At 47.6% G+C, this 70,553-nt stretch overlaps 2 protein-coding genes and 1 pseudogene across 3 annotated transcripts; 1 reads left to right on the top strand and 2 right to left on the bottom strand.

The window, feature by feature from the left end:
• Positions 1-14,075: 14,075 nt before the first annotated feature.
• On the top strand, positions 14,076-59,088 carry LOC311618460 (uncharacterized protein). Its single transcript, XM_084876026.1, has 17 exons — positions 14,076-14,384; positions 26,290-26,321; positions 28,623-28,667; positions 30,568-30,612; positions 30,931-30,960; positions 35,810-35,854; positions 36,447-36,494; positions 36,662-36,708; positions 36,809-36,858; positions 37,764-37,981; positions 38,075-38,325; positions 41,081-41,215; positions 46,268-46,406; positions 47,106-47,159; positions 47,430-47,510; positions 51,606-51,869; positions 57,497-59,088. Exons 1-17 carry the CDS (start codon positions 14,353-14,355, stop codon positions 57,505-57,507), a joined length of 1,527 nt encoding a protein of 508 aa, XP_084732152.1. The 5' UTR covers positions 14,076-14,352; the 3' UTR covers positions 57,508-59,088.
• Positions 51,886-57,488, bottom strand: LOC311617351 (histidine--tRNA ligase, cytoplasmic-like; annotated as a pseudogene). Its single transcript has 4 exons — positions 54,571-57,488; positions 54,029-54,334; positions 53,605-53,798; positions 51,886-53,454 (listed from the first exon to the last, which is right to left on the bottom strand). The product of its transcript is annotated as a histidine--tRNA ligase, cytoplasmic-like (transcript).
• A 2,776-nt stretch (positions 59,089-61,864) lies between the features above and the next one.
• Positions 61,865-69,730, bottom strand: IL12A (interleukin 12A). The gene is made up of 7 exons (XM_084876049.1): positions 69,450-69,730; positions 68,309-68,457; positions 65,472-65,585; positions 65,080-65,121; positions 64,959-65,000; positions 64,707-64,850; positions 61,865-62,530 (listed from the first exon to the last, which is right to left on the bottom strand). Exons 1-7 carry the CDS (start codon positions 69,463-69,465, stop codon positions 62,375-62,377), a joined length of 663 nt encoding a protein of 220 aa, XP_084732175.1. The 5' UTR covers positions 69,466-69,730; the 3' UTR covers positions 61,865-62,374.
• Positions 69,731-70,553: the final 823 nt, after the last annotated feature.

Below are 70,553 nucleotides of genomic sequence, written 5' to 3'. Positions count from 1 at the left end.
CAGAACACCAGTGCTAGGAAGAGGAGCCCACACAACGTCTGGCTGTGAAAATCAGTGGTGATTCTGTCTGTCTGGGAAGATGGAAGACTGTTACAACACAGGTGTCCTCTCAGGGAATCCGCACACGTTGGGCTCTGGAGGGGACAGAGGGTCAGGGGGTTGCCAGAGCCGCACAGGGAGAAACTGAGCTGTGTTGCTTCAGGGCAGGCTGTGGAGGCACAGCTGCCATTGTCCCTGTGTTGAGCCCTCCCCTTACATGGCCAAACCTGCTTCTGCATTAGCCTGGTGAGCTCCACTAGCTCTACCTTTACAACTCCCTGAGACCCCACCCCACTGACTTGTGGAATCTGAAAAACAAAACAAATGAACAAACTAAACACAAATGAACTCATAGATACAGAGGACACACTGAGGGTTGCCAGACAGACAGAAGGTGGCTGAGGAGCTGGGTTGTAAAGGTGAAGGGATTAAGATGTACAATTTGGTGGTTATAAAATAGTCACAGGAATGTAAAGTACATGCTCTGACCAGTTTGGCTCAGTGGATAGAGCGTCGGCCTGCAGAACTGAAGGGCCCCAGGTTTGATTCTGGTCAAGGGCATGTACCTGGGTTGCAGGCACATCCCCAGTAGGGGGTGTGCAGGAGGCAGCTGATAGATGTTTCTCTCTCATCGATGTTTCTAACTCTCTCCCCCTCTCCCTTCCTCTCTATAAAAATAAATAAATAAATAAATAAATAAATAAATAAATAAATAAATAAATAAAATATATAAAAAAGAATGTAAAGTAGAGCATAGAGATATGGTCAATAACATTGTGATAACTGTGGGTGGTGCCAGGTGGGTACTAGAATTATGAGGGGGAATCACTGTAAATTATATAACTGCCTAACCACTATGCTGCACACCTGGAAACAAATGCATATTTAAAGAAAAACAAATACCATCACATTGGGGATTAAGTTTCAGCATATGACTTTTGAGGGGCATACACTCCAGCATTTGTAGTGAGTTGAGTGGAAAGTATGCCCACTTTCCAGAACCTATGAATGTAACCTTATTTGTCTCTACAGGTGGAATTAAGTCAAGGATCTGGAGACCAGGTCATCCTATATTATCCCAGTGGGCTCTAAGTGGAATGAATGTCCCTTTAGAAGAGATACCCAGAGCAGACACACAAGGAGGAGAGGAGGTAGAGCCAGAAGGTGGAGGTGAGAAGGGCCACGACACAGCCACAGGCTCAGAAACATCTGCAGCCACCTGCCGCTGGAGCAGACAGAGAGCCATCTCGCCTCAAACCTTTGGAGGAAGCCAGGCTCTGCTGACACCTCGATTTCAAACCTGCAGCCTTCAGAACTGAGAGGATAAATGTCTGTTGTTTCAAGCCACCGTATTTCCTGTAACAGTCACAGGAAACGAATACAGCTGGGGCGTGGCCTGGGCATTGAGCCTTTTCAAGGCTCCCAGTGATGCTAATGTGAAGCCGGGATTGGGAACCACAGGGAGGGGACATCTCCCTGGTATTTTTCCATAGCTCAGGGCCTACATGCTTTTTGCAATATTGTGAGGTCTTAATTATATTTTTATTATCTTATGGCAGAGGAAATGTTTAATGCGCTATGGGAACAGCCAGGATATGTAAAGTTTACGGTAAGGGAATGAAAAGCTTTATGTGCAGGGATAGGAGTCTGTATCTTAAGGACAAACCCCGGCAGCACCCAGGAGTTTTCCTCTGAGGCTGTTGGGGCTGTACCTGCAGCGTGGTTTGCGACTTCTTTCTCTGATTATGAGTTATCTTGCCCCTGTCTTCTCCTATCTCCCTGTCCCTCTCCTGTTGCCTGTTTTGGGGCAGTTTAGTCCAGGGCTCATCAATGTCTCTGGAAAGACATACATGAGTTAAAAAACAAAAACAAAATGGGATGGGGTCAGGTGCACACCTGCGGCTGTTCTGTCCATCGGGCTGAGGAAATGCTGAGTGGGGGAGAATCGGGGGAGAGGGGGGAAGGTGGTCACTGCGAGGTTCCTGATGCTTTGCCCCGCCTCCGTATTGCTGGGCAGGGAGAGCCTGTGGCTAATGGACAGTCACCTTTCAATGTAATCCTTGAGAAAAAAGATGCTGGGAACTTTAGCGGGGATCTGTACTCAGGTAAAGAGACTTACATTTTAAAGGGCGTGGGGAATAACTGAACTGACATTTTTTAGTATCTGAAGTCTATGATTTCTCCATTTAAAAATATATATAGGCCGAAATCAGTTTGGCTCAGCCTACGGACTGAAAGGTCCGGGGTTCGATTCCGGTCAGGGGCATGTACCTTGATTGTGGGCACATCCCCAGTAGGGGGTGTACAAGAGGCAGCTGACTGATGGTTCTCTCTCATCGATGTTTCTAACTCTCTATCCCTCCTTCTTCCTCTCTGTAAAAAATCAATAAAATATATTAAAATATATATATATATATGTATAGATAGATAGATAGATAGATAGATAGATAAATATATGCAAAAAATACATACTGACACTGATATATATATACAACATGGATGATCCTCCAAAACATTATGTGATGTGAAAGACGCCGACACAAAAGACTGCATATTGCATGAGTCCATTTTTATAAAGTGTCTAGAAAAGGCAAACTTGTAGAGACAGAAAGCAGGTTAGTGCTTCCCTGGGGTTGGAAGTGGGAATGGGAATTAACTATGATTGGGCAGGAGAGATGGTTTGGGGGTGATAGAATTGTTCCGATGGATGAATATAAGATAGATGCTCAACTTGGTAAATTTACTAAACATTATGGAATTGTACATTTAAAAAATATATATTTTATTGATTTTTTACAGAGAGGAAGGGAGAGAGATAGAGAGCTAGGAACATCAATGAGAGAGAGATATGGATCAGCTGCCTCCTGCACAGCCCCTACTTGGGATGTGCCCGCAACCAAGGTACATGCCCTTGACCGGAATCGAACCTGGGACCTTTCATTCCCAGACCAACGTTCTATCCACTGAGCCAAACCGGTTTCGACTAGAATTGTACACTTAAAATTACCCATTTAATGGTGTATAAATGATTCCTTCATCAGCAGATATATGTAAAACCTAATCTAACCCTGTTGCTGTCAGAGTACCTGGTAATTTTTTAATCTTTAGTTTAATACACTCTTGGCAGACCCTCCTTTCCTCTGAAGGGGTTGGACCCCTATGCACCTGAGTCTGTGAAATCAAGAGCAGCATCTGCTACCCTGTTTCTCCGAAAATAAGACATCCTCCGAAAATAAGACCTACTTACAGGTTTCCTTCTGAGTGAAATATAAGGCATCTCCTGAAAATAAGGCCCCCCTAGGCTCTGTCTTAGAATGCTATTGCTAAACATGAGAGATTTGGTCCACTGATTCTGAAAGAAATTCACCAGGAAATTCAGGAATTGGATTATTATGATGATGTTCCAGAAGACGATGACATGATTGTCATTGAATAAATGAGTAAATTCTTGATACTGTAGGATTCACAGTTTGTCTGGTTCGTGTTAACAACTGCCGTACTACTGTACCGTATGCAGGTAATAAATTTCCTTTATTTTCATTTAACAATAAATGTGTACCGTATTCTTCTTCATGGAAAAATAAGACATCCCCTGAAAATAAGACCTAGTGCATCTTTGGGAGCAAAAATTAACATAAGACACTGTCTTATTTTCGGGAAAACAGGGTAGAGTACCCAGAGGCCCAGGGAGTTCCGCTCACAAGGTCTTCTGTGCCTTTCTCCTAGAAGGTGGTTGGGGACACTGGTTTCTCACCTGCCGGCACCGCCCTGGGATATGTACAAAGGTCCACAGAAAAACCACGTTAACCAAATTCCTACTATGGAGTTTAAGCAGGGGCTCAGTTTCACTTCCAGCATCAGTCAGGATAGACGTGGTTATGCTGCAGTAACAAATGACATCCAAATCTCAGGGGCTTGAGAGAAGGAAGTCTACCACACACACTCACACTACATGGCCTCGAGGCTTGATAGAGGGGGCTCTGCTTTGTGCCGTCCTTACTCAGGGGCCCAGGCTGACAAAAGCTCCACCGGCTGTGACATTTGGGCAGGAGAAAGAAAAGATGGAGAATCACATCCTGGTTCTTAAATGCTTCTACCCAGAAGTCATAAGCATCGTTTCCACTCCTGTCTTACTGGACAAAGCAAGTCACATAGCAAGACCAACTTCAAAGGAACTGGGAAATACAGAGACAGGTTGTGGGTGGGCAGCAGTTCATGCCTGCCTCACACCCCTTCTCCAGAAGAGAGGCACAGTGGTAAGGATTCACAGGCTGCCCTCTGCTGGGTGAAAACCTTCCCATTTTTTGCCTGGGACTGAGAAGTTTTCTGGGGATATGGCAGTTTCAGTGCTAAACCTGGGAGAGTTGCATGCCATTTGAGATGGTCAGTCACTCTAGCTGGGTTCTGCCTTGGGTTGTACATCCTGCTGATGGAGGATGGAGGCGTCTCTCTGCCCATGATTGTACCTTTCAGAAAAGCTGCCCCAAACTCTTTTGGGCCTTTTAATTAAAAATTGAGGTCGCTAGATAGAATTGCCCAAAGAGTTCTCAATGGGCCCCATCTCTAAGAGGGGACTAGAGTACTTGTCTCCTCTGGTAGGGCCTAGAAACTTCTCTTGCTCATTAAAAGCATCCCAGTGTTAGCCTTCACCAGTTGCATGAGGCCTTGGTTGGTGAGAGCAGCCACCTCATGATGGGAGAGGCCACACTGAATGGAGGGAATCCTTGAGCCATCACCCAAAGGGAAGCCCACCCACTTTGGAGTAACTCAGCACCCATGAAAGGACAAAGCGGTCCTTGCAAATTCTATAGTAACAATGCTACCAGTTACCACACCACGTTCCAGGTGCTTTCACACACTATTTTACCTAAAGGTTTTCATGATCTAAATATAGCAAACAAGAAAAAGCAGAATAGTTTACTTGCTCAAGTTCACAGAGTAGGACGTAGCAGGGCAAGAGGCTAGTTTAGGGCTGCCTCTTAATCCCAAATTCAAATGCTTTGTTGTGCCCATCTCATCTCATGAAAAAATGGGTCTACCCAGTTCCGAGGTCAAGCTGATGCCACTGAAGCCTCAGATCCCTCACTTGCATGGGGCCCTAAGTGTGTTTGTATGGTCATGTGTTTTATGAAATTCTCATAAGTCATTTATGTTGGTATACTTTTTCTGAAGGAGGGCTTCCCAGTTATATATGCACTCAGAAAATCTGGGTTGACTCCAGATTGCATTAGAACATGTTCTCTATGCTCTTCATCAATCCCTGCTCACGCTTCAGAGGGCCAAAGGGCATAACTTTCTTCAGGAAAATCTTTCCCCTCTCCCTGGGTAGCCATTTTCCCTCATTGTACATTTTCATGGCACCACGTAACTCTTTTTCTAAAAGTATATGTTTTTATTGTTTTCAGAGAGGAAGGGAAAGATAGAAACATCAGTGATGAGAGAGAATCACTGTTGGCTGCCTTCTGCTCGCCCCACAATGGAGCTTGCAACCCACGCATGTGCCCTGACCAGGAATTTGACCGTGACCTCCTGGTTTACAGGTCAATGCACAACCACTGAGCCACACTGGCCAGGCACATCATGTAACTCTCATAACACCAAAATTACAATTTTAACATTGACTTGTGCAGTCACATAACTAGAGTATATTAGAGTCTATCTCCTCTATGAGACGGTACACTGAAGACAGGACCCATGTCTACCTTTACTTGTCACTGTACCCCCAGTGCCTATCAGGGTGCCTGGTACATGGTCTGAGCTTAATAAATCTTGTATAAAGTAATATCAGATTATTGTGTATACTGCATACACAGTATTTATTTTAGTTAAGTTTATTTTAAAGAATTTAGTTGAATTCTTAGAAATAATTGGAGATAACTTAAAACTTTGCAAAATTAAGAATGTTACTGTTCTAGGTTATTTTCTAGAGATATCTAGGTACTATAGGTTAACACAACTCGAATGGAGTCACCATTTCTATCTGGGAAATGAGACCTCAATTGTCCAAGAATCTTAGAGTATTTTATTTTAATGCCTGATTTAGCTCCCAGAATTCTTTGAAATACAGAAAGGAGAAAGCTCAGTCATTCTATGTGTTGGGAGCCTCAGGAACAGCACCAGGTTGTTAGACCAGTGGTGTGAAACCGGATCTGGGTTCAGCAACTTCGGTGCTTGAGTTCTGGCTAGGAAAGAATTCAGAGGCAAGACTCAAACTATAAGAGAACATTTATTTGGAAAGTCACAGAGGTAGAAGAAGTAATTTGTAGAAGAAATGGGCTGAGGAAACAAGTTATAGGATGGGCCCTTAGAGCTTTGGGAGTGAGAAAGGTAATGGTAATGTGCCTGGGGGTGGGGGGCGGGAGAGGGAGGAGGAGGAAGAAGGGAAGGCTTGGGCATGGCCCTGGGAGGGAGAGGACACTGGGTCCTCGGTCCTAAGGGTTTTCAGGGTGGAGATTTTAGGGGAGGGCCCAGGGGAGGATCTCAATAGAATATTCAACAGCTTTTAGGTGTGTCCTTTCAGGGTCTAGGTCTCCACTGATTGGTTGGTCAAAGCCAGGGCAGGAGGTCATTATTCAATACAGCTGGTCCTGAGGTCAGCTTGCCTGGCTTTGCTGCTTATCTGGGCCTGGAGCGGAATGAAACTGAGGCTTAGATATTATCTCTAGGGAGGAAAGGTGAGGTGGTCCAAACTGCAATTCCTAGTGATGCACTAGGGCCGTGGTCAGCAAACTGCAGCTCGAGAGCTACATGCGGCTCTTTGGCCCCTTGAATGTGGCTCTTCCACAAAATACCACGGCCCGGGTGAGTTAATTTTAAAGAAGTGGTGTTAGAAGAAATTTAAGTTTAAAAAAATTGGCTCTCAAAAGAAATTTCAATCGTTGTATTGTTGATATTTGGCTCTGTTGACTAATGAGTTTGCAGACCACTGACTTAGATGCACAGAAGCAATGGACAGGACTTGCTTACGGCAAAGATAGCCTTTTAGTAAAGAAGTTAAGTGCCTAGATTGTGCCAGTCCACCTGTGAACTGCCCCTTAAGGAATGTGTGATCAGATCACCCTGTGAGGTTACTTTCCATGGGCTCCCTCCCTTTCCTCTACCCCCGACCCCTCCCCTCCACAATGCTTCCTTATATGTAAAATGGGAAGAGATAACAGTAATCACCTTATAAGCGGAGTATGAGAACTAGGTAAGACAATGTATAGGAGTTTAGCACTATTGCCAATTGCATCATAAAAAGCAGTAACGATGAATGATGATGATTGTTACTGAAGAAATTAACGGGCCAGATTTCCCAGACACAAGTAGGAGTGGGGTTCTTGGGGGTACAGCTGAAATAAGCATTTTCAGAAGCCCCACGGGAGAATGAGGTGGTATGAGACTTTATTTTCATGGAGTTATGTTCCTTGGCTTGTGAAGTCCCACGCCCTTTAAACCAGCCCTGAGGCAGGTGCAGCTGGGGTTCCAGTAGGGCCAATGTCCGGAGCTTCCGTTCCACGTTAAGCTGGGTCTGGTTCAGCATCAGGTTAACTGAAGTTCATTAGTCCATCGTGTGGAGCCCACATGGCCGCAGGGGAGCACTCCCCTGCAACAGGGGGTCCCAAGAGGGCCAGAGGGCCAAAAGCCAAAGGCCCAGAAAGCACACTCCTTTGTCTAGGAGTTAAAATATTCAGCTTCCTCACTCCTGCAGCGTCCACACCTATTCTGGCCACTAACTCGCTTCCAGGTGTGACTGACAGGTAAGCACCTTCCCAATGACTCAGACCTTACTGAGCATGGGTTCAAAGGCCTTTGTCCAGTCCCTTCCCTCATCGATCAGCAGGGAACAGACTTGGAGAGTGTTAAATTAGCAAAGCTGTATAAATGACATGCCTATGTTATCTAGTCTTCCCTTATTCCTTTTCTGTCAAATAATAACAAGGTCATTACAATGATATCACTATGATTGTAATTAGTCAACTGTATAATGTTGGTAATATTATTGATATGCTGATAGGAACCAAAGAGGATTTGAAATAATATATTTTAAATACTTAGAATAGTCCGTAGTAGGCACCATGACTGTCATTACCAATGCAAAATAGAAAAGGACCCCTTCACCCACTAGAAAGGAAAGTAAGTGGATATAAATAAAGGTATTTCTATTTAGATGGGATGGTGATATTTATCATCAGATACCTGTAGAGTAGGGACTTTATAAAATTAAAAAATGTAATAATCCTTTCTCTGCTGCTTTAGCTGAGAACTTATTTCCTGGGGCAGGTTTTGCCAAAGACATTTGACTTGAAATCTCACCCAATTTAAACCCTGGTTGAAAAGTCTTTCACTTGATGTAACATCAATAACAAAAAAAGAACTAGAGTTAGTGGAATTCATAATAGATGATAAAAGAACCCTGGGGTGTGACCTATGTTAAAGGAGAGATAAAAGAAAACATTTGTGTCTTTGTAGAGAAAAAAACAGAAGAGACTCATTATTTGAGAAACCCAAAATAAACATTGATTTTGGAGAACAGAAGACCTGAATTCTGGGTCCTATCATTGTCTTTGCCCTTGAGCTGCCTTTTAACCTCCTGGAGCTGGAGTAGGACTTTGTAGAAGGACTTGTAAAGTATGAAGATAAATAACAAATAATTGAAATGGTTGTCATTTTAGTTCTTCAAAATAGTTCAAAAGAAACAGTTAAGATTTTCTCAGTTACTTTCTGCAGGAGACTAAACAAGGGAATAATTTTAGTTTGATCAGTTCCTTCCATCTGGATTTCTGTGGCATTCCTGAATAGTTCCTGTATACATTCCTGTATAGTTCATTAATATTAATCATTAGCTTTTCCTGGTAACAGTTGTATCATACCACAAGGAGAGGACGGGGTTTGCAGATTCTGTATGGACAAGTGTAAGGACCTTTTATTGTAATAACACATCACGGTTCTCCATTTACTTGCACAGACATGAACTCATTAGACTGTGGTGACAAGGCTGCAGCATGAGGAGCTTGGACTTTTGTGGTCTCGGCACTCCCAAGCAAGTCATTCTGTGCCTCTCTTTCCCAAACTGTAAAATGGAGATAACACTCCTTTCTCTATCACACAGAATTGTCCTGTGGCTCCAATGAAAACATAAGTATTCATGGGGATGCTTTGAAAACGGTAAAGCTCTGTGCAAATTGAAACCATCATTTAAAAATAACAGTGAAAAAAAGAGAGAGCCCTGGCCGGTGTTCCTAAGCAGAGCATCAGCCCATGCACTGAAGGGTCGTGGGTTCAATTCCTGGTCAAAAGCAGGTACCTAGTTGCAGGCTTGATCCCTGGCCCTGGTTGAGATGTGGAAGTACCTGTAGGAGGCAACCAACCGATAGATGTGTCTCTCTTACATCGATGTTTCTCTCTCTCTCTCTCTCTCTCTCTCTCTCTCTCTCTCTCTCTCTCTCTCTCTCCTTTTCACCCTCCCCCTAAAACCAATGGACAAATATCCATGGGTGAGGAATAACAAAAAAAAGAGAGAGACTCATGGATATGGACAACAGTGTGGTGACTGAAGGAGTGGGGGATGAAGGTGGAAGAGGGCATAGAGGGGATAGTGATTAGAGAAAAAAAAAAAAATAAAAAATAAAATGGAACTAATAAAAAAAAAAGTGACAACAGCATGGAGAGTGAGTGACCCAATCCAGTGGTCAAGCGGGCTCCGGGCAGTACAGAGGAGAGGACAACTCATCTGGAATGGGAGCACATGAGTGAAATCTTTGGAGAAGAGGTGAAGGAGGAGGTGAGAGAGGCCTGTTATTTTTTTTTGGCCACCGAGCAGCTGAGCCCCGTGGCTCTTTTGAAGACTCTCCCTGGCTTCCTTCCCCTTTGGAGGCACATCCTTCCTCTCCTTACTTAAACTCATTACTTAAGCTGGAAATGTACTCCCTCCCTGGGCTTCCCCTGAGCGAGGCACTGGCTGTGACCTGAGCCCCAGCCACTTCCTGCATCTACTGGTAGCTGTTGCCTTGGATTGGCAAGGGGCTTTGTGCACACATGCGGATGACTCAGCTCCCGTGTACAAGCCGCCCCCCTTTACACAGCTGCCCTTGGTCTCACCTTGGCCGGGTGTGTGCACTCCGGTGGTATGTTCCACCCTTGGAAAGGTGGACTGGGGAGAGGCCTATGCAGGCCCTGGAAATGGGCTCAGGGCCATTTGGACAGAAAATTTGGGGCCTCTCATTCCAGACTCTGGTCTAAAAGTTGGGGTGGGGGTGGAGGAAGCAGGCTCTGGAAGGCACATACCTTGGGCCTCACTGACTCCTCTCCCTGTGGGAGGTGTGGTTGGCAAAGGGCCATGGTGGAGGTCTCTGAAGCCGGGGGCCCAGGGCTGGGCCCCCTCTTACATTGCTCTAAGTCAGGGGTCCTCAAACTTTTTAAAGTGGGGGCCAGATCACGGTCCCTCAGAGAGCTGGAGGGCCGGACTATATGAACTTCTAATTTCTACTGTAACACCTTGGCTGCGCTCACTGCCCAAAAAACCTGGCGGGCAGGATCAGACTCCCCTGGGGGCTGCATGTGGCCCGCGGGCCGTAGTTTGAAGACCCCTGCATCTAAGTACTATTCTGGGGTTGGGGAGTCCTGGGTTCATGTCCTCATGAGTAAAGGGATTTCAAGGGTCATTTTGACTACATTAGATGTAGAACCAATGTCAGTGATTTAGCTTCATTCTTCCCACTTTGTATTGTGTTGGATATTTAAAAATAGCAAGCACAGCCAGCATCAAGAATTCAAGGAGAGAAGGAGTTAGTGATCTATTTCTTGGCTCAGATGTTGGTCGCCATGTAGTAGTTCATTGACAAGCAGGCTAAAACTTAAGAAAATTTTCTAGGGGAAGATTTATTTTGAAGAGACCCTGAGAACTGTCATAACTTAAGTACCTTTATTCCCCAAACTTTTTTTTTTTTTTTAATAATTTTGTTTTCAGAGTGCTACATTTTAAAAAATATATATTTTATTGGTTTTTTACAGAGAGGAAGAGAGAGGGATAGAGAGTTAGAAACATCGATGAGAGAGAATCATCGAATAGCTGCTTAAGGAATCGAACCCGGGACCTTTCAGTCCACAAGCTGGCGCTCTATCCACTGAGCCAAACCAGTTTCGGCTCCCCAAACTTTTTATCTCATACCTTGCCTTGGGGATGAGAGAGAGAGTGGTGCAGAATGTGGATTCTTGCCGCCATCTGTAGTTCGTAGATTTGATTATCATTCAGGATTTTTTCTTTCAGATAATTCTTTGCTTTTATCTTTTCACTGTAAACTATAGACAAATAAAAGCTCACTTTCTCTATTAAAAAAAAAAAGACTTGCTCTTCTATGGGAGTTGCCCAGGACTCAGATGGAGAGCATCGAATGGAACCAGATCTACCTCTTTCATCTCATCATCTCATTTCACTGGAAGAACAGGCACAATTAGCAACACTATGTAGTGTCCACCCTTTCTTTTTTTGCACAACAATGGTTGAATTTACATAAAAATACCAATGGTGTGGTTTCATTGCACTAACTATGGAATCTTGTTCCTGTTTGTATTAGTTATCTATTGCTGCATAACAAATTACCCCCAAATTTAGCAGCTTAACACAACAAATATTTATTATTTGTTTGTGTGCCAGGAATCTGGAAGTGGCTTAGCTGAGTGTCTGTTGCTCTAAGTCTTTTATGAGATTGCAGTCAAGGCTGCAGTCATCAAAAGATCCAACTGGGACCAAAGGATCCAGTTCCAAGTCCACTTACATGGTTGTTTCCAGGTTTTAGTTCTTACAGGCTGTTGTATCAAGAGCCTCAATTCTTTGTGGGTCTCAGTGGCTTGTCATAACACAAGGGCCTCCTGGAAGCCAAAGGACAATTTCAGGAAGGAGAAAATGACCAAGTGAGTCAGTGGCATATACAAGGGCACCTGAGTCTAGCAAGCTCACTGGAGGATGGGGAACCAGGTTGGCTGAGAAGCAAATTGGAAGGCGGGAAAGTGAGACAGAGTCAGTAGGTCCTAAACCAGGGTTTGCAACAGCTGCTGGTTTGGGCCACCTGGGGAGCTTATAAAAAATATACCGATTCTTGCCCAGCCAGCGGTTGCCAGTTCGATTCTCAGTCAGGGTACATGCCCAGGTTGTGGGCTCAGTCCCCAGTAGGGAGCATGCAGGAGGCAACTGGTTGATGTTTCTCTCTCATCAATATTTTTTTCTCTCTCCCTCTCCCTCCCCCCTCTCTAAAATCAATAAAAACATATTTAATAAAGAAAAAATAGCCCTAACCAGTTTGGCTCAGTGGATAGAGCATTGGCCTGCAGACTGAAGGGTCCCGGGTTCGATTTCGACCAAGGGCATGTACCTTGGTTGTGGGCACATCCCCAGTAGGGAGTGTGCAGGAGGCAACTGATCAATGTTTCTCTCTCATTGATGTTTCTAACTCTCTATCCCTCTCCCTTCTTCTCTGTAAAAAAATCAGTAAAATATATTTAAAAAAAGAAAAAATATACCAATTCCCTAGAATTAATAACACTGTATTGTATGTTTGAAGTTGCTAACAGAGTGGATCTTAAAAGTTCTCGTTACAAGAAAAGAAAAAAATGTAATTGTGTGGTGATGGATGCTAACTAGACTCATTGTGGTGATCATTTCACAATATATCGATATATGAAGTCATTATATTGTACACTCGGAACTATGTTATATGTCAATTATATCTCAATTAAAAAAAAATACCAGTTCCTAGGACATCCCACTATTTTCACTTTTACTTTGTTTGCAAGGAAGCTGAAGTTGAGAAAAATTAAATTACTTGCTCAAATTCTTATGGCTAGGAAAGGGCAGAGCTGGGGTTGGAACTCAGGCCCATGTGGAAGCCAAAGCTCCCTTGAGTAAGGGACATGCTAGCCTGGCTCCCCACAGGCCCCCGTGAACATGAACCCTGGCTCTCCACTGACAGCAGGTGGGCCTCCACAGGCAGGCAAACAGTCATGCCGAAATAGCAGGTAAAAAAAAATTGTACAGTGCGGCCACCAAGTGTAAACAGAGTTTCTGGCACTTTCCTGCACATTGAAATCACCTGGGATTTTAAAAAAATACTGAAGCTTGCATCCTACTCTACCTATTAAATTGATCTGGGATAACATTCCAGGCATCCCAATTAAAAAACAATAACTATCTGAGTGATTCAATTTGCTGCACTGGTTTTTTCCACCCATCCTTAGTTTGGGGTGAGGGTGGGGGGTCACACAGCTCTTTAATCCAATGAAGGCTGTGGTCCCTCACTCTAGACCAGTGGTTCCCAACATGGGGCACATGCCCCACAAGGGGGCAATTTGGTTCTTAAGTGGGGCAATTTGAGAATGAGTTACTAATTGAACTTTTTGCATTTCTTGTGGTTCTAGGGGACCTCACATATACAGTATAGAGATATATATTGTGACATATTTATGCATTTCAGTTCTCTATTATGTTTTGAAACTTTATTTGCTATTTTTTTCATAGCACTTCATATTATTATTTTTTAAACATTTTCTTAGTGATTTCTTCCTCAGTACTTCAACTGTCCTTTTGTTCTTTTCATTTTCTCTTTCATGGCTGCCATGTATTTTGGAAGCCTGTTTAGACCAAGTTAATGGCCTTTTCTAGGCTTTCTCCACGTGAATGGGAGTTCACTTTTCGAATAATTAGAATTACATGTGGGATCAGGATTTTAGAGATGCTTAGGTGGAGCATGCGCCCCCCCCCCCAAAAAAAAAAAAAAAAGTTGGGAACCACTGCTCCACACACTTCTTTAGATACAAAATCTGGCACAGAATTTCAGGGCGTTTACCGATAGATCCTAAGGCCACCCCTTGGGGGATGGTGTTTGGTGGTCCCCGGTAAACATCCCCAGCCACAGGAGTATCCACCTCCGGTGAAAATCCCCAGCTACAGGCGTATCCACCTCCAGGGACGGTGCCCCGAGCTCTCTGTCCCCTCCACAGTGGCCCTGGCCCTTCCCCTTTACAGAAGCCTCGGGGGGAGTGTCACCGAGCCGGGCTCCCGCGCGGCCGCGGTGCGGGGCTGTGCACACAGATGTGCACACGGATGTGCACACGCTGCAGACCCGCGAGCCCACGCTTCCGTTCCGGGAGCCCGGCCGCCTCTGGCTGGGGCCCCGGCTGCCGCTGCAAGCCCGGCGCCCCTCCCGCCCAGTCCCCTCCCCCGGGAGCCCTCCCTCCTCCTCCCTCTCTTCCCTCCCCCCGCGGCGGCGTTGCTCGGCACGCGGGCCTCCTGCAGCCGCCGCCGAGCGAGCCGGGCGCCCTCCCAGCCGCGGGCCGACCATGAGCTGCGGCGCGGGGGCCGCGGAGGGCAGGTGAGCGCGCCGCCGGGCGGAGGCGGGATGGGGTCGGGGTCGGGGGGCGGTCGGAAGGAGAGAGGGCTGAGCGCGGGGCGGGGCGGGGGCGGCTGGGCCCGCAGTCGCCTCGGCAGCCCCCGGACCCGGGCTCTGCCCCAGCCCCGCGCCGGGCGTGTGCGCTCCGGGGGGCGCCGCTGCCGCCGGCATCTCCGCTCGGGCCGCGCGAACAAAGAGCCCTCGACGGCGGCGGCACCTGCGCGCGCGGGGCGCGGGGCGCGGGCCGGGCGGAGGCGGTGCGCCCTCCCCGCCTGCGGGCCCCGGTGCCCGGCCCGGGCCTCGGCGGCCGCACCTGGGGGAGCGGGGCCCGGGGGAGGGGGGCATTGGCTCCGGGGCCGCGCGCAGGTGCCCGCGCGGGAGGCGGCGGCGCGCAGCCCGAGGCCCTGCTGGCCCGGCCCGGAGGCGGGGCCCTCGGGCGGCGCTACTGCCGGGAGCCGGGCTTTCCCCTCCGCTATCCGCCCGGGGCGGCGGCCGCAGGTGATCGCGGTTTGTGCACCGCCTGGGGCGATGAGGCGGGCAGGAGGTGGTGGGGGCGGGCAGGGGGCGATGGGGGCGGGCAGGGGGCAATAGGGCGGGCAGGGGGCGGTGGGGGCGGGCAGGGGGCGGTGGGGGCGGGCAGGAGGCAATAGGGCGGGCAGGGGGCGGGCAGGAGGCGATAGGGCGGGCAGGGGGCGGGCAGGAGGCGATAGGGCGGGCAGGGGGCGGGCAGGGGGTGGTGGGGCGGGCAGGTTAGCGCGGGTGGCCTGCGGAGCCTCCCCTGCAATCCATCGGCGCTGGCCCCGCGCCCTTCCCGCCTCCTGGGTGACTCCCAGCCCCGGGGCGCAGCTTCTGTGTCCTCATCTGCCCCCAGCTCTCGGGAGTCCCTGCGCCCTCTGTACCAGGAGGAGAACATGTGGCCCCAGGCGGGTGCCCTTTTTATTATTATTTTTTTTATTTTTCTGGCCACCGATGTTTAAATAGTTGGAGGGGAAGGCAGGATTAGCCCCCTCTTTGCCCATGCGTGGAGTCCCCACCCTTCCGTCAGCCCCTCACCCCCACGTGGCGCCAGCACACAGTCTTGCCCACACAGCTTTCTGCTTCAAGGATTTCTGCAATTGCTGTGAAAATTGCCTCAGTTCCCAGGGTCCCACAGACCTTTCAAAACAGCTTTTTAAGTGAGAGTGCTTGCTAGGAGCTGTTGTAGGAAAGCTCTGACTGTTGTGGGCTGTCCCGCCCCCAGAGGGACCCACTGCCCTCTACGGAAAGCAGGCTTTTACCCCTGCAAGTCAGTGTCGCATCGAAAGGCACGTGATGGGCGTTTTGTGAACTATCTCCTTTCCGCGATCCTCCCACTGCTGGCGTGCTTGCAGGAAGTCCGCCCAAAGCAGTGCAGAAACGCTCAGATTCAGAGCCTGCAGAGACTTTGCCTTTGGGACAGTCACAAACTGCAAAACAAAGTTTCTATAGGAACCACCAGGAGAGGAGGAAGCGAATGCCAAGGTTTAAACGCTCCACGCTTCATTTTTTTTTCTTTCTCTCTCTCATAGATCATTAAGCATTTGGCCCAGCTTCTTTCAGGGTGGAGGGGGATTTTGTGTGTGTGTGTGTGTGTGTGTGTGTGTGTTCTCCTTTCTTTATAACACTGATACAGTCAGAAAGACAGCGTAGACAAAAAGTTTTTTTTTTTTTTTTTTTAAAGAATAGTTTATTGATTTTTAGAGAGAGGAAGGGAGAGGGGGAGAAAGAGAACCATCAGTGTGAGGGCAACAATGATTGCCTGCCCCCTGTCCCCCTCCCCCCACACCTGGATGGAGCCAGCAATCTGTTCATGTGCTCTTGACCAGACTCTAGCTGGCAACCTCCTGGTTCATGGGACAACACCCAACCAACAGAGTCACTCTGGGCCAAGGCTATCTCCCCCTCACCCCCCAGGATGTTAGGAGAATGAAATAAAACCACACTGGCCCATGAACCTGAGTCCACTTTGAACATCAAACACTTCTGAGAGGTTCCACTCCACACCAAGACTTGTGAATATTGTTCATATTGTTCCTGCTGCTGTCTCTAAAGAAAACAGAGGAAGTGAGTTGAAATACAGTATGTGAAATCGGCACAGTTATTTACACAAACAGCTAGCCAAGCGCGGCAAGCCGCTCAGAATTGCTCTTAAGATGTGGACCCTTCCCACCCCTTTCTATCAGACCTTGTTAGCCACCATCTCATCCTTGGGCCTCCTCAGGGAGGTTGTTGCTCTCATATTTCGGTGTGGCAGCCAAGTCGGTGTAGTCCTGTGCCAGACAAGGGCGAGGTGCAGTTCGTAGTAAACAAAAGCACCCTCCAGATGCTTGTTGCTGTTGCTTGTGATTTTTGGTAGCTGCACAATATATCATGGAGCGCTTAGCCATGTAAGTTGTTATTACAGATTTCGTTTTTTTTGTTTTTTTTTAAAATATATTTTATTGATTTTGTACAGAGAGGAAGGGAGAGGGATAGAGAGTTAGAAACATCGATGAGAGAGAGTCATCAATCAGCTGCCTCTTGCACACCCCCTACTGGGGGTATGCCCGCAACCAAGGTACATGCCCTTGACCGGAATTGAACCCGGGACCCTTCAGTCCCCTCTATCCATTGAGCCAAACTGGTCCCGGCTGTTATTACAGATTTCTTAAGTATTGAGAAATAGAGTCTCTACCTTGTACCTAGCTGCCTCCCATATTCTGTCACTTATTTGTCCAATAACACCTTTTTTTTTTTTTTTTTTTTTTCAGTGCAAACTATATGCCAAACAATATGTTGGATGCTGGGGATGTGGATTCCTTAGCTACACACACACACACACACACTCACACTCACACTATCACACACACACACTCACACTATTACACACACACTCACACTATCACATACACACTCACACACACACACACACACACTCACACACACACACACACACTCACACTCACACTATCACACACACACACTCACACTATCACACACACACTCACACTATTACACACACACTCACACTATCACACACTCACACACACTCACACACACACACACACACACTCACACTCTCATACTCTCGCACTCACTCTCATGCAGAGTGATGCAGTAAAGCCTTCGATCCAGTCGTATAGAAAACATTGGCTCAGGGAGGGGAGAGGAGAAGGGGCTCCTCCTTCTGGGCTGAGGGGTGGGAATCCCCCACCCCCTGCTCTCCCTGCCCACCTGGACTCTTAGGATTTCTTCTGATTCCATCTCTCCTCCTTGTCCTCTCACTGCCAGCCTACTCCCAGCCCTTTTCCTTCCCTCTGAAGCACATTATGCAGAGAATTCATTGACAGTTACCAGAAGGCAGAAGGGAAGAACCCCTAAAATTGTCCACCCCCCTCATTCCTGCCTCTTCCCCACCCTCACTGTGGTATGTAGGTCACCTTCCCAAGGCAGTCAGACTTTTCCCTTTGCCCCACTGCCACCCAGGGGCCCTCCCCGTTCAGAACCATGGCCAGCAAAGCTCAAGCCCTAATTGTGTTTTCCTTTCCCAAGATGCTGAAAACCCTTTGTGTGTGTGTGTGTGTGTGTGTGTGTGCGCGCGCGCGCGCGCGCGCGCAATCATTCACAAAACACATCTTAAGTGTACAACCTAATGAATTATCACAAAGTGAACACATTTATGCAATCACCCAGGTCGAGAAAGAACATGGCACCCTAGAAGTGCCCTTCATATTCCTTTTACTGTCTTATCCTGCCTCCCTGAAGGGACCAGAGATGAGTTTTACTTGCTTGTAAACTTTTATCAAAATAGAATCGATCACACAGTATATGCATTTGTGTCCGGCTTATTTTGTGCAATGTTCTGTGTGTGAGGGTGATACTCATGGTTGTGTGTAGTAGTTCTTTTGTTCTAATGGCTTATAGTATTCTGTTTTATGATTAGATCACATGTTATTCATCTAGTCTAATTCTTAAGAATATATTTTTATTGGAGGTCCAGTGCATACACTGGTGGGGTCCCTTGACTTGGCCTGCACCCTCTCACAATCCGGGACCCCTTGGGGGATGTCGGAAGCCCCATGCACAGTTTCAGCTCGATCCCCACAGGCCAGGCCTAGGGGCCCCATTGGTGCATGAATCCGTGCACTGGGCCTCTAGTGTGAATATAAGAGTTTTGGTTAATCTCTTCCCACCCTCCCCTATCCTCCTTCCCCCTTCTCCCCTTCGCTCTGAGATTCATCAGTCAGTTCCATGTTTCCATGCCTGTGAATTGAGAGTCTTCCCCCTGTTGGTCAGTGTGCATCATAGCTATTGGTTGAATGGTTGCTTAGGCTTTTATATATATAGATTGATTTCAGAGAGGAAGGGAGAGGAAGAAAGAGATAGAAACATCAATAATGAGAGAGAATCATTGATTGGCTTCCTCCTGCACACCCCCCTATTGGGGATCAAGACCACAACCTGGCCATGTGCCCTTGACTGGGATCGAACCTGGGACTCTTCAGTCCACAGGCCAATGCTCTATCCACTGAGCCAAACTGACTAGGGCAGTGTGGTTCTCAACCTTTTTATTCTGTGCTTTCCTATGGTCTTAGGCGACCCACAGGTTGAGAACTGCTGCTGTAGAGCCTAAGACCATCGGAAAACACAGATATTTACATTATGATTCATAACAGTAGCAAAATTACAGTTATGAAGTAGCAATGAAAATAATTATGGTTGGGGGTCACCACAACATGAAGAACTGTACTAAAGGGTCATGGCATTAGAAAGGTTGAGAACCACTGGACTAGGGCCATCTATTCTGTTCTTGATGAGCATGGTAGATATTTCTAGCTTTTGCCTTTTACACCTAACGATGTAATGAGTCCTTTAGCCTTTTCATACCCAAAGGGCCACCAGTTGCACCTGGTGTGACTGGAAAAAGGGAGGAAGAGGAGGAGGTGGAGGAGCCGGCCTGGAGAGCCAGCCCTGTGGAGTTAGTTCCACCTTTGTCAGAGTTAAGTCCTTCAGAAGCATCGAAAGCTCTGCTCTCCTTCAGGGACCTGGACGTAGAAGCAGAAAAGCCATGGATGGCTTCTGTCACAGGCGAGTTGGTTGGAAGTGGTCTTTGGGGCATTTAGAAAAGAAACTGGGCGATGCTGGGAGACCCAGCCTGGCCCCGGACAGTGTCCTCGAAGGGTGTGGGCAGCTGGCAGCTCAAGATGCCTACATCTCTCCTACGGGCCCCTCCTGCCCTCCACCTGCCTGATCCACCCAGGGCCTAGGCCCGGAGGGCTCGGCCTTGGCCCTGAGGAAGTCCGTGTCCTCGCCGGCGAGGTGGTGGCTCTGTGGCTCCTGAAAATGGATTCTGGGGGAAGGCTGTTTTCCTGAAGGACGCCTCAACGTTCCCAGCCTCCTGAGCAGGGTTTTTCTCTAGTCCCCAGCTTCTTCAGCTGGGCAGGCTGGCTTGTGTGGCCTGGGAGAGAGGTTTTCTCGAGGGAAGTGCTTGGGCCATTTGGACTTCCCCTGGGCACTGTCTGACCCTGCAGGTTGCCAGGGGCCGCCCCAGGGCCGGGCAGGGCCCATGTGTGACGTGGAAGGCAGCCGGGTGTGGGACTTCCTCCACTGCTCTCACGTTTCAGCCATTCCTGCAGCAAGCCCAGCCCGCTCCGTGCTGGCCATCGTGTGCTCACACAGGGAGGGTTTCTCCACCTGCCTGCCCCTCCTCCTCTCCTGCCTCTCCCCGTGACCACGCCTGCTTTCTTCCTGTTCCTGGGTCTTGATCAACCTCTTCCTGCCTCCCACAGAATCCCACCCTTGTCCCGCCACCCCCCACCAGCCCTTCCTCTCTTGTCCATTCCCACTGGTTCTCTGTGGCTCAGCTTCCAGGCCACTTCCCCTGCAGCCCTCCCCAATTCCTCAATCTTAGACAAGCCCTCTTGTCTTCTCTCCAAGCACTTCCTGTTTCAGATGCAAGGAGAGTCTTCCCCATCAGGCGGACGGTTTCTCTGACGGTTTCTCTCAGGCACAGGCCCAGTTGCGTTGCTCCCTGGTGCCCAGCACACAACCCAACGTGCTTGCTAAAGGAGTGAAGTGAGACGTCACCCAGGAGAGACAAGTTGTAAGGTTGTCTCTGCTTGTAACTGGCTGTGTGATCTTGGGTATTTATTCTCTTGACCTCTCCTGGAGTCCATCTCCTGCTCTGTGAAATCATGCATTAGGCTTGGACGATCTCGTGGGTTCCTTTTGGTTTCACTTTTTCCTACCCTTTAGGGGGATCCTGTTTGGGGAGTGGCCGCACTCTGAAAATGCAAGATGGCCTCAGCACTGAGTGTCACTGGCCTTGTAGCTTGTGCTACCTGCCTGTGTTCTTAGTGAGAGCTTAGTGCTTCCCAGTTCATCGTTCCGCAACTTACTACATTTGGTTTGCTTTGCTTTCCCCATATCATATACTTTTAATTTTCTATTTGTCCTCCATTGGTGTGCCTCCCGGGGGCAAGGTTCATGTGTCATGTGTTACTTTTATATCCTCCTCCGCCTCGCATAGGTAAATAGGCATTTGAAATTTGAGTTGATGAGAGAGATTTGTATTTTAGAGACTTACTTTCATTGACTTTATGTTCTGGGAAGTATAGCTACTCGGGGATTACACAGATTAACTCTTAGTTTGTGTGACTAATATGAACTCTTTTCCACTTTCTTTAAACGGTTTACTTCTTATGGTTTATTTCCTAGAAGGTGTATAGGGGCTAAAAGAAGCAAAGATACTGCTTGGTTTAATTCTGGGGAAACGTTAGTTAAAGGAGGGTTTGGGGCTCATTATGGATTTAATTGTGCTTGAAAACTTTATACTGGCTACATAATGTGATTATAGTTGAGAATTACTTTTACAGGGAGTAGGAGCCTTAGGAAGAGAGACTGGGAAGTGTTTTGCTTTTATAAAACACTAGATGCCTGGTGCACAGAATTTGTGCACAGGGGGTGGGGGTCCCCCTCAGCCAGCCTGCACCCTCTCCAGTCTGGGGACCGGGCCTAAACTGGCAGTCAGACATCCCTCTCACAATCTGGTACCCCTGGCTACTAACTGCTCTCCTGCCTGCCTGCCTGGTGACCCCGAAGTTCTCCCCCCAACCACACTGGCCTAGTTGCCCCTCACTGCCCCCCCCACCCTCCCCTGCTGGTCTGGTTGCCGCCAACTGCCCCCTCTGCTGGCCTGGTCACCTCTCACTGCCCCCTCTGCCGGCCTCGTCGCCCCACCCAGCCTGCTGTTTGGTTATTACTGTGAGGGTGTCCTGACCAATTTGCATGTTACCCTTTTATTAGTATAAATACTGGTAAAAGCTTGGGCATTGTACTCGGATGGACCAGTGTTCTTGGATATGTTTCCCAAGAATCTTGGGGCTTTATTTTCTCATCTGTAAAATGGGGATAATCGTGGTTCACTGTTAGGTACTAAAAGGTGGGGGTTATGATGAGGTAATCGATACAGTTTCAGACACACAGTAAATGCTAAGTAAATATTAGCTGTGATCATATTGCAGTCTTACTTTTACTTAAAGCTTCGTTAAGCACCTGTAACCAGAGAATCGTTAGTAATTGAGCGAATGCTTCCTGACACCTCATACCAGCCAGTGTAGGCTGCACATAGGTAGGCCAGGGGCTGAGATGGGGGAAAGGCTCCCTCAGAGGCCGGAGTTCTGGAATTCTCGGTCCAGCTCCTGGGTGGGTTTGGCCAGCGGATGTAGCACCTCTGAGCGCGGGTGTCCGCTCAGTGCCTGCATTCCTGGCAGGTCCTGGGAGGAGCTGGCGCCCTCCTGGGCTGAGAGTGCTTTGGAAGCGCTAACATACTGTGCCTCTTTGAGGATTTGGTTTTGCTCTAGGTCTCATTTTGTGGCAGCCAAGACTTAATTCCAGCCATAATTTTGTTGTTTTATTTGTTTGCACCTATTGTATATATAGAATAAAAGGCTAATATGCAAATCGACTGAACGGCAGAACGACCAGTCGTTATGACGCATACTGACCACCAGGGGGCAGATGCTCAATACAGGAGCTGAGCTGCCCCCTGGTGGTCAGTGTGTAGAAGCCAGGCTCACAGCCAGTGGGCATAGCGGCAGCGGTGGGAGCCTCTCGGCCTCTGAGGCAGTGCTAAGGATGTCTGACTGTCAGGACATCCCCTGAGACTGCTCGAGGGCACAGGCCAGGCTGAGGGGACCCCTCCTTCCCCCCACCCCCCTCAGTGCACAAGTTTCATGCACTGGATCTCTAGTATTAATAGAATCCACAGTCAGTCTCCCCGCCCCCCCCCCCCCCCCCCCCCCCAATAAATACCCACATGTTATATTATCCCCTTGAAGTCTTAAGCCTGTTCTTTAAATCCTGTTGTAGCTCACAGATTTTACTGTTCCAAGGTGCAGGGTCCTCACCGTCTCTCTCCCCCCACCCCCTCCTCCCACCTTCTACTAAGGGAAAGGCGTCATAAGGTGGCGCCTGGAAGCTGATGGCCATGAAGTTATACCTCATGAAGTCATAATGATTGAGTCCTGATCAAAATTAAGAAGTTTTAAGTGCTACTAAGTAAATGTCCAAGCCCCTTCCCTGCTGATCTCTGGTCCCTAAATCACACTGTGAGCATTTGGGATGGGTGCTCTCTCTCCAGGGTTGCTATGGTTTTCCTTATAACAAATCACATGGGAAAAACAGAAAGGAAGAGAGCATCCATGGACCAGCAAGGGCCCTGTGGGGTCTGCTTCCTCCACCTGGCTGTTCAAGGTGGCAGGGGGGAGGGGGAGAGTGGGAGGAGGTGAAGTAGCGGGGGAGGGCTGCCCTGTGTGTAGGCTCCTCCTCGGTTCTAAGCCTATCTCCCATCCCCCTTAGCTGGTAGGTGTTTTGTGCAGGAAGCTGGCCGTCTGCCCCGCAGCCTCACTAATCTTGTCTTTGACACCTCTTACTGTCTTCTCCTCCACGGAGGGAATAAAGGTTTTATAGAGAGGTTTCTGGTCTCAGCAGCGGGTCTGATATCTGAGCAGATGTATACATGCCTGGAAATAGAGATAAGCAGCTGCAGACAGGGGATTATGAAAGTGCCAGTTAAGAGAAAAAATGCGCTTTTGTCATCGAGACGCAGGAGTGGGTCTGAGGCAGAAATATTTTGTAAAATAAGAATGGCTCACTTCCAACCCATGTCCCTTATAATTATTTTAATGTTGAAAGGCATAGTGGCTGCATTACAAAAGGTTCGAATCCGGAATAAAAAAGATGTAGCGGTTGGCTTGCTCTTTTATGCATTTCATCAGAACCATATATTAGCCTTTTTTAGCTTCTTGAGGCCTTAACCAATTTCCGGTTCACCTCTTCTCTCTGATCTTTTGAGCAGTTTAGGATAAAAAAAAAAAAAAGACTTAGGTCTGAAAATGAGAATACATGCATTTCCTAAGACCGTGGAACTTGGGAAACACTGCGTGTATACCAGGAAAGCTTACCAGTGTAAAATCTTGAGTCAGGGAGGCTTCCAGAAATCTGAGGGTTCCCACTGGCTTGGGCAGAGAAGGGAAAGAGTGAGCATCTGATCTGCACCTTTTTGTTTCTTCTTAGTTTACTTTTACTGTGGCAGCCGCTGGGATTCTGAGGTGAAGTGGTGGGGAGTGCTGGAAGACATGGTACCTGGCAAGTACATGGTCTTCGAAGTCATAATGGCCTAGGGTCAAGGGCATCCTTTTCTGATTTATTAGCTGTGTGACCGTGAGGAACTTAATTAACCTCTCTGGGCTTTAGTGTCTGTATTTGTCATATAGCCTTCATAGGATTTTTGGGTTGATTAAATGAGAAAATAAAGATTTTCAATACTCGTAAGTGCACCATTACTGTTTTCGTCCTGCTTTTTCACTTATTCATCAAAGATTCCGACTCAGTGAATGAGAAAAACTATTTTTAGTGGGCATCGGACAGGGTGATGAGGGTTCTCAGACCACATCTGGAGAAGTGCTGTTCTTTTTAAAAAATATATATTTTATTGATCTTTTTTACAGAGAGGAAGAGGGAGGGATAGAGAGTTAGAAACATCGATGAGAGAGAAACATTGACCAGCTGCCTCCTGTACACCCCCTACTGGGAATGTGCCTGCAACCAATGTACATGCCCTTGACTGGAATCGAACCCGGGACCTTTCAGTCTGCAGACTGATGCTCTATCCACTGAGCCAAACCGGTTTCGGCAGAAGTGCTGTTCTGAAAGCACAAGTAGGACTTTGGGCATCATGGCGGAGGCAGGGCTGTCACTTGCATGCACACACAACTTCAGGGGATACCCCAACCTCACAGTACATGTCCGTGGAGCACCCAGAGTTGGGGTGCATGACCTGCAAGGCCACAGGCAGAGGCCCAGCGGGGCTTCACCAGAGAATGGGGTTTCGTGTGAGGGTGTGGGCTATGCGGGGTGTTGCTGGGACTGAAGATCTTTCCCTCTGAGGGAGCAGGCAGGTGGAGACAAGGGGACATGTGGAGATCTTTGTGCCGTGCCAATGAACTCAGGAAGCGGCGAGGAGCCACAGACGTTCTAAGCAAAGCCAGGATTTTAACATGCTAAGGGTCACGTGAGGGATGAGCCAAGGGAGAGACTGCAGGCAGACATGGTAATCAGGAGGAATTTGTAATCGACCAACCAGGTGGGAGCCAATGAGAGAGGGAGGGAGAAAGAGTATATGCGGGGGGGGGGGGGGGGGGGCAGGCAGGAGGAGGCTCAGTGACCCCCAGGTCCCCGGCACAGAGAAGAGGCCGGAGAAGGAGTAAAGATTTGGGATCTGAAGCCTTGGCTCATGTGAAGGTGAGCTCCGAGGCAGTGGGGAGCGGTAAGAGGAGGGTGCACAGTGTGATTGTGGGTCACATCAGTCCCCAGGAGGCTGGAGCCGATGGAGCCAGGCGATGGGAGAGGAGAGGCCCCTGACACAGGGGAGTGGGAGCAGACCAGGTGAGGGTCTGGAAGCCATGGGCGGAGCCTGCTACCTGCTTCCTCTAAAGCACATGTGTCAAACACAAGGCCCGTGGGCCAAATCCAGCCCGCCAGGCCTTGCAATGTGGCCCGCACCGCGCTGTCATCACTGCACTCCGCTGTCAGTTTATGACATTGTCAGTTTATGACTGTTCAGTAAACCATTCGGCCCGCGATTTAGGCTGGATTTTAGATTTTGGCCCCTTCTCTGATTGAGTTCGACACCCCTACTCTAAAGAGAATGAGGTCACCGAGCCCACCGGGTCTGCCAGGCCGGAGTCACTGGGGAGAGAGTGGAGAGTGGGAAGGTGGAAACCCAGTTCTTTGGTGCAGTGGCCGGAGAAGGGCAGAGAGGGTCAGGCTGTGGTGAGGATGGCACACAGGTCCAGGCAGGGAGTTGTTAGTTAAAGGGGAGCTCTCTGAGCCCTTCATTTTTCTCAGGCATGCTGAGTCTGAGGGGAGGGGCCAGAGACATAGTGATAGACTGGGAGAGCAGGGGGATCCAGGAGAGCAGGGGACCCGGGAGAGCAGGGGTACCTAGGAGAGGCTCTCTGAGGAACCAGGTGAGGGCTGGAGGCCAGTGCAGGATGGGCACATAGGATTGGGTTACGGGAGACATGACAGGGGCGGCCGATGGCTGGGCATGTTCATGGCAGTGCCGTGGCCCCGGGAAGGAGTGCTGGCTCCGGGGGTGCCCCAGGACAGGGAGTTCACGGGCGCACTGGGTAAGCCGCCTGTGTGGGTGCGGTGTGGAGTCAGGCCATGGAGGCTGAGGGGCAGGGAGAGGGCTGAGCAGGGAGCGTTCTTTCCCTGCAGCATTCCCGGAGAGACATAATACAGTGGTCATTTTGAAGGTTTTCATAATTATTGTGTATAAAATAAGTATCAGTTTATAAAACTAATTTTTCTTTTCTTGTTTTAGTGATGATCGCAGTGTCTCTTCAGAAGAAAAAGGTATGGTACCTCTAAGTCAGTTTTATTGAAAAACTGGAACATTTGCAGTTTTAGAAAATGATTTCTTTGTTAATTTTACTTACTGGCTGCAGTTGCTTTGTTGCATTCATGCATTCACTGACTTATGGATATGTATTAAGATAATCATTGGGTTAGGATGAAAGGATATGACTTTTCTTTAAAATTTTATTATTTTTCAACAGATACTTAAAAGGGTGAAATGTAAAGAGCTTGGGCCTTTGTAGCCTCTCACAAGTTGATGATAGGACGTACATGCTCTTATTTTATACTCCACTCCTTTTCAACTTTGAGTCTCATGTTCTTTCTAACCTACGTTTAAATTCCATAACCTACATAGTGGATGCAACTGGGAAGAATTGGCATTCAAGTTTAAGTTCAATAACGAAGTATCAGCAACTGAATTCTATAAATTTTCCGTACATAAAAAAAGAGGTGTTATATTTAATACTTGAGTGTGACCATCAGTTTTATACACTTAATGAAGCAGCAACACAGTTCTCTCCCTGATTCTGGGTCAAATCAGAACCCTCGAATTAAAGGAATAAAGTAGGTCTGCTCCTGGGTTTGGTGGGGCTGCTGAGGATCGGGTCCTCTCTTGACTGCTTGTTTTGAGTCTATAAAGCGTGTTGTAGTTCTCGCCTTGGCCTCTGGCCTGCGTTGTGTGGCTGAGAGCCATCCTGGAGGAGGGTCCCGAGGCCCCTTGAGGTGTGTTAGTGTGTCACTCAAACTCCCTAGTCCATCCTGGGGCCACTGTCTTACTTTGCAAGTTCTGTTTCCATCCTGTGGCTCATTTTCTCAGTGCAGAGCAATAACCTGCCTAATAAAAGCGTCATGATTATAATCTAACAAAGGTTTGGGTAGCGTTTGGCTGGTGTGGGCAATGCCTGGGGATGCCTGTGGTCAGACCTGGGGGCTCTCCTTCCCAGTGCTGACATGAACCTCCCGCCCGCATACACGCCACCCCCACCCCTCACTCCACCCCAGCTTCGCTTTTGCCCGTTTCTGTCTGAGATGCCTCTCCCTCCCCTCTCATTTCGCCTCCAAGACTTGTGTCAGCTCACCCAGATTCATGAACTCGTGCTGAACCCCTCATCTTCAATGATTGGTCTGTTTCTCTCTCGGACCCACACACCCCTGGCCTAGCTTCTGTAGTATTGTTGTGATTTCCTGCAGTGATTTGTCTAACGCACAGCTGCTCCCGCCCTCATTGCCGCATTAACCGTAAGCTGTTTTCTGGGGCTGGATTTTCTCCTCATTTCTGCCCAGTGCTTACCCACGGTTAGGCACCGAGTCTGTGTTTATACAATTGAGGGGGACAGCAGTCTCCGCCCAAGCCCGAGGGAGTCAGTTAACCCGTAGTTAAGCCGCTGTGGTTCACCAGCCTGGTGTGGATGCCTGCTCCCGGTGCAGGGGGCATGAGAGGTCATTGAGCGTGGCATAAACACAGACACGGGCCTGAGAACTGAGGAGCAGTCCTTCCCTACACAGACATGTTCTGGCTTTATTTGGCATCGGAGGTAACCTGCCACTCCCTTCTCCTCCATCATCTGCCATTTCTCCTTGCCCGTGCCCACTCCCCCTGGCCTCGGCTCTCTGCCGTGGCCTCCTGGTGTGATGCTCGCCGGAGTTGGGTCCGTCCTGAACATCAGTGCCCCCCAGTAGCCACCATCTCGGGGACCGCCAGGGCCAGTCTGAAGCTCTTACCAGTATGCTGTCTGTGCCTCCGTGGTATTCCCTGTGGAACGTCAGGGATGCCCGTTCTTCCCAGTGGCATTCAGGCCGTCTCCAGTCTGGTCTCAGCACACCCTGCCAACTCCAGAGCCTTCGTTCCAGTGCGTTTGTGTCATTTCACTAGCCTGTTGATAGTCCTTCGCCTGGGGAAGAACATCACTTCTGTTTCTTTCTTTCTGGTGTCAAGTTACTCCATGGCCAGGGGTGTTTTTAGGGGGCTGCTGAGCTGATCCGAGGAACAAAGGCAGTTTGTTTTGGCACAAAACTCAGAACCAGTCCAGTGTAAATCTCCAGTTTGTTGGCTTCATGTTCTCTCTTTCCTGGAAAAGGCTTAAGGTTTCTTGGTCTATCTCTTTTTTTTCTCCTGAGACTGTGACATCATTTGCATTAGTTTGACATACAAGGTTGCTGTGGGTCTAAAGAGGCAATGCAGTTTGTAGTAGAGGGAGCTTCTATGATTATTGGCTAAGTGGCTTTTACAAAAAAAAGAGAACATAATGGTTTACTTTATGGTCGTATTTACACATTTCTTTCTTTCTCAAAATTTAGGTTGCCCTAGCCCCAACCTAGACACTTCAAAGGACTCTAAATCAGGTAAAAGATCTGATTAATATTGGTAAATGTCCAATTGAAATTTTTATACAATCACGAATTCATAGCAAATTACAGTTTTATTTTTCTGATTCACTTCAAACAATCCGAGTGAAATGTAGGGACTTCCATCTTTCAGCTTGAAAGAGTTGAATACATTTTAAAGTTTCATGATTACTTGTTCTCGGGAAGTCAGTTACTTTAAATATATATTTTTTATTAATTTTTTACAGAGAGGAAGAGAGAGGGATAGAGAGTTAGAAATATCGAAGAGAGAGAATCATCGATCAGCTGCCTCTTGCACACACCCCACTGGGGATGTGCCCGCAACCAGGGTACATGCCCTTGACCAGAATCGAACCCGGGACCCTTCAATCCACAGGCCGACGCTCTATCCACTGAGCCAAACTGGTCTCGGCCGGGAAGTCAGTTACTTTAAAGGTGATAAAGCTGTACGTAGTGGGACTGGAATTTATCTGATGAGGCAGTTAGGTCATTTTCAGACTGGCCACTTTAACTTAATACAAGCATCCCAAGTGAGTCCAGCCAGGTGGTTGGACACTTGGCTGGGGTAGTCCTGGGAGGCTTCCTGGAGGAGGTGGGAAGTTGGGGTGACAGGGCAAATGTGGGGAAGAGTTGTCCCAGTTCCAGAGACAGCGTTGCTTTCAGAGACTGAAGGTCAGATGCCCGGAAAGGAGGCTGGGAGTGGGGAATTGGGAGTGAGGCCTGGGGCTTTAGTTGGGGGTGGGGGGTGGAGAGGAAGATGGGGGTGAACAGTGGAGAGAAGCCACAGAGGCAAGTGGAGGGCTCTCAGAGAGGCTGGAGGGGAGCCAGGACCGGCTCCACGGGAAGGTCATGTGGGCAAGAGGAAGTGGTTGGTGTCCTTCGCTGCGGGTGCCATGGGCCTGGGGGTGAGCAGGCCTGTGGGTCACGGGGAAAAGGACCCCACACTAGTTGTGGGAACAGAAGCCCGATTGCCGTGGGCGGAGCTGCTGCGTTGGGGGGTGAGGAAGTGACGGGAGCATCCTCGGGTTCCACTCTTTCCAGTAGTCGTTAGCAACGTGGACTGAATGTGTCCCGTGCTCCCGTGAAGTGGCATCTGCACTCCAGAATTCTGCCCCGTCCGCAGGGAGCGTGTGCCTGGGAACCGCCTAGGTTAAGGTGACCAGACATCCCGATTTTTAACAATGTGTCCCGCGTCCCTCGGCGTTTTAAAGAAGTCCCGATTTCTGGACACATTGTTAAAAATCGGGACTGTCCCGCCAAAAGCGGGACGTCTGGTCACCTTATCCTAGGTGTGCAAGTGCAAGGGCGAGACGGACGCCGTGGGCAGGTCAAGGTCGCCTAGGACTCGGGTGACACCCATGGACGATGACCGCAGTCAGCATGTGAGCTGAGCTCATCCTTAAAGGGTTCAAGTTTGTTGTATCCCTTTCCAATGAAGCGTAAGCCTCCTTCGTGGTGGACTAGACTCGCAGTGTTTCCCAACCTTCTCTCATGATGAGAATCACCTGGTGGAGTTGTTAAACCACAGATTCCTGAATCCCAACTAAGAAGTGCTAAACTAGAATTTTTGGGAACATATAGGTAAAATTGTATACTTAACTAGTGCTCTAAGACAGATTTTATATACAGAGCACTAAGTTAGGTATGCAATTTTACCTATATGTTCCCAAAAATTCTAGTTTAGCATTTCTTAGTTGGGATTCAGGAATCTGTGTTTTAACAACTCCACCAGGTGATTCTCATCATGAGAGAAGGTTGGGAAACTGGACTAGAGCAGTGACTAAAAGGAGAGATCAGTGGAGATGGGACCTGTTTTTCAACAGTGTAAGTTACAGCGGTTCCTGCTGCTTATTTTGTGCTTAAATATTGCGTGCTTCTGGCGTGTGTTTTTACTTAGGAGAGGACAGCAGTTCCGAGAGCAGTTCTGACAGTAGTGACTCCGGTAAGTAGTTTGTGCCTCTGTTTCTTTAATCCAGGCGAAGCACACAACCCTTTATTTTAAAGTCGTACACACACCTCTCATTGCTTCAGGACATATTAATTTCTAGCATGATTTTGTCTGATACCAAAAAAGTACTTACATGGGGAATCATTCTAGTTGGCAAGCGAAGTGGCAAAACAGGATGAGCTGCAGAAGAAAGGCAGGAAATGGTTGCTATTGGTGACGGGCACACATTTTACCTATTCTCCCAGTGAGCCTGGGTTTTCTCGAGCTGGCATCTGAATCTGACTTAGCCTTTTTTTTTTTTTTTTTTTGTAGATAACGAGGAGCCCAAAACAGAAGAAACAAGTGAGTACATCCTTCCTCTGAAGTTTTACTTTTGTTGTTGAAAGGAAGAAAGAGAAAGTTAGCCCTCGGGGGTTTCTAAGTTTGTTCAAGATCTTTTTCTGAGCAAAACATGAGTTAGACACTAAGCACCTTTTTTTTTTTTTTTTTTTTTTTAATACATTTTATTGAGTTTTTACAGAGAGGAAGAGAGAGGGATAGAGAGCTAGAAACACTAATCAGCTGCCTCTTGCACACCCCCTACTGGGGATGTGCCGCAACCAAGGCACATGCCCTTGACCGGAATCGAACCTGGGACCTTTAGGTCCACAGGCTGACGCTCTATCCACTGAGCCAAACCGGTTTCGATGACACTAAGCACCTCGTAAGCATTTTGAACATGGGAGCTGGTGTTCGTTCTCTGCCCTGGGGGTGCAGAGATTGGGGTTCTGCTCTCACGGCTTCCCTGAGGAGAGCAGATTGAGGCCGCAGCAGTGCGGGCTTCCTTCCTGGCGGTCACTGCCCGGGATGATCGCAGGGTAAACACTGTCGCTGCCGGAGACGTGGCCCCACTTGTGGTCGGCAGTTCCTGGCTCGCTCCTTCTGGCTCTGTGTGAGCAACTTGAGTCTGAAACCACTTTTAAGGACACAGAGTCTAAATATAAAGTATGGTTTGTTTGCGTCTAAAGTTTGGTGAGTGACTAAGCTGATATTTTCATTGATTTTATTACACGAAAGGATTTTGACCCCGGCCTGAGAATCTGATCTCAGCCGTGAACACAAACACTGTACGAGGCAGTCGGAGGGCTTCTTCGTAGCACTTAACATAAATGAAGCCTCTTCCCTCAGAAGTCCTTCTGCACTTAATCTGATTCCCTCTGCAGCTTCCCGATGGGAATCTCCGAAGGCAGTTGTAAGTGCTTTGCAGTCGTGTTGTGTGTTGTGTGTTGATAAAAACCGTGATTATCTCCCTGTTACGCCCGGGGAGTAGATGTCCATTCTGATATGCAAAAGGGAAAATGTGAGCCGGCCCTCCACCTCCCGGTCTTCTTTACACGTTAATACAGTGTTTTTCAACCTTTTTTGGGCAAAGGCACACTTGTTTCATGAAAAAAATCACGAGGCACACCACCATTAGAAAATGTTAAAAAATTTAACTCTGTGCCTATATATAAAGTAATTCTCTTGAATAGGAATCAAATAAACACAAAGAAAGTATTTTATAATTACTTTATTATGAAATATTAAGTAAACAAAATAGTGAAAAATTATAAAATTCTTGTCTTGTCTGCACCTACGGCACACCAGGCAACATGTGCCGCGGAACAGCGGTTGAAAAACGCTGCGTTAATAGACTGGCTTCAGGCAGGAATCAAAGCAGAACGCTGCACGTAGGGATCACACCTCTGTGGTCTTCGCCTGCTAACGGGGTCAGTGGCCACGGGGACCCAGGGACCAGAGGCAGGACCTGTATGGTCCAGAAGCGAGGTCGAGGTCTGGGCCACCGAGCCCGCAACCCTCGGGGGAGGCATTTGGAGTCAGCGGAGCTCAGGACAGGCTGGGAATTGGGTGACAGGCTGGGGTCAGTGCGGTCCGGCAGGGCCTGTGCGGGCAGGAGCGGCTGGCCCTGGCCCTGCTGGGTTAGACACCTAAGTCTTTGGCAGTGAGAGTGCTCTGATGTCTTCTGTGGGCAGAGGATGCTTGACCTTAGAGCCCCGGGTTCATCTAAAGGGCCCTGCCTTCCCCGAGGGCCACTCTTTTTGTGAAAAGGCCGCTTATTCTCCACACTGGGGGAGAGAGGGCGCAGGCACCCTCCCACTCACCTCCATTCTCCAGTAGGAGGAGGTGGGCCACCCCAGGGATGCTTGCTCCTGCGTGGGCTGGCTGGCACTGTGGCCCATCCATCTTCCTCGTGATCGGATGTATCCCTACGCACAGGCCTGAGCTCTGCCATCAGCGGTTCTCAACCTGTGGGTGGCGAACCCTTTGGGGGGGGTCCAGCGACCCTTTCACAGGGGTCGCCTAAGACCATCAGAAAACATAGATACTTACATTACAACTCCTGCCCGCACAGGCCCTGCCTGACTGCAGAGGCCCTGCCTGACCGCACTGACCCCAGTAGCAAAATTACAGTTATGAAGTAGCAGCGAAAATAATTTTATGGTTGGGGGTCACCACAGCATGAGGAACGGTATTAAAGGGTCGTGGCATTAGGAAGATTGAGGACCACTATAGATCGCAGGGAAGCTGTGGCTCATGGGCTGGGGGGGGCGGGGGCGGAGTCGTACCGGCTCCTCCGCTTTGGCTGGGAAGACCTAGTTACAGACGGGGTTTGCCTGCTAGTTAGGATTCTCTAAGCTCTTTTCCTCTTTCTACTCCCAAGGCAGACGGCAAGACAGAAAAAACATGGATTGTGGATGACATACAGTGTGACGTATGCCGTTATTATAATTTAGAATTTAATGATTCTTTAAGGGACAGTGGCTGAGGGAATCTGATTGGCGGGTTGTGTGGTGCAGGACTGGGGTTAGTATTTCAGAGCCTTTTTCATCTACCCTGTTTCCCCGAAAATAAGACAGTGTCTTATGTTAATTTTTTCTCCCAAAGTTGCACTAGGTCTTATTTTCAGGGGATGTCTTATCTTTCCATGCGCTAGGTCTTATTTTTGGAGGATGTCTTATTTTCGGGGAAACATGGTATCGCATTCCGAGTCCAGGATTTGAATACTCTCAGTCTCCCTTTGCCATTCCGTTTAGCGCTGTGTTTGGCAGTTGGCTCTCTCTTGCAATCCTGGTGCCTGGACACGGACTGCTCTGAAAGTCCCAGAGACGAGGCAGCTTGTGTAGCTCCTGACGGAGCTCTGTCCTGCGGGAAGGCCGCACCTCTGGGCACTGGTGATGGCACAGGGCCTTACACCCGTGTTGAGGAGTGCTGTGCCACCCCAGGGTGACCCTCCCAAATACAAATCCAGGCATCTGACCCCAAGTGAGAGATGGTTGTCTTTGGAATTATTTTTTTTAAGTTTTTTTATTTTATTTTTTTTTAAGAATCTCTCTGGGTTTTTAAAAAATAAATTTTATTGATTTTTTACAGAGAGGAAGAGAGAGGGATAGAGAGTTAGAAACATCGATGAGATAGAAGCATCAATCAGCTGCCCCTTGCACACCCCTTACTGGGGATGTGCCCGCAACCAAGGTATATGCCCTTGACTGGAATCAAACCCAGGACCTTTCAGTCCATAAGCCGATGCTCTATCCACTGAGCCAAACCGGTTTTGGCTAAAAAAAAGTTTTTATTGATTTAAAGAGGAAGGGAGAGGGTTAGAGAGATAGGAACACCGATGAGAGGAAAACATTGATCGGCTGCCTCTTGTATGCACCCACTCGGAATTGAGTTGCCTGGGTTCATGGGTTGATGCTCAACCACTGAGCCACACTGGCCAGGCTACTTTAGAACTCTTGAATTTTTTAATAAATCCTACCCATCACCATAGCAATATAATAGTTGACCGGTAGCACGCATTGAGGAATTGCTGAGTGCGAGGCACAGCCCCTAACTATAATTAATTTTCCTAACTTTGTGGGGTGGTATTATTTTAATCCCTATTTAACAGATGAGGAAAGTGAGGCACCAAGAGATTTAGTAACATAACTATAGGCAGCCCAAGCTCATGTAACCAGTGGCCAGTGTAGATAATAGGAAATCCAGTGCTGTTCCCTTTCATAGTACACTAGAGGCCCAGTGCACGAAATTTATGCACGGGGGGGAGGGGGCTCTCTCAGCCCAGATTTCGAGAGAGTGCAGGCCAGGCTGAGGGACCCCACCGGTGCATGATTGGGGTCAGGGAGGGACATGGGAGGTTGGCCAGCCAGGGAGGAACCATGGAAGGGGTCCAGGGCATGTCTGGCCCATATCACTCAGTCCTGATTGGCTGGACCCCAGCAGCAAGCTAACCTACCAGCTGGAGCATCTGCTCCCTGGCGGTCAGAGCACATCATAGTGAGCGGTTGAGTGGCCTTAGCATATCATCAGCATATTACACTTTGATTGGTTGAATGGATGACTGGACACTTAGCATATTAGGCTTTTATTATATAGGATTTCTGGTATTAGGAATTATGGTCACTTCAGGAAATAGGCATTGAACACTTACCAGGCCCTAGTGATAATGGTTCTGAATCTTACATTCTAGTGGGGAGAGAGCCGGGAAGCAGACACACTGAACTGCAGGTGCCAGGTCAGCGGGAGGGGGATGCTGAAGGGAAATGAAGGGGGAAGAGTGAGTGTGTCAGGCAGGCCCTGTTTCAGGGGGGCCAATAGGACAGTGCTCAGGTAAAGTGACCCTGAGCACACACCTCAAGGGTGTGAGAGAGTGAGCAACGAGAATATCTGTGGGAGGAGATAGGGCGTGCAAAGGTCCTGAGTCAGGAGTGTGCTGTGGGGTGGAGAAATGATGGGGGTGTGGTGGTGGTGGTGGTGGTGGTGGTGGTGGTGGTGGTGATGGTGATGGTGGTAATTGGAGGGCAGTCAGGGCCCAGAGGTGAGCACCTGGGTCTTGTTGAGTCTGGAACCACGTAGAAGGAGTCTGCATGCAAAGGCAGAGAGCCTTATAAACCGCCTCAACTCAGATCCCGCTTTATGCCTGACATCAGATCCCTTCCAAGCACATCCCTCCCTAACTCTGACAGCCTGGAGGGCTGGTGCCAGCCACGCCTTGTCTGGGGATCAAGGACTCCTGCTTAGTGCCTGACTCCGGTCAGCCTTCAGGAGGGGCCGCAGTCTCTGGCTGAGACGCTGGTCGGGGTGGGTGGGTGGGGGGGAGGAGGAGATGGTCCGAGAGCACCTGTGCCCTAAGCCCTTCTTGTCTCCACAGATGAGGAACTGGGAGAGGCTTCCGCCGAGGGAGCTTCCGCTCAGGGTAAGAGCGAGGCCGCGTGCTGCCCTCCCCTTCTGTCTGATTCCCCCTGCCGTCCCCATGCAGAACTGTCAGGAGGATGCGAGGATAGGGTTGAGGGATGCTGAGAGTAATGGCTGCTGTATAGAAACGTCAGACAAAGAATTATGTGCCCAAATGGGGTGTGTTGAACCATGTCACATTCAAACTTATTTTCATGCATTACCAGGGTCAGGGGACGTCCAGCCCGAGGGCCATGTGAGGCCCACAAAATCATTTGGTCTGGCCCTGCCAGGGCATTAGGGATAAGTTAATCAAATGCTTGACCAAATATAGCAGTCCGATTTCTAAGTTGATAATCTTGTACGACCCACGAATGATGTTATAACTATCCAAAGTGCCTTTGGCAGAAAAAAAAGGTTCCCCACCCCTGCCTTAGACCTGCAGTGGGATTCTCAAATACGATGACATTTCATGTGTCATTGAATCAGCACACAGAGACAGTTAAAATGTGCTTCAAGTTCCTGTTGGTTGTGGAGCTGAAGGGGTGTGTTTAGTAGGAGATTTACCCCGTGATTGACTTGTGCCAATCGTTGTGTGACACCATCTTTTACAGCTGAAGAATGGGGAGACAAAGAAACACACACAGAGCATTTTAATTCAGGTATGAACTTACGTTTTCCAAAGCATTATTTTAAATATCATTATTGCTGAGGGGCGTATGTACCTTTGAATTTTATAATTGAGCATGTTACACATATGTATTTAAAAATTGTTATTTGAAAATGCCGATCACATTCATCTAAGTAAAACTTTGTCTCTGTTATTTAGAATGTATTAAAATTGAACCTCACTGTCAACACTGTAATGCTGAAAATGTAAGTATCTTTTAATTGTAAAATATGACTCTCTAATTTGTTTTATTTAAGAAAACACTTCATTATATGTTATTCATTTGTTACATGTGTTTTTCTCCAGAAACACAATGAACAAGTGACCCCTAGACGCCTTTCCGGGGGACAGTTTTTGTAAGTAATTGTGAATACAGAAGACTTAGTACCCTGTTTCCCCGAAAATAAGACAGTGCCTTATATTAATTTTTGCTCCCAAAGATGCGCTAGGTCTTATTTTCAGGGGATGTCTTATTTTTCCATGAAGAAGAATACGGTACACATTTATTGTTAAATGAAAATAAAGGAAATTTATTACCTGTATACAGTACGGTAGTACGGTAGTTGTCAACACAAACCAGACAAATTGTGAATCCTACAGTATCAAGAATTTACTCATTTATTCAATGACAATCATGTCATCATTTTCTGGAACATCATCATAACAATCCAGTTCCTGAATTTCCTGGTGAATTTCTTTTTTTTTTTTTTTTTTTTTTTTGATTTTTACCTTTGATTCTTCATTTTTTTTTTTTTAAATAAGTTTTTATTTTTCATATTATTACAAATGTTCCTCACCCCCCCCCCCCCCCCCCCACCATTGCTCTCCTCCTTCCTGGTGAATTTCTTGTGACTCCATTTCTTTCAGAATCTGGACCAAATCTCTCATGTTTAGCAATAGCATTCTGAGACAGAGCCTGGGGCGGGGGCTTATTTTCGGGGGGGATGCCTTATATTTCACTCAGAAGGAAATCTGTAAGTAGTTCTTATTTTCGGAGGATGTCTTATTTTCGGGGAAACACGGTAGTATGAGTAATTTAATTTTCTGCATAAATGTAACACCAATTAGGGGAGACATAAAATAGCATAACTAATGCCATACATTCTACATAATTACCTGGATTGTTTTCTTTGATAATGATGCTTCTTAAAATGCAGTTTCTTAATGCTTTTGAGTGAAATTAAAAACGTAAATAATTGTAAGAAGTCTTCTCCTAACCAGACAGTAAGACTCAGCAGGCGTTCTTGTCTGTCCAACGCAGGCTGAAGGTGGACACGGAGGGAGTGTACGAGTGCACGGAAACGGGTCTGATCTTTGAGGTTAACCGGAAAGTTGACATCAAGTATTGCATCTTGTCCTGGAGCAAATACGCAGACCTGGTTGTCAAGCCCTGGGCTGTTGGGGGGCCCATGTTTGATGTCAAGTGTGACCCAGCCTGTCTTACCTCCATTCAGTTTCCACATTCCCTCTGCCTGGGCCGTAAGTACTTGTTTGCTAAAACGATAATGATGGTGTGTATGTGTGCAACCCGTGGAACCCCTGGACCACCCATGTACCTTCATGTTTTTGCAGGCCAAGATGCCAACATGACATTCCGAGTCTTACACGTTAAAAATTCCAAGGCCTCATTAGAATGCGCTGTGGACCATTCTGCGACCCATGTGAAATGGCACGTGAGCTCTCTTTCTCCTGTGGGACCTGTGATTCAAAGCGAAGAAACGTTGTACCACCACGGGGCTGTGATTCTGTACAAAGTCATCGACCAGAATCCATCCTTATCTTTCCGGGTGTACATAGCAACCAACAACGAGTCCTTCATCAAGGTAAAGCCAGTAAACATGAATAGTGAATGTTTGGTTCTCTGTGTTCAAACATTATCCCTGTGAAGTGTCCCCCTTTGGGTCTAATTTGGCACCTACCTACAGCGGCTATGATGTCAGTGCCTGGGAGTGCCCCGAGTCCTCAGATCCACGGAGTATGGTTGTTTATACACATAATGGGCGTCACGAAGACAGCAGATGGGGCGGTAGCGCTTCAGGGGCAGGTTGGCCCAGGCAGGCAGGCTGGCCTTTGAGGGTAGCCTGATGGACAGCTGGTCTCTGCAGCCGTGCTTCTCAGAACATCATTTGGGAACCAGGGGACCAGAACCCTCAGCATCAGCTGGGAGCATGTTGAAATTTTGGCGCACGCTCTGCCCTCCCCCAGACCCACCGAAGCAGAGCCTGTACTTGGCAGGATTCCCAGGGGACTCGGGCGTGGTTAGAGTGTGAGAAGCACTTGTTCCAGAAAACACTAAGGAGCCCTAACTGGTTTGGCTCAGTGGATGGGGCATCGGCCTGCAGACTGAAGGGTCCCAGGTTCAATTCCGGTCGGGGGCGCGTACCTTGGTTGCGGGCACATCCCCAACAGGGGGTGTGCAAAAGGCAGCTGATCGGTGTTTCTCTCTCATTGATGTTTCTGACTCTCTATCCCTCTCCCTTCTTCTCTGTAAAAAAATCAATAAAACATATTTTTTTAAAAAAGAAAAAAACACTGGGGAGACATCTGGGGTTTTTGGGTCCAGAATAGGGCGACTTGAGATTTCTCATTGGCCTAATGCTCCTCAGATACGATGGGCCTCCCAGGTTAACTCATTAAGCTCAGAGCAATGTTTCGGATAATCTGAATGTCCTATAGATCATGGCCTCAATATTCTCTGTTTTATGGCAGCAAATATTCATGAATCCCCTGTTGTGGTGAGGGAAGAGGAGGGAGTTTGGATATATTCATTGTGGTTCAGTTTTCCAGGATGTAGAATAAGGCTGTGATACTGAGCCCATTTTCTGAACTAAATAGATTAGAATAGTGGTAGTTGAATGTCCTTTCATACTTTCGCCATTCTCAGTGCACTTGTAATGGCTTAGAGGTAAGTGGAGAACAAATAAACGAAGTAGACAGATAAAAGAGTGGCTTAAAATAATACTTTCAGATTTTAGATCAGGGTTTGATATAAGTAATGTAAGCATTAAAAAACAAAACAATTGGAATGGAGGGATGAGGACAAATATGTGGTACCTTAATCAATAAAGAAATTAAAAAACAAAACAAAAAGGCATTAGGTCTGAAGTGTACTATACTAACTGAGGAGTTCTAGTTTGAATTACAGAATTTATATCAAACTATCTACTGGTGGTTTAGGTTGTAGTATTTCTTTGACTTTAAAATTAATCATAATGATTATAATTAGCAATATGTATGAAAGTTTAAACACGTTATAGTAAGTAATATAGGCTTTTAGTTTCTTCCTAAGAAGGTAAACCTGCTTTTTGTAATCTCATTAATGATAACAGGTTCAATTGGGAAGCTAGTTTTCAAAATGGTATAAAAACAATACCATCTAAAGTATAATTAGCATAGCTTTGTAATATTATTTAATGAGCTTTTTTTAAATTTTTTTTTAAATTTTTGTTCAAAATAGTAAAGGTTTAGTTTTTACAGCAAATCTAAGGTGTGTTGGTTGATTTCTGGGCAGCTTTTTAAAAATTTTTTATTGATTTGAGAGAGGAAGAGAGAGGAAGAGAGAGAGAAAAACATCAGTAATGAGAGAATCATTGATGATCGAGCCTACTACCTGGCCATATGCCTTGACTGGAAACCGAACAAGTGATCTCTTGGTTCCTGGGTCAACGCTCAACTGCTGAGCCACACCCAGCTTAGCTGGGCAGCTTTTAAAGGAAATAAGTTTATTGGGGTGACATTGGTTAACAGGATCATGTTGGTTTCAAGTGTACATTTCTATGATACGAGATCTGTTTACTGCAGTGTGCCCACCACCCACAGTCAGGAACTTTGTATTTTTAAAAGTAAATTCAGTTCATTTTCCGTGCTTGCTGGGAAGCTGGGTAAGAAGCAGTCCTGTCAGCCAACGGAGAGGAGGAGCCACCGGAAAGTAGGGAGCACGCACAGCAAAGGCAGGAAGCCCTTCCTGGCAGATGTTTTATGTTAGCATTCTTCTTCGTGGGATTTTTTTCTCCTCTGTAGGAAAAGGTTTCCTTGACCTTGGCCTACAGGAAACCCACATTTCATGTCAGCTGCACAGCTGCTTTGCCAAGGGAACCTGGGCCAAAGGTTGCTTTAATCTCTTGGGGACCATTTGAGCAATACATACAAAATCAGTGACCCCTCCAGAGGAGTAGTGACAACCAGCTAGAAACGCAGTGCTGGGTAGAAACAACTCTGAGTAAACTGGACCCGAGTCCTAAAACAGATGCTTTCCATCCCCATGGTGGGCATGGAACGAGCACAGAGGTGTATGCTGGTGCTAACTTCAGTTTGTCAGCTTCTCCAGAAGCAAGTCTACCTGGGTTGCTTTTAGCTGTTGGGCTTTTGCAGAAGGATGTTTGGAGACCAAGGAGCTCATGGTTCAGACTGAAGGCGCCTGAGCTTCAGCATTTCGAGAGCCCCAGGGAAGTCACTGGGGCCGGCACTTGGGAGGAGGAAATGAAGAGCCTGCAGGCTGGCCCTGCACGGCTGGGTCTCTTGCCGCTCTTAGAGTTGTTGCTGGTGCATTTCACAACCAAAACCCATTTCCGTCTTTAGGACATTGCCAAGGCTGTCAAGCACTCCTCTAAGAAATTCATGAAAATCGACAAGCCTCCGGTGTGCCTCAAGTTATTGCAGAACGGGAAGAAGTACAGACTGGTCAGTGAACCGGAAGCCGACATCACCCCCGAGGTACATATTTTACACACCAGCTTGGAGTAATCGTGGGAATCGATGGATATGTCTTAGCTATGGTGTTTTGAATCCATTACAATGGTGAAAAGGAATCTATTTTGTTCTCATTTTTTATTTCCTACTTATACGAAAACAGTTGTCTTGCTAATCTTGTAGCTTATTCCAAAGATGCTTTTTTTTTTTTTTTAATCCTCACCTGAGGATATTTTTCCATTGATTTTTAGAGAGAGGGTAAGACAGGGAGAAATATTAATGTGAGAGGAACACATGGATTGGTTGCCTCCTGCATGAAGCCTGACCAGGGCCTGGGCTGGGAAGGATCCTGTAGGTGCCCTTGACTGGAGTTGAACCCAGGACCCTTTGGTCTGTAGGCTAATGCTCTACCCACTGAGCTAAACCAGCGAGGGCCCAAAGATGCTTTGAATTTAAGGATTAGTCTGCAACCATTGCAAAGATAGACTAGCCAATCGCTTTCTCTTTTAAAGGGTTTTAAATTTTCTTGAATGCTTTATTAAATTCTTCAGTGTTAGCATCAAAGGAATGAAAAACTCAAGTTTTATTTTAAGTAACAGCATTTAAGGTTAATGGAAAGGAATTGCTAACAAGGGAGTTTGGGCTTTTCTTACTGGAAGGCATTTGAAAAATAGTTATGGGAACATATTGCCATTTTGATTTAAAGTATTCGCTGTGCACACCATGGCATTTGCAAGTGATTTCATTTTCTCGTAAATGACTGAGTTATTCTTAAAACTTATTTTCGTTATGTGCTCTGAATGTGTGCCATAGCTTATCTAGCTTAGCCATCTGTGTAGAAATTCCTTTTGAACACCTCTCTCTGTTTCTTTTATAGTATATGAAAAGTCGAAAACATGTTTTGATTTTATTATATTAAAATATGAAGCAAGAGGAAGCTAATTGTAATGATGGGTGTTGCATTATTCTATTGTATCATCAGGGTCCTCGTGCTCTTTGGGGCAATCAGGTTGTCAGTTTTCCGTCACTTTCGAACACAGACGGTCTTATTTCATTTCCAAGGGTCTCTTTGCCCCCATGTTGTTTGAGACTTATGACAATGCAGCTGTGGAAACTAATGTGATCAGAGCAGGCATGTGATCAAATCGCACACCTGGGCAGCAGGGAGCCTGGCCCCGAGCCCCCGCTGCCCTTGGCTCCCAAAGCCATGGGAGCCAAGGTCGTATCACGGATTCTGATCAAGCCCTAGCAGACGGTACCTCAAGACAATGACAAGAAGCAGACTGCAGCCTTGTCCGGGAGGTGCAATTCTATTTGAAGGGTTTGGTTAACAGTGGTCGGCAAACTGCGGCTCACGAGCCACATGCGGCTCTTTGGCCCCTTGAGTGTGGCTCTTCCACAAAATATCACAGCCTGGGCAAGTCTATTTTGAAGAAGTGGCATTAGAAGAAGTTTAAGTTTAAAAAATGTGGCTCTCAAAAGAAATTTTAATCGTTGTACTGTTGCTATTTGGCTCTGTTGACTAATGAGTTTGCCGACCACTGGCTTAGGACAGTGATTCTTGGCCTTTGCTGCATAATGGAATCCCTGAGGAGCTTGAAAGAAGGCTGTGGCCTCCAGAGGTGGTGGCTTACTGCTCTGGGAATGGCCTGGGCGTCGGGCTTATGAAAGCTTCCACGGTGACTGATGTGCCGCCAAGGTTAAGAGCCACGCAGAGGGGATAACGCACAGTGAGTGTGTGGGGTCTGCTCAGAAAGGGACCGCCATGGTCCCACAAAGCTTTTCTTACAAAGATGACGGTGGCTGGGATTTTAAATAGTCTAGTTCTGTCACGAGCTGTGAGTGCTCTCTTAAACAAATTTCTGGCATTTAAAAACGGGGATAATCTCCCAAGATTGCACAGAGGGTTGAATAAGTGGTGTTTTTTTTCTTTTTTTTTGGGGGGGGGCACTCTGAAATTTGTAGAACTCTGGGTAAATCTTAAGGAGTTCTTATTCGTTTTATACCATTCATGATTTCTTTTACTGACATTTATGAAAAGTGACTATTCCAAGTAGGCCTGGGAGGAGAGCTAAGAATTAAAAAAGCCAGTCGGTCATGAGCTTTTTCCCTCCAAAGACACCAGCCAAGAGGGAGAAATGCATTTCTGTGAAGAGGTAATTTTCACATGGTGCGGTGTTACCATCGAGATGGGTGCACAGTGCAGCGGGTTTTCAGGAAGGTTCTCACGTGGTGACATTGGGTGTGGGTGTGGAGGGTGAGGGGCCCCTGGGGGAGGGAACAGCAGTGCCTCGGTGAGGTGATGGGATGGGCAGCAGGACTTGCCTGGGGGTCGTTGCAGGGAGGGGAACACGCAGGGCTTTGGGAAGAATGGGGCAAAGGGAGGGCGTTATCTTCGCTTTATGGGCCCTGGTGACCCTTTGAAGATTGGGAGGGTAAAGCTAGTGATTTTGAGTGGCCAGGTGCATTGTCAATGAGAAACAATGTTTATTTATTTATTTATTTATTTATTTATTAATAATTCTTTGTTGTTGAAAGTATTATATATGATCCCTATTTCCCTCATTGACTCCAGCCCACTCCTATATCCCCCCTCCCCTCCCCAGGCCTTTAGAACCCCACTGTCTGCATCCATGGGTATGCATATATGCATTCAAGGTCCCTGGTTGATTAACTCCCACCCACCCACCCTCCCCCACCTTCCATCTAAGATTCCACACTTGAGTGGCAATATTTTTAAAGGAAACTTTCTTTTTTTCTTTTTTTTTCCCCTGAGCAATAAGTCTCAACAGTGAACTAAAATATTCAGTAAGCCATGTTGTAGTCAGCTGTGCTGCCTTCCAGGCTTTGTTGTTCCAGAGCACAGGCAGGGTAGATTTAGCATAATCCTTAAGGGCCCCAGGATCTTCAGAATGGTCCATGAGCATTGGCTTCACCTTCATGTCACCAGCTGCATTAGCCTCCAACAAAGGAGTCAGCCTGTCCTTTGAAGATTTGAAGTCAGGCATTGACTTCTCCTCTCTCGCCATGAAAGTCCTGATGGCACCTTCTTCCGGTGGAAGGCTGTTTTGTCTACATTGAAACCTGTTGTTTGGTGTAGCCACCTTCTTTAATTATCGTATCTAGATTTTTCTGGATAACTTGCCGCAGCTTCTAGATCAGCACTTGCTGCTTCACCTTGCACTTTTATGTTATGGAAATGACTTCTTTCCTTAAACCTCTGCAGCTTCCTCACCTCTCTCGGCCTTCATAGAATAGAATAGAGTTAGTGTCTTGCTCTGGATTAGGCTTTGGCTTAAGAAAATGATGTGGCTGGTTTGATCTTCTATCCAGAACATGAGAACATTTTCCATATCAGCAACAAGGCTGTTTCACATTCTTACCATTCGTGTGTTCACTGGAATAGCATTTTTAATTTCCATGAAGAACTTTTCCTTTGCAGTCACAACTTGACTAACTATTTGGTGCAAGAGACCTTGTTTTCCGCCTGGGTTGGCTTTCAGCATCCCTTCCTCACTAAGATTTCAAGTTTTTGATTTAAAGTGAGAGATGTATGACTCTTCCTTTCATTTGAACATTTAGAGGCCATAGTCGGGTTATTAATTGGCCTATTTTCAATATGGTTGTGTCTGAGGGAACAGGGAGGCCTGAGGAGAGGGATAAAAGTAGGGAAACGGCCAGTTGTTGGAGCAGTCAGAACACATACATACTTACCGATTAAATTCGTGATGCCCCAAAATATTTATAATACTAACATCAAAGATCATGATTGCAGATCACCATTGCAGATCATTATAATAAAAGGCCAAGAGGCGTCACGTCATGACCAAAACGACCAAACAAACCAGTCGCCCTGAGGTGGCATTGACCACCTTAGCTGGGTCTGGTGGGTGGCAGTGGCGGCTGGAGCGAAGCAGCCTGGGTCCCGAGTGCCTGGCAGCAGCCGGGGCAAAGCAGCTGGGTCCTGGGTGCTTGAGGGAAGCCGGTGCCGGCAGCTAGGGGAAGGCAGGCCTATTCCTGTACAAATCTTTGTGCAGCAGGCCTCTAGTATAATAACAACGGAGGAGTCTGAACCGTGGGAATTTCCAGAACGTGACACAGAGACACGAAGTGAGCAAATGCCTTTGGGAAAATGGCGCCCGTAGGGTTGCTACAAACCTTCAGCTTGTAAAGAGCCTAACATCGGTGAAATGCAATAAAACAGCGCACGGGTTGTACTTTTTTTTTTTTTTTTTTTTTTTTAAATATGTTTTATTGATTTTTTACAGAGAGGAGGAGAGAGGGATAGAGAGCTAGAAACGTCAATGAGAGAGAAACATCGACCAGCTGCCTCTTGCACACCCCCTACCAGGGATGTGCCCGCAACCAATGTACATGCCCTTGACCGGAATCGAACCTGAGACCTTTCAGTCCGCAGACCGATGCTCTACCACTGAGCCAAACCAGTTTCGGCACAGGTTGTATAATACTTTTTAAAAAATGCATTTCATAAGGCACGAGGCAGCTGTGTAGCGGTGAAGAGTGCATACTTTGGCGTCAGAAGGTGTGGGCTCACATTAAATTCTACCACTTCCTACATGTGAAGTTGGGCAAGTTAATTTGCTTCTCTGACGTTCTTTACCCATAAAATAGCAGAAAGAGGGTTTGGTGGGGGAAGACGTTCAGGGAGGAAGTGTGGATAAAACACGCAGCACAGTCTGTGCATGTTGCATCTGTTCTATCCTGATTGCGTGATCTAAACCAGAGCAGGTGAGGACGTTCAAACGCATTGACGAAAGGGCGGCTGGTGGGTGAGCTTGGGAACAGGAAACGTGAAATCAGGAAAGGGCTGAGAAGTTAAGCTTTAGGAAAATGGAGCAGAAAAGGAAGCAAGAGAATAAGAGGGTGTTTGATTCAGGAAAGGGATTTCCGGGGCCAAGGTGTCCGTGAGCATTCAAGTAAGCATTAACATATCTAATCATTGTTAACATTCATTATGTTTGACACTTATTGACGACATTTTATGTCGTCAATGAGTGATTGCAACTTTTCCATGAAAAAAAGTCGCTTTTTTTTTTTTTTTTTTTTTTTTTTAAGGAAATTGAATTTGTGGATGGTTCCACTTTAAAACTGAAAAGTTATATTGAAGTTTATTTGGAGCAACCAATGGAGTTTAAATTACTGTTGGTCGAAATGGATTCCGACGAGATTGTGTGGAAAGCCAAACTGAGAGAATGTAAGTGTTTTATATCTTAAAGGAAAACTGGTGTGTGGGGGCTTGGGGTGGAAAAGCAAACATTTAAAGATCCGGTGGAGGGGAAGGCACCACTCCTGGGATCCTGGGACAGAAGTGCGGCCCTGGTTCTCAGGCACCCACGCCCAGCTCCTGGGGATCCGTGGGTGGCTCAGTGCGTCTGTGGAGACTTCAGACAGTGGGGGAGTTGGCCTGTGGAGCTGTTGTTTTCTTATTGTTCTGAGGCTTGGATCTCAGATATTTTAGGGGCATGTGACATGCCCTGGATATAGCTCTGCATTTTGGCTGACTGCGTGTCTCATTGGCTGACTCTCCCTCTTCGGCCTTCAATGGATAGTAACCGTTCTCTGCAATTACAGCTCTGCTGGAGGGGCCCCATTGCCCCTGTGTCTCCCTGTTCAAATTCTTGGGTCTGGGAAGCCCTCTGACCGTGCCCCCACTCCCTTTAACATCCTCTCCTGCTCATTATTTATCTAAAAAATTCAAGCCCAGTGCATTTGCGCACATATCAAATGTGAAACCCCAAACTCATATGTTTGGGGTTTCACATTTGATATGTGTGCAAATGCAACTGCAGAGAGGTTGCCAAGACCCCAGAGCTTCACACGCTTCCACAAGTCGATTTCTTGAATTCTGATTTCGCGCCAGTTTTTCTAAGGGATGCTTCCTGTACTTTGACAGGTGACTGGGTTCAACACGAACAGAGTCAGAACGTTTCCAAGAGCAGCACAAGTGGTAAGTGCTGGTAGCTGGACAGTAGGCGAGTCGTGCCCACTCTGTGTTCCTCCCGTCCGCTGGGATTTGTCTTTTGCTGCGCCGAGGTGGCGGCGAGATGGATCTGTTAAGTGCTCTGTGACTCTGTCAATCATCTGGACAATCTTGGAATCCATGTTCAATTGTTTTCTACCTGGATGATGAAACTTTAAAAAAAAAAAATAATAATCCAGATTGAAGGTAATAAACACGATGGAAAGCAGACTTGTTGATCTTTTTCTCTTTTTTAAGGTAAAAGGCGGCGTAAAGTAAGTAGCACTCTGCCTGAAGAGGAGGTCAATGCTAAAAGGCTGAAGCAGGTTGACACGTCAGGTTTGTAACGCTGTCCTCAGCAGCCATCAGTCATTTCCTGGGCTCTCCCATCGACGTTCATCCATCACACATGCTCTCGGATCGGTGTTCCTAGCGCCACATCTGGTTGTGGGCGCCCGTGTCCCAGCGCCTCGGACCTGGATAAGGGTCCTTCTTGGCCTGCCCCGGCCTATTTTCCCATTTGATCCCCTGCTTCTCCCCTTCCCTTAGCAGAACTGTGAGGTAGGGGGTTCCTTGCAGTCCTTAATGGTAGGGCTGTACCTATCTGTTGTTACATTTCCCGTAGCACGGAGCATGGAGCCTCGTGTAGGAGACGGTGAGCATTGCTTGAATGAATGTCCATGTGTGCGTTCATTGGCTTCACAGTTGTTAGCTATTTCGGGGTGAAGCACCTCCAGTTCAGTCATTAGAGGGAGGTCTCAGCTAGGCTCAAAAGTTGTGAAAACACAATGGAGATTTAAAACATTTAACAATACTCTTAAGGCGCCAGAAGATGGAACTCGTAGTTCAAAATGCAAGTCCAACGAGAATTCACAAATCTAAATTTAAAAGCCCAGACTCAAATTATATGAGACAAGATCTCAAGCAGTTAGGAACCTCATATACATCTCCAAATGAACCCTTACACCAAAGTACCTTTTCTTTTACTGTTATTGTAAGAAGGCATGAATCTACAATATAAAAGCAGGCAAACTCTGTAAAATGAAATAAGATATCTGTCTCACACTTTCAAGAGCGGGAGATGGTAAGGATGACATGTATGGTTTTACTGTAAATTGCTATAGAGATGTTTGCTATTTTTAATAGTCGACACCAAAATAAGTGAGGCTCTGGAATTATTTTTAAAACATAACTACATCGAGATGCAATTTTTCTCCAGTTCTATTGAGAGATATTTGACAGATAAAATTGTATATACTGAAGGGTACAACATTATGATTTGATATACATGTACATTATGAAATATTTGTCAATCAGGTTAATACATTCATCACCTCACAGTTACTTTTTATTTTAGTGGTGAGAACACTTAAGATTTACTCTCTTAGCAAATTTTAAGTATATAATACTGTACGGTATTATTAGCTCTAGTCACCATGCTGTACATTAGATCCTCAGAAATTATTCATCTTATAACTGAGTGGGGCATAGTTTTTATTTGATTGATTTATAGGACAAGTTTTTCTTCTTTATGTTTTTATTGGTTGTAGGGGGAGAGGGGAAAGAGAGAGTAACATTGATGAGAGACAAACATCAGTGGGCTGCCTACTGCACGCCCCCTACGGGGAATCGAGCCTGCAACCCAGGCATGTGCCCTGACTGGGAATCAAACTGGTATCATCTTGGCTCATGGGTTGACACTCAACCACTGAGCCATGCTGGCTGGGCAAGTTTTTCTGTTTCATGCAATTATTTGGCTATTTAAAATGAGCCCAGGTGGCATGGCTCAGTGGTTGAGCATCAACCTATGAACCAGGAGGTCAGGGTTCGATTCCTGGTCTGCACATTTGCCCAGGTTGTGGGCTTGATTCCCAGTTAAGAGTTGTGCAGGAGGCAGCATATTGGTGATTATTTCTCATTATCGATGTTTCTATCTCCCTCCCTCTCTCTTCTTCTCTGAACTCAATTAAAAAATGTTAATAAATCTATTAATATTTTAAAATATTAATAAATCTATACTAATACTAGAGGAATATGCAAGTTGTCTGGGGACGCTGTTACAATAACAGTAACGACCAAACAGCAGGCTGCTTGGGGTGACCAGGGTGACAGGGGAAGCAGTTATGGGCGACCAGGCCAGCAAGTGGGGGCAGTTGGGGGTTGGGAGCGACCAGGCTGGCAGGAGGGGCAGTAAGGAGGGACCAGGCCAGTGGGGGCTGGGGGAGGCAGTTAGGGGTGATTGGGCTGGCAGGCAGAGGTAGTTAGGGATGACCGGGCTTGCAGGGCAGGCAGTTAGGGGTGATCAGGCAGGCAGGCAGGTGAGCAGTTGCGAGCCAGCAGTTCCGGATTGTGAGAGGGATGTCCCAGATTGGAGAGGGTGCAGGCTGGGCTGAGGGGGATACCTCTCCCCCCGCTCCCCGCCCCATGCACAAATTTCATGCACCGGGCCTCTAGTAAATAAATATAATAAAATGAGCTCCAATACCAAGTAGCTAGAAATAGAATCAAAACGATTAAATGCACCCAGAAAGATTATGGATTTCCAACTGTTTTGGAGTTGATAACAGTGTAGGATCTAAGTAAATAAATTAATTAATAAAGATTTTTCGTTTGTTTGATTAGGTATTCCCTCAATATTCTTTGAGATGTTCAGTCACTAGCCTGGCAGTTTCAGACTCAATATATCACTGTGTTGCTTTTAAAAATATGATCAGTATTACTTTGAGATCTTGTTAAAATTTAGGCCCAGCGTATGATACAGTGAGTTTTGGGATGGTCTTGAGAACTTCCATCTAAGTAGGTTCCCTGTGCAGTCGTTTTCATCGACTGTAGTCTCAAGAGCTAGGAGCAGTCGGCCATGTATCAGGAAACCACCAGAGGGCGAAGGCATTCCTTAAGAACCCGTTCTTCAGTCTAGAAAGTTAGAGAGAGGAGGCCGAAGTGGAAAAGCTCCAAGCACAGTGTTAGATTCACATTAATAAGTTGCTGTCTTTGGAGCAGAGGTGTTGCAGCCCTGGAGGAGGGGCAGGAATTATTCTTCTTACCTCTCACTCCCTTCTCACGTCCTCCAGTATTTGTCATGCCTCGAGGATCCTTACCCAGAACTCCGCAACCTGTGAGCTTGGCTGTATCATAGTACAAAGCGATCGTCCAACATCTAGTTTAATGATAATGCTAATATTTTTATGGGGCCGGTGGTTTGCATTGGCAGATATATGTTCTTCCAAGATTATAACACTGATTCTTGGAGATAACAGCTATTACAGATAACCATCCCATGACTTTCCTACAGGACGTGCTGTTCCCCTAGTGCCAGGAGATGGTGCAATAGAGACTTGGATGCAGACATCTTTTTTTTTTTTTTTTTTTTAAATATATTTTTATTGATTTCAGAAAGGAAGGGAGAGGGAGAGAGAGAGATAGAAACATCAATGATGAGAGAGAATCATTGATTGGCTGCCTCCTGAACGTCCCCACTGGGGATCAAGCCCATAACCCAGGCATGTGCCTTTGACCGGAATCAAACCTAGGACCCCTCAGTTTGCAGGTTGATGCTCTATCCATTGAGCCAAACCAGCCAGGGCCCATGCAGACATCTTGCGAGCATTTAGATGGAGACACAGAGGTCACAAGGGCAAAGTTGTATATTTTTCTTTTTGAGGCCCATAAATTCTTTTTGGTATCTGAATTTTTTTTTTTTTTTTTTTTTTTTTTACAGTGAGGAAGAGAGAGGGATAGAGAGTTAGAAACATCGATGAGAGAGAATCATCGACCAGCTGCCTCCTGCATACCCCCTACTGGGAATGTGCCTGCAACCAAGGTATATGCCCTTGACTGGAATTGAACCCGGGACCTTTCAGTCCACAGGCTGACGCTCTATCCACTGAGCCAAACCGGTTTCGGCTGGTATCTGAATTTTTATATTCCAACCTGATTTGTGCTGCTTTATAAAGTCACATTTATAATTATGAACATTATACCCCAGTTTAATGTTACTATATAAAAAGGGTTCTCTTTAGTTCTTAAGGTAGTTTGGAAAGCAAGGATTTTTTGCATTTAAGTATATTTTAAAAGCAATTAGTGTTACTACAAATATAGTCTCTCTTTTTTTTTTATCCTTACCCGAGGATATTTTTCCGTTGATTTTTAGAGAGGGAAAGACATGGAGAAATATTGATGTGAGAGAAACACAGTGATTGTTTGCCTCCTGCAAGCTCCCTGACCTGGGCCTGGGCCAGGGAGGGACCTGCAGCAGAGGTATGTGCTCCTGACTGGAATCCAACTTGGGACCCTTCGGTCCACAGGCTGACTCTTTACCCACTGAGCCAAACCGGCTTGGGCTCAGTCTCTTTTCTAATAGGAGGAGGATATATTTTCATTGTAAGTAGTTACCAAGTGTTGAGAGGAACTACTGAATTCCTCATCTGCTTTTAGATGCAGCAAAGACTCCGCTAACAGATGATCAGTTGATTACCCTTGCTGGGAAGTTGGGGAAGGAGTGGATAAAAGTTGCCATTGTCAACCTGGAGTTGGACATCAGCGATATCGACGATATCCGGGAGAAGAATGAAAATGTGACCATTTGTAAGTTTTGGATGCTGAAGAAGTGGCAGGAGAAGGAGAAGAGCAACGCCACAGTCCAGAATTTACATAGCTGCTTGAAAAACGTCTCGGCAGAAGTCCAAGATGTGCTGGAAGGTGAGCAGGAAATGGTCTGAAGCCATGGACTTGGAGCCAATCTGTGTCTTTGTGAATAGCAGATTTCTACTGTAAAACGTGATGCTTGTGTATGTATAAGTTTGGGTTCAGATTATTATGCAAATGCAGCTGTGAGTTAGTGGGCTACGATAGCCTAAGTCAGCAAACCGCGGCTCACGAGCCACATGCAGCTCTTTGGCCCCTTGCCTGTGGCTCTTCCACAAAATACCACGTGCCCCAATTAAGTTAATAACAAGGTGCCTACTTATATAGTTTAAGTTTAAAAAATTTGGCTCTCAAAAGAAATTTCAATCGTTGTACTGTTTGCTATTTGGCTCTGTTGACTAATGAGTTTGCCAACCACTAGCCTTAGTCATAATGATTTGTGCATGGAGTCAGAGGAAGGGGTTCAAATCCCAGCTCAGGTGCTGGCTAGCTTGGTGACCAAGCAAAAATTTTTTTTTTTTTTAATATACTTTTGTTGATTTCAGAGAGGACGGGAGATAGGGAGAGAGAGAGAGAGGAACATCAGTGATGAGAGAGAATCATTGATTGGCTGCTTCCTGCACACCCCCTACTGGGGATCAGGCCCATCACTGGGGCATGTGCCTTTGCCCAGAATCCAAATGAGGACCCTTCAGTCTTCAGGCCGACAATCTGTCTACTGAGCCAAACTGGATAGGGCTTTTTTTTTTTTTAGAGGTTTAGAGGTTGAGATATTTTATTGCACCTTTGGTGACTGGTTGTGGGGCGCAGTCCCTCCTGGTGTAGCCCCCTGTAGAGGAGGCCATATCAGTTCCCGTCCCTGTAGCCGAGGAGCCAGGCTGGACTGAGCCCCCAGGGCTTCCTATGGACAATGGCACCGTAAAATTACCCGTGATTATCAATAAAATCATCACAGAGTCTTGGTTCTGACTGCTCTTCAGGTTTCCCGCTGGAAGTGTGCGAAGAGGGTGAAGGACATGGGCAGAGTTTTGTCTCAGCCTTAAGTCATGCCCGCCCACTCTCCTCTGAGAGTTTTCTCGGTTCAGCAGGTGCAAAGGGGCCGGCTTGTTCTCTTTCTGATTTCCTTCACAAGGTCTCCTCGGTCAGCCACCTCTTCTCCGCTGGCCGCTGAACGGAGCTTGGTGACCCCGTCCCGAGCTCCCGCTCACTGACGATGGGAGGCCTGCCTCCTCACAGCACCGCAGCCGGCTCTGTAACTTTGGGCTTTTCTTATAAAGCAGCTCAGCCTCGATCCCGGCACTAGGCAGCTCTGAGATGAGCTTTCATTTCAGCTCCAGCAACTTCTGTGCGGATGCTACAGCCCCTGTGTCTCTGTAGTCCGTACCTTCTCCTTCCACACCTCCGGCCTCGGCTTCATGGTGGAGAAGATCTGCTCCACACCAGTGCTGAGCCCCACACATGGCACCTTACACCCTCTGGGGTCAGACAGGCCCACCAGCCCATCAGAGCGCCCTCCCGCAGCCACACTGCCCAAACCAGGAGCCCGTTCCCTGCCTGGGCTCGTCCTGTAGCAGCACTGCCTCACAGACCACCCCAGCATAGGAGTCCCGCCCTCGGGCAGGCTCAGGTTGAAGGAGATCTTTTATTTTATTTATTTATTTATTTATTTATTTATTTTTTAAAAATATATTTTATTGATTTTTTTATCAAGAGGAAGAGAGAGGGATAGAGTATTAGAAACATTGATGAAAGAGAATCATCGATCAGCTGCCTCCTGCACACCCCCTACTGAGGATGTGCCCACAACCAAAAGGGTCAAGTACTTAAACAGCAGCTTCAGGTCTCCCAGGCCCTCCACGGCCTGCTTGTTTTGAGAGAGTTTAGGATCCTGGAGCAGCTGTTCCACCAGGGATACCCCACCGTGCTGCTTGACCATGATACAGTCCCCAGTGCGGTCAGCCACCCCGGGTGCAAAGCCCTTCTCTCACACCATCTTGTTCTTTTTTTAATTTAAAAAAAAATTTATTTTTTTTACAGAGAGGAAGGGAGAGGGATAGAGAGTTAGAAACATCGATGAGAGAGAAACATCCATCAGCTGTCTCCTGCACACCCCCTACTGGGGATGTGCCCGCAACCAAGGTACATGCCCTTGACCGGAATCGAACCCGGGACCCTTCAGTCCGCAGGCCGACGCTCTATCCACTGAGCCAAACCGGTTTCGGCCCGTCTCTCGTTCTTTACTCTCTCCCAGGACACCTTGTCCAGTGTGTCCGCTGACGAGCAGATGGTGCGGAACTTCCTAACGGGAGCCACACAGAGTGCAGACATCCCATCTAGGATGCCCCGATGGTTCACTTTGACCAGGAAGCCACCTGTCCGAAGTGAATTCAGGATCTGGCCCTTGAGGATCTGCAGGCACTCTGCATCAGGGACCCTGGTGTCAAATAGCCCAGCAGTGTCCAAGGTCACGCTGGTAGAATTCCCGGTATTGGCCCCGGGTCATGGCCGAGTTACTTTTGCTGTGTGGTAGCGCTTATTTATTTATTTATTTTAAATATATTTTATTGATTTTTTTTACAGAGAGGAAGGGAGAGGGATAGAGAGTTAGAAACACCGATGAGAGAGAAACATCGACCAGCTACCTCCTGCACACCCCCGCAAGAGATGTGCCCGCAACCAAGGTACATGCCCTTGACCGGAATCGAACCTGGGACCCTTGAGTCCGCAGGCCGATGCTCTATCCACTGAGCCAAACCGGTTAGGGTGGTAGCGTTTATTGTTGGTCAGTTTATTCACTTCCAGTTACTGAGCAAAAGGAACAGAGAGGTCATGGCAAAGGGGCAGCCGCTCCCCACCCTGGTCTCTCAGGTCTTGAAGAAGCTTGGGGTCTTCCCCAGACTTTGCAGTCAGTCTTCCCGTTAGTTCAAGCATAGATGCATCAATGACTTGTGCACCTTGGAGCCCGAAGCAGCTGATGGTTGTATCCAACACCTTATCTTGCACTGCCGTCTGCCTGGGATTGTGGTCTCTTGCTCCTTGGGGGATTTTGAGCACAAACTTGTGTTTCCCTTCCTCAGGCCCCCGCTGTGGCTGTGCCTTCATTTTCAGTAGTTTTGCCACCTCCTCCTCGGTCGGCTCGGTGCCGGCCTTCTGCTGTTTCGGTTCCGCACATGTTCTCCCTGAGGTCGCACCAGCTCCTCCAGCACACACTTTGCCATACCGGCCTCAAACCAGAGAACGCAAATTCGTGACCTCCCTGTAAGTCTCTGTCCCCATCTGCCAGATGGGTGCAGAAACCTCTAAGTCCTGGTCTGTTGTGAGGACGAAACGAGGCCGTGCATGGAAGGCTACATGCAGCTGGCTGGTGTGGCTCAGGGGTTGAGTGTCGACCTATGAGCCAGTAGGTCACAGTTCCGTTCCAGGTCAGGCCACATGGGGGTTGTGGGCTCGATCCCCAGTTTTTTTCTTATCATTGATGCTTTTCTTTCTCTCTTTCTCCCCTCCCCCCTCTCTTTCTTCCTCTCTGAAATCAATAAAAATAGATTGAAAGCTTCAGGCAGGTAGTAAGGCTCTGTAAAGAATAGATAGGGATGTCATTTTGGTACTTGAGACAACTGAGCCTGCTGGGCCTTCCCCAGGCGCTGAAGCAGTACTCCAGGAGTCCACTGGGTGGCACTAGTGAACCTCGGTTGGCAAAGAAGGGAAGGTGAGTGGGCGAGGCCGAAGGGAGTTGTTCCAGAAAACCACAGGGTTCCTTCCTTTGTTTTTAAGCACTTCTTTTTTTGTGGTTTTGATTTCGTTATATCCAAGATCAAACCGATTCAAAACGTTGGTTATTCTATATCGTTGCCCTAGTTAACAAATGCAATGTTACTGCTCAGAAACCTCGGTAAGTCAGAGAGAGGTTTTTATTTGGAAAGCTATTTAAGTTTTTATTCCGAAAGGCATGTGAAGTGTACACACGCCCTGAAAGTTTATAAGCACTCGCTGACCCCTCAGGATGCTTTCGGGGGTGGTGGGCAAGGGTTCTGAACCCCACCCCCATCCCCCAGGAGCCTTGGGGTACAAAGGCATCACGCAAATAGAACGGCTAGTTTCACTGTCGAGGTTTTCATTCGTATTCTTGGCTGTGTTGAAATTCTGTGGATTACGGAGGCCCACGCGTGGAGATCGCATTTGCATGTCGGGCGCTGTGGACAGCAGCCGCCACACGACTGCGGTAACCAGATGGCTCAAAACATCCATCTCAGACCCTTCCTAGCAAGTTGTTATCTTGTGTTGTTTGTTTTTATCGGCTCCTGACCTCGCTGACACCCGATTTGCTGATACATTAAAAATACAGAAGAGCTTGTGACATTTTTTTGGCAGTACAGGGATCGTAAACACTTACTGGTCCAATCTCTTCATTAAATAGGAAAAGAAAAAAAATCTGTCAGTTAAAAACAAACACCCCCCCCCACCACCCACGCCCCAATTTACCAATATTTTATGCCCTCCTGAAGCAAAAATACCTGGCTAATTGGCTGAAGTTTGTATTTTTTTTTAATCAGGATGTTTCAGTATCTTATCACCTTTACGTTGCAGTAGCTTCTCTTCAGCTCAGGAAACGCAGCAGTGAAAAGTTCAAGTCGGTGATGGGTGGGCAGGCTAAATCGCCATCTCAGACAATGATTACAGAAAGTGGAATTTAGTTACGGAAAAGGGGATGGGGCGATCCAAAGGGAAGAGCTGCACAGCACCGAACCTGGGGGTATTGGGTCGATGATGGCAGTGTGAATATACTTTGGACGGTGAAACGAGGAAGGGCACCGCAGAAGCAGCAGGAGAGCCTGGGCTGGGCCTCTTTGGCTCTCTGGGAAGTCAGAGAAAAGGGGGCCTTGGAGACAGGTTTGGGGGTGATCCGAGGATGAGCTGCCGCTGCCTGCTGCTCCCCTCGTTGCAAGTCTCCCGAAGTCCCTTAGAGGTGAGGGGACACATACATGTGGGGGGAGGAGATGGGGAAGGAATGGCATGGGCCTGCTCCTTGCGGGGAGAGCATGCACTGGTCCTTGGTCCTGAGCGTAGCTATCTCTGACTTGCAGGTGGAAATCTCAGGGGAGGCCTCAGGGGAGGGTCTTCGTAGAATATTCAGCAACTTTTCAGGGGGGCGGTCTCCACCTTTTCAAGCGATCGGTCCGGTCTGTGCAGGGCAGGGGGTCTTCAGTCAGTGCAGCTGGTTCTGAGGCAGCCATGGTGCCACGTGGGGATATCCAAAGGGTTTTGGTTTTGCTGCCTTTCGGGGCCTGGAGCTGAAATACTGCTGAGGCCTAGACATTGTATCTAGGGAGGAAAAGGTCAGGGGTCTAAACCACATGACCAGCTATAGGAAAGATCCAGGGTCCACACCGCATGACCAGTGACATTCGAGGGGAGGGCAGGTTACCCTGGGGGGCGAGGTTCTTGTTTTCCCAGTTTCTCTCGTTGCTAGGCAACCAGGGCCTCCTGCCCTGGAGAGTTTCCATACCTGGCCCATCATTCTTGCTCTGCACGTCTGTCTAAACAGACAGCTCCCAGGAATTCCTTCTTTTCTTTCCCCACACGTTTCTTTTTTTAAATAGACAAGTGATTTTATCTCAGCACTTGCCCCGTTTTTTTTCCCCATTAACGAATCTCTAAATGTGTTTAATTCTTTGTTTTGTCAGGTTTCTTATAGGCAACACGAGATTTGGAAGATGAACCGAAAAAGGAAGCCTCAGGAACGTTTTATCTGCGAAACACCATTTCACCGGGTCATTGGGGTAGCGACTTAATGCGACCTTGAACCCAGTCTCTGGAACAACTTCTCCCCCGCCCGCCCCTCTGTAGCTCACACTATCCAGGGGCAAAGAGAATGCAACATTTTGGGAAAACTTGAGGAAGAAAACACCTTTATAATCTCAAGATTTTTTCTTTTCTTTTTTGGCACCTCCTGCTCACACCATCCCACCAGCTCCCCACCCCAAACAGGTACCATCCCAAAGGGTGCTTAAAATAACTCAGGCAGGTGAGAAATTTGGTAATATTCTTTTTTCGGAGCAGTATGGACTCTGAAATTCCTACCAAGTGTTTGGAACACTTTTAGCAACGACACGGTGGTGCGCTTACCCTTGCACCGATTTAGTGTAGCTTTTATCGGGCCGACATTCATCACAAAGAGAGGTTCTTGTTCTCCCAGCCTCCACAGGTTTGGGGGGGTGATCCCAGGATGAGCTGCCGCTGCCCATTGCTCCCCTGGTTGCAAGCCTCCTGGGGTCCCTTAGAGGGTATGCATGCCACTGGGCACAATGGATCTTTCCACGTGGGATTGAATTTTTCTGCGTCTCCCATCACTAACCTCTCTGGTTAGTGGCCCGTTAAACAGTCAAACCCATCCCGTCGCCTGTTCCCGGAGTGATTAGAACGGAACGTCATCCTCTCCCCATCGGAGCGTTGATAAGCTCACTCCCAGGTGATCTCCTCGCCTTCCCCGGGCAAGTTCAACTGGACCCGCTGTCAGAGTTGCTGTGTCATCAGCTTTCTGAAATCGCCTGGCCAAGCACTGCCTTTCTGGACTGTGACCCTGGGATCGTTTACTTTGGGGGTGGGGGTAGGTGGGGAACCCGCTTAGAAACGGCCTCCGCCGGACCACGGGAGAACCGTCACCTCTTCTTGAAGAAGACTCGCCCTCGGGGACCATGGGTCACATTGGCTCTTGATAATTGGTGAAGTGTTCGTCTGTGTTCTGTGTGTACAGATACTGTCCCTCCTCCAGAATCATGCCTGTGGTGATTAGCATTTTGGATATGTGTTGTTAACTTATTGGAAGACACTATCAATTGCCCTTTAGTCTTCTGTCGTCATTAGCTGGAGAGTAAAATGTATCTCAATGAATTAAGCAGAGAGACACACTTTATGGTTTTGCCTGTGAAGAAGACCAGATTTATAATACTTTATAGGGAATAACGTAAGTAGTATATTTTTAACTGTCCGGGATCCTGTGGAATTCAGATCAGTGTCACTTTAATGAGTTTTTTTGTTTTGTGTTTTGTTTTTTTTAAATTGTACTATATTTTAGGAAGCATGTGGACTTTTAACATTCGGAAGTGTAAACTACTTAAAAGGACTTGAATTTTTTAAATGCTTATTATTTTTTTATAAGTTGTTTTTCAAAGAAAAGCATAATTGCAGAAAAGCTTTGTATATCAGCTGGTTTCCTAGCCATTTTCATACTACGGATGAAGGGAAGAAAAATAAACCTGCATTTATTTGTACAGCGCACACGGGGCTCCCTAGTGTTCTTATTTACATGTGGTGTCTGATAGCATCGGGCCCCTCGTATGCTATTACTGTGACTGGATGTTGGCTAGTTTAATTTATTTTTTATTTTATTTTATTGATTTTCCACAGAGAGGAAGAGAGGGATAGAGAGCTAGAAATGTCGATGAGAGAGAAACATTGACCAGCTGCCTCCTGCACACCCCCTACCAGGGATGTGCCCACAACCAAGGTATATGCCCTTGACCAGAATTGAACCCGGCACCCTTCAGTCCACAGGCCGGCGCTCTGTCCACTGAGCCAAACCGGTTTTGGCTGTTGGCTAGTTTTGTGCCCAGGGGTCCAGGTCTTGGGCAGAAGCTGAGTGAGTATTACCCTACCCCCCAATCTGCCCCCCGCCCCGTAACCTAGTACACCCAGAGTTTGCACAGGTCTCACTCCAGGATGCTTTAGAGCTTTCTCTCCGCCCCTGGCCATGGGAAGGTGTGCTTTTACTTTAAACCCGGTGGATCTGTATTAGTTCCTCACCCGTGCGGCTCTCTAATGGGATTCTGCACATTTGGAAACTAAGCTATTTCATTGTATTGCTTAGGGCAACAGTTTCCTCCCCGGCTTTGTCACGTGGAAGCGCATTTTCACTCCATTTTCTAAAGAAGCCACTTGGGTTGCCTTTGTCTAAATGTGCTGTCATGGGGCGGTGGCTCCAGCAGCTGTCACAGGCCTTGGGTGAAGCAGAGTGCTGCTGGCTGAAGGGCAGGTCCCAGCCGGGGAGCCTGGATGTTGCTGCCGGCTGGCCTTGCTCTTTTTCATACAGTTTGAGCATTTCTGATAACGGCCCTGTAGCTGCTGGAACTAAACTAGAGTCCCCAGGGTTGAATTCTGAGCTCAGGTTCCAAAGTTCTTCCTGCTTCTCCACCGAGACCTCCGGCTCTGCCCTGGGGCCTCCAGGGGACTGAGATCCAGGCTGTCCCGACCACGGTGTCCATCCCAGCCTTTCCCAGTGGGACAGCCTGCAGGTGGGCAGCCATCGTCCTTCCGTGGAAGCCCATCCTTGCTGCTCCCTGTGACCTCTGCCTTGAGCCTCGCCTGTAGACAGGGCACACTCTGCAGTGACAGCAGTGTCATAGGGACGCTCTGCAATGACAGCTGTGTCGTATTGTCAAGCCAGTTGGAAAAGCTAAAGGATGGTTTTGTTCCCTAAGAAAGCCTAATGGCAGGGAGGAGCTTGGAGGAGTTCAGTGAGTGTGGACTTTTCCGTGGCTGTAGAGGCCGATTGTGAAGGGAAATCTCACCTGGAACTGCACCGGCCAAGTATTCAGGGTGGCCCTGCTCTGGGGGCTACTGAGGAGTTACTGGGAGCCCTGTCGACCCCGACCCACTCTTGTCCGGCAGTGTGGGGACAGCCGATGAGATGGCTGCCGGCATCTCTCAAACGATCGCCCGGGGGGTTGTTTCTAACACACCTGCCACGGGGAACGATCATGTTCCAGTTCACCAGGGTGGCATGTTGGCACGTGGTTTCTGAAGGATAGTAACCACATGATCCCAAACGGTGGATTGTTTAAGTCAACAGGCTGATGAATTTGGGAAACTCCTGTCTATGAGTCACTCGTGGGTTATTCCAGATTATGGAGGAATCTAAAGAAAAGAAGGTATGTGATAGGGTCTAGCTTCACCAAAGATTTCTTTCTATTTAAAAAAAATATATTTTATTGATTTTTTTTTTTACAGAAAGGAAGAGAGAGGGATAGAGTTAGAAACATTGATGAGAGAGAATCATCAATCAGCTGCCTCTTGCACACCCCATACTAGGGATGTGCCCGCAACCAAGGTACATGCCCTTGACCGGAATGGAACCCAGGACCTTTCAGTCTGCAGGCTGACACTCTATCCACTGAGCCAAACCAGTTTTGGCTTCACCAAAGATTTCTATCAAATGGGGTGAGAATCTGAAAAAATGAGTCATTTGCCACACAGATGAGGACATGGGGTGGCCACACACATTTCCCTCACTGTTCACAGGGACCTGAATTGGCATCTGGTGGGAGGTTCACATGAGAATGTGGGAGGAGGGTGTGGCAGGGAAGGCGGGTGTGTGTGTGTGTGTGTGTGTGTGTGTGTGTGTGTCACTCTGAAATAGTTTGTTCCTAAGGGCACAATATGGTTATTAGAGAACTAAAATGATGTTATTCCATCAGGTGCATCTTTTAAAATCCACATGGTTTAGAGAATTAAAAAGATGGAATTTAATACTTGGGTCATTAAGAGCACCTCTCTTAAGCCAAAGCAAGACAATTATCCATGTGGTTCGGGCAGAAGTTCTATATAATTTAAAGCAAATGGAGAGTTTTTCTCATTGTAATTTAGAAACAACTTCCCCCTGAGGGCCCAAAGGGTCATGGAAATTAGAATAATTTAACTAGAAGGCCTCTTAATGATGCTTTTCCCAGTTGGCGGGTATTATTATGTATTTGTAGAGTGCACAGTATGTTATAGGGCTGCGGCTAGCAGGGAAAAACACTCTCCTGTGTTTTAGATTCAGATGTTGAACAAAAATAAAGCGACTCATTCGAGGACTTCAGCATTAAAATGTATCGAACCCAACCAGGCCCCCTTACAGTAGGTGATTAAAGCCATTAGGAAATGGGTAAGAATATGGCCACCATCTTTCCAGGGTAATTCTGTTCAGATTTCATCAGTGTTTCCAGTTTCCCCACCGTGTGTATTTCAACACTGAAAGTATTCCAATTACATTAGAGAAATATGAAAATTCCTTTAATTTCATCATTTTATTTTAGAACAGCATCAGTTATTTCTCAAATCCATTTGAAAATAAATATTTGAATAAATAGGACATAAATAAATATAACTTAGCCCACATGCCTTCATGAACACACCATTATATAAATAAATATCTTAAAATAAATTATGCTTGAGTGTTTTGACAAACACTTTGCTACAGAAATAGCTTATAAATTCTTGCTCTTCTAAAAAAACAAAACACACAAAAATAAGCCCCACACACAGTGAAGAAAACTCCCCTCTTTAGCCATTTGCTCATGAAAACTTTTAAAAAACAACTTATCCCTAGAAAATGTGGAATATACGAGAGGAAAGGACCCATTTAAATAAAGTAGTTACATGTTCAACTTTTGGGTGGTTGACTAATGTAAACAACAAGAAAATCACTAGCTTAAGTCGGATCAGGTCAAGCCACCACCTCCCGCACAGGCTATAAAAACCGCTTTGGTTCGAATGCCTTCCAGGCTGGGCGAGGCCTGAGCCTCTTAGGAAGAATTCAGATAGCTCATCATCCTGTCGATAGTCACTGCGCGGATGCGGAATGCGTGGAGAAGGATGCAGAGCTTGACTTTAGTCTTGTAAAGATCCAGTTCTTCCACGGGGGCGGTGTGTGGCACAGACGCGCTGTTGAGATTCAGGGCCTAGGAGGACAGATAATGAGCATGGCATACAGGGTATTCCAAAACGGAAGCACTCACCCGTAAACATGGGGGAAGCCAGCACGTGTCTCAGAGCCTGCAGCCCACCCCCTCGTTACATCCCCTCAACCCAACCCACTCTCCCAGCCAGATGGCGGCCAGGCAGAACCTGAAAGCAGAAATTCTCATGATCCAAGCACATGTATCTCCATTGAGCTTGGAAGAGACCCTTAAAGCTCTTTCATATAACATAAGGATTTTAAGAAATGTATTTTTCTTGATTTCAGAGAGGAAGGGTGAGGGAGAGAGAGAGAGAAACAGCAGTGATGAGAGAGAATCATTGACTGGCTGTTTCCTGCATACCCCTTACTGGGGATTGAGCCCACAACCCAGACACGTGGCTTTATCTGGAATCGAATCTGGGACCCTTTAGCCCGGAGGCCTGTTTTCTTGCTCTTCTAAAAAAACAACCACCAAAAAACAAAAAAACAAGCCCCACACAGAGTGAAGAAAACTTCCCTCTTTAGCGATTTGCTCTTGAAAACTTCACTGAGCTAAACCAGCTAGGGCTGAAATCTTTTTTAGAATAGGGAGGTGATGGATTGCTATTGATCAATACTTTCTATCAGTAACCAACGTGTTTACTACAGAAACTCATCTGTGTCAGATAAATAAACCTGGCAATGGACTTCCCAGGTTTAGCCCTTTGATCTGATAACTCAAAGCAAGACCTTACTTTTGCACAATGATCGGTAATCCCACTTATTCTCACAAAAAGCCTAAAAGAAAGGTAGGGTGGGCCAAGTCCTCCCATTTTACATAAGGAGAAACTGAGGCACAGAGGCACCAAAGGTTTTGGCATAGTTGTCTGATTACTGGTCGAAATGACTCCAGTGCCCGAATCACCTATTTGCCCTAAAAATGAAATTATTATCTACAATTCTGTAGACGGTAAGATTCTTTGATGCTACATGATGTTCAGTGCCTATCAAAGAAGTAATTTGGTGAAAGGAAGAAAGAGGGAAAGATTCCTTTTCAGACAATGATTTCTGACATTATATTTTTATCCCATGCCTGGTCACCAAAGCACTCACCTTGCTGTTTCTTATGTGATACTAGAGGCCCAGTGTATGAGTTTGTGCACTTGGGAGGTGGGAGGTGGGCGTGGGATTTCTCAGCCTGCCTGTGTCCAGGTACCCTTGGGGGATGTCCAATTGACGGCTTAGGCCTGTTCCCCGTGGGAGTGGGCCCAAGCCTCCTTAGTGTTGCTGAGGAGACTGGAGAGGCTACTGACACCGTTGCTGCGCTTGCCAGCCATGAGCCCTGTGGGAGTGCACTGACCACCAGGGGACAGCCCCTGCATTGAGCTGCTGTCCCTGGTGGTCAGTGCATGCCATAGCGACCCGTCTGCCATTTGATTGATTTGCATATTACTCTTTTATTATATAGGATTCCTATGCTTTGTATTAGAATTGTGTGCTATGATGACTTGGAAACTATAAACCACATTCTTGTCTCTGAGTAACATTGTGGCTCTCCCCAGGTGACAGGCCATTTTTAAAATTTCATTCACACTTTGGTTCAGAATGGGTCAGACCCAGGCACTAGCTCTGCTTGTTTCCTCCGGTTAAATCTGCAGATGTGCAGGTGGGCCCTCACCTGCACGCCCTGGAGCCCTTAGAGGTGGGCAAGAAGTGTGGTGCGATCCCTTTGGTGGGGGCTTAAGTCCTGGCTCTGCCATTTGGAAGCTATCTGACCTCGGACAAGTGGCTATCTGTCTAAGCCTCGGTTTCCTCCTTTGTACAGAACCATATGGTTGCTGTGGGGATGACATTAAGAAAATGTGTGAAAACATTTGCAGAGAGCCCGGTGCACACCACTCGGTCAACAAATGGGTGGCTGCTTTTCTAAATGTGTCCTGCTCACGTCTGCTCTTCTCTAGAGCAGCGGTCGCCAACCTTTCGGACCTCACGGACCATCAGTGGTCTGCGGGCCACCAGTTGGTGACTACTGCTCCAGAGGATACCCTCAAGGCTATCACTCTGTAGGGGCTTTACGAGGGGGCATTGCAGGCCTCTCCCAATCCAGGAAGGGCTGACTGTATACCTCCTCACCTGGGACTCTGACTGGCTGCCTAGGCATGAACAAGGTGCTCTCCCTGATTGGATGAAGGCCCTACCTGCATCAGCTCATCCATAGCTGCCAACATGTTTTGATCCAGAATGATCTGCCTCTGAGGATCCATCAGAAGCTTTGCATTGATGGCCTTGAACTCCACCTGGTACATCTTCAAGTCCTCATAGATGCTACTGAGGCACAGGGTCTGGGAGACATGACAAATTGGGGAAGAAACCATTGAGATGAGCTACAAGTGTTTTCCTCCCCGCCTCCTCCTCCCCATTGCATTTGAGGAAAAAGTCCCGTGTCTCACCGTCATAGAAGAGGCCTTGCTGGAGGCCAGGCAACTCCCATTCTAGAAGCAAAAATAATCAGACATCAATCAATGGTATAAATTCATAAAATGGGTTGAAACTTTTAGTTTTCTGACTTACAGTTATGAGAGGGACCTCCCTGGAAACCAGGCAATTCTCATTCTAGAGAGAGAGAAAAATATTACACATCAAAGATATTAATTCTTAATGTAAAGTTTTCTGACTTTTCCTCTCAAAGATTCACTTTTTTTTTTTTATGGTGGTTAAAAATAACTAACAAAAGGTACCCTATTAACTATTTTCAAGTGTCCAGTTCAGTGATGTTAAATATATTCACACTGTGAAAAACCATATCTATTTTTATCAATTTTTTCTCAAATATAACTTTGAAGTGGGATCTGTTCAAGTTTCACGGTGGTAGAGACCGGAAACAAGCACATTTCTGTAAGAAGATGGAGTCTGATGCACAGCTTTTAATTGCATGATGTGCTTAGGAGGAATGGTGTCCGTACCGTGGTTAATTCCAGTGGAAGGCAGGCTTCTACGGTGCTGGTTTTATCTTTTGTGATGTCTTCATGATCGATCTCTTCCGAAGTGCAGGAGTAAAGTTCTAACGTTTGTCTGGCCTGTAAAAGCCATAAGGAGAAACCCAGTTTACAATGTGAATACGGTACCTGGCTCCCCATACGCTGGGGTGACAGCAAAACCTCTGTGATTCCTTTGACCTGTAAGAAATTCAGGGTCTTCAGAAGACAAAAGGAAGCAGGTCATTTACACTCTCTCTCTCCCTCTGCTTTTAGGACTGTTTCCCTGGATGGCATGCTTTTCCATTGTGTAAACACCATAAATCATTTCACCGGGCTGTGCTAATCAGAATCTCTGCCCGCTGTGACACTTGCTCCTGGTGAAGGTGTTTTCTGCTTCTGCCAAAGCGCCTGTGTTTTATGAATATCTCCCCCCCCCCCCCAATTATATCTTGGGGAACTGTTAAGGTCACAACTTGATGGATATAACAAACATGCAACCCTAAAGACAAATTGAGATTTAATTTGTGGTGTGCAGGTACACACACACACATACACTCACACACAAATGTCATTGGAAAGCATTGCTGAATATAATAATGAGATTTATCTTAAGAAGCTGATGACTTTTTGATTGAAGATTGAGATCATTTTCCCACTCCACAAGTCTGGTGTGTGCCAGGCACAGTGCTAGGCACTAAGGAACATGACTCCAAGTTCATCCAAGGGGACAGGCCCGCAGGAGAGAAGAGCTTAGAAGGATATGAAGGCTCAGAGGAGGTGGTGGAAAGGGAAGCAGAGACTTCGCCAGAGATGGCACGTCTGCAATAGGAAGATTAGAATGCTGGCCAGCAGAGGAGGGGGAATTTCAGGCAGAGGGAACTTACATGAGCCGTGAAGCGAAGCTTGAGAGTGCAGAACATGTTTGGGAACAGGCAGTAAAATCCCCATCTGAGCTACGTAGAATAATGCCCCACCCCCTCTCCGACACACACCACCCAATAGATCCACGTCTCAACCACTGGAACCTGAGAATATGTTGTTCCATGGCAAAGAAGAATTAAGGTTGCAGATGAAATTAAGGTTGCTAATCAGCTGGCTTTATGATAGATTATCTTGGATTATCTGGATGGCCCAATGGTAAGTGAAAGAGGGAGGCAGAAAAGTCAAGGTCAGAGTGATGGAGCAGGAGAAAGACTCAACTGGCCATTGTTGGCTTTGGAGATAGAAGGGAGACACATACCCAGGGACATGAGCAGCCTGTAGAAACTGGAAAAAGCAAGAAAAAATGATCTCCCCAGTCTCCAGGAAGGGCTACAGCGCGGCTGACACTTTGATTTCAGCCCAGGGAGACCCACGTTGGATTTCTGACCTCCAGGGCTGTCCGATCACACATTTGTGCTGGTTCAAGCCACGGCGTTCGTGGCGGTTTGTTCCAGGAGCCACAGAAAAAATGAACACACTATTCCTGGAGGTGCTCACACAGACCTGGGCAGCCACTAGCCTGAGCCGGTTGTGAAAAGTTAGGCTTGGCAAGGTGGGCCCATTGTGATAGTTCTCTGGATCTTTCTAAGACGAGTTGGAAATTTGGTTTCTTTTATGAAAAGACCACTTTCTTTTCTTTTCTTTTCTTTTTTTTTTTTCCAATAGCATCAAACTAAAAAAAAAAAAAAAAAAAAAAAAATTGAAATAAAATATCAAAGACATGGGCCAAACTTGAGAAATCTGTGAGCTGGATACGGCCTGGGAAGGGCAGGTTTGACACAGGAATGATATAAAACACACACACACACACACACACACACACACACACATCAGACTGAGCTCTGCAGCCCCAAGATCTTCAGTGCGACCCCGGGGACAGAGCCCCCTTTCCACAGAAAGCTCCTATTTCAATGGGAGCTCCTCGGTTTCCCCCACCCCGAACCGTTCTCCAGGAACCACGGCACTTATCTCGGCCGCGCTCCTCAGGCAGCCGCCTTTTTAATTAAGATTGATCGAGCCGCACCGAGCGGTTGGCAGCGCCTCGTGAAAGATAAGGGGGAAAAAGAATTCTTTCAGAAGGCCTTGTGGCACTGAGCTTATGTTAAGATCCTCGTAAAACAACAAGCTGAAAATATTCAAGACAGATTTACTAGAGAGCGGGAAGGCAAAAGGATGTCTTTAAAAACATCCCTCTTTGGCCGGCGGGGCAAAAGCAATAGTTCCTGGAGCACTTTTAAAAGGAAATAAAATTTTTTTTCCCCCCTTTGCATTAAAATACGAAACCTAAACACATGAACGAAGCCGTACATAAAATCAGATCATTCTCTCCCTGGAAAACGGAGGCTGGGCTTCTCTGAAACGCGGTGATCTGACAACCAGCGGGGTCCCCAGACTGAGAAGCCGGAGCGGAGAGCAGGCGTGAGGGGCGAGGCTCATGCATCGCAGTAGCGCGCCGCCCCCCCGCTGCCCGGGAGCCTGGAGGCTGCACCCCATAACGGTCTGCGGGATTGATCAGTGTGTCCGAGGAACAGGGCGGGTCCGGCACAGTTAATTCCATCTCTGCTGGCAGGCCCCGGGGAACCCTGTAAATATCCACTTTCCTCGGCGCAGACACAGCCCAGAGGAATGCCGTGATAATTGATGACCGGCCCTGCTTGCTCTGGGGACACAATTTCATTGAGACTCTTCAGCTCGTAGTCGGGCCATTGGTAAAGGCCCCTCTTTGCCTCTTGACAGCCCCTGACAAATGCCCACCGTTTCCCTGCAGGGGACCCGGGCTTTGGAGATGCCCCTTGCCTAGAGAGGCTGCAATGAGGGAGCAAAGGCATGGAAGAGCTCACCTTGTGCAGCGTGCTGCTGACCGCCTTCAGCAGGTTCTGGGCGAGGCCGAGGCAGGGGAAGGGTCCAGGGCCTGCGGAGGCTGTGGCAGGGAGGTTCCTGGCCCAGCTGAGGTGGTGGAGGAGGACCAGAGGGACTACCAGGAGGAGGCCTGGAAGGGAAGGGGGTGGGGGGTGGGGGGGACGGCGGCTGAAGTTGTTTCCCTGTTTTGGCCTGCCTCTCCCTTCCACCCATCTACCTCCTTCCACCCTGGAATCTCCCCGAAACACCTGAGCGGTGCATCCAGTCTCCGGAAGGCAGTGCTCTCTATTCTAAGCTGAGACACCAGCTCTCTGCAATGAGCTCAGACAAGGGTACTGACTCAGAAGACTGCTCCATGTCACCGGTGGGAAACGGAGGCCCGGGAGGTGACCTGACTGGCCCAGACTCACACCCAGTGTTTTGGAAACAGTGAGGGTGGCAAAGCCTCAGGGTGCAGCCCGGTGGGATCTGCCCTCTTAGAGCTGTAGCCATGGGACCCTGGGCAAGAAACCGGCCCGGCCAGTGTGGCTCAGTGGTTGAGCATTGGCCTACGAACCAGGGGCTTAATCACAAGGAACAACAACAGCCTGTAATTATCGGAATTGAGAGTCTAGGTCAAACTCAGTCAACAGAGCCGCAGTTTGCCGACCACTGACCTAGGAGCTCAGGGTTCTATTCCTGGTTGGGCCCATGCCCTGTGTTGCAGGCTCGATCCCCAGTAGGGGCCGTGCAGGAGGCAGCCGATTCATGATTCTGTCTCATCACTGATGTTCCTATCTCTCTCTCTCCCTCTCCCTTCCTCTCTGACATCAATAAAACTATATTAAAAGAAAAAAAAGAAAGAAACCACCCCCTGAGGGCCCCCATTTCTCGCCTGTGAAGTGGGCACAACAATCCTTAGCTCAAGGGGCTGTTTCCAGACCCAAAGAGCCCATGCCCCTTTCAGCGCGCGTGAAAAGCAAGCAATTAAGACTCCCGCCCCGCTCCCTCCCGCCCTCCTCTCTCCTCTAACTGGGAACGGCTGCTGGTTTGCAGCCTCCCGGGAGGGAGCGGAGCCGGGGTTCTGCCTCCTCGGACCGGACGCGCCCCTCCCCAGGGGAGCCCCAAGGGCCGGGTACTCACTGCGCGGGGGGCGCATGCTGAGCGGCGCGGGCGGGCACGGCGGGCACGGCGGACTCTGCGGGCCGGACCGAGGGCGCAGCAGGTGAGCGCGGTGCTGGGGAGCCGACCCCGGGGTCCCATTTTTATAATTGCCCGGAGGCGCGCAGGACTTTCCCCGACGACGCACATCACTTGCTTTCTCTCTCTCTCTGTCTCCACCTCAGCCTCTCGGTGACACGTGGAGCCGGGCCCGCGGGGCTGGCGGCGCTTTCGGATTAACTCCCCCGGGGCCCGGCCGCAGCGGATCGGGACGGCCCCGCCGCCTCCGGCCCGGCCCGAAGCGAAAGCGAAAATTCGCGCAGAATCGCCGCCGCCGCCGCCGCACAGGGTCCCTCTAGGCACGCCCGACCCCCTGCCACCCTCCTCGGTTCTGGGGTCTCCGACGCCCCGGCCCCCAAATCTCAGTAACCAGCCGTCACCCCTCCGCCCTGCAGCGCCCCCTTTTGACGGGGCGCCTGGTAGTGCTACCCACGGCCCAGCTAGTGTGGAGAGGATGAGCCCTGGTGGCGCCCATCCCTGGGTTCAGGATGGGATTGGGCAATTTATTGATTCGTTCGTTAGTTCATTCGTCCATCCATCCTCCGTGTGTCCATCCACCCATCTATCCATTCTTACGGTCTACAATGTGCCAAGCACACATTGTGCCCGGAGCAGAACACCTAACGGTGAGCACTCCCATACCAATCTGACTCAGTGTGTCTTGCCCATGGGTACCATCTTAAACATGAAGAGGGATGAAACCAGCCTATGTAATAACCTACTGTTGTCAAAAATCCAGATTCTTACAGAGTCCAGGAGAGAATCTTGACAATGTAGTGGGATGGATCGGTGGTCGGCAAACTCATTAGTCAACAGAGCCAAATATCAACAGGACGACTGAAATTTCTTTTGAGAGCCAAACTTTTTTATTTTATTTTATTTTTAAAATATATTTTATTGATTTTTTACAGAGAGGAAGAGAGAGGGGTAGAGAGGTAGAAACATCGATGAGAGAGAAACATCGATCAGCTGCCTCTTGCACACCCCCCACTGAGGGTGTGCCCACAACCAAGGCACATGCCCTTG

The sequence above is a fragment of the Pipistrellus hanaki genome (assembly GCF_964339955.1).
Source record: "Pipistrellus hanaki genome assembly, chromosome: 2".
Taxonomy (NCBI): domain Eukaryota; kingdom Metazoa; phylum Chordata; class Mammalia; order Chiroptera; family Vespertilionidae; genus Pipistrellus; species Pipistrellus hanaki.
This window is presented reverse-complemented; position numbering and strand designations above follow the sequence as displayed.

Coding starts and splice junctions, on each gene's coding strand:
- LOC311618460 (XM_084876026.1), top strand. CDS start 14,353: ATGAGCTGCGGCGCGGGGGCCGCGGAGGGCAG. Junction 36,495..36,661: donor CACAGAGCATTTTAATTCAG/GTATGAACTTAC, acceptor TCTGTTATTTAG/AATGTATTAAAATTGAACCT. Junction 36,859..37,763: donor CTTTCCGGGGGACAGTTTTT/GTAAGTAATTGT, acceptor TGTCCAACGCAG/GCTGAAGGTGGACACGGAGG.
- IL12A (XM_084876049.1), bottom strand. Junction 65,122..65,471: donor TTCCACTGGAATTAACCACG/GTACGGACACCA, acceptor CTCTCTCTCTAG/AATGAGAATTGCCTGGTTTC. Junction 64,851..64,958: donor GCAAGGCCTCTTCTATGACG/GTGAGACACGGG, acceptor CATGTCTCCCAG/ACCCTGTGCCTCAGTAGCAT.